The sequence below is a fragment of the Tamandua tetradactyla genome, chromosome 10 (assembly GCF_023851605.1).
Source record: "Tamandua tetradactyla isolate mTamTet1 chromosome 10, mTamTet1.pri, whole genome shotgun sequence".
In the NCBI taxonomy this organism is placed as follows: domain Eukaryota; kingdom Metazoa; phylum Chordata; class Mammalia; order Pilosa; family Myrmecophagidae; genus Tamandua; species Tamandua tetradactyla.
In genome coordinates this window covers 50289758-50361846 of record NC_135336.1, presented here as the reverse complement: position 1 = coordinate 50361846, position 72089 = coordinate 50289758, and the positions used below count along the sequence as shown (strand labels likewise).

Below are 72089 nucleotides of genomic sequence, written 5' to 3'. Positions count from 1 at the left end.
ATGGAGGAGGTCAGGTTTGAGTTCAATGATGAGTAGAATTGAATGGAAAGAGAGGGAGAAAGAAGTCTTTTATGTAAGGGAATGAGTATGAGATATTTTCTTGAAATAAAACTTCAAGAATTGCTTAGAAGAATGGTGAAATTAGCACACAGTCAAGTGCTGTCAGCCCTCAGGTGAGAAAATGAAAGATAGGTGTGAGGTAACAAACAGGCAGACTGTGAATAATATGGAGCAGCAGAAAGAAAGAAAAAAAAAAAAGAGGAAGAAATTGATTTGTTCAAAAAGTAAAGAGGAGCTTAAGATTCTTGAGAAGAATTCATCATTTTTCTTCAATCAGACAACAAATATTTATTGAAAACTGTGCTACTCAAGTTGTAAAAAATGCATAAACAAACAAAACATATAAAGGGCAATTTCCCTTAATCATCTATGTTAATGGTGGTGGTTGGAATGGAGGTGATAGATTATGGATGGAAGTGCCAAAAAGCAACTATATAGTATATTGAGTGATTAGTAATATGAAGAAAAAACAGCAGAGGAAACTGAAAGAACAGCAGGAGTGAACATACAGAACAATCTCTGTAATTCATATATGAGTTCAATCAATAATTGATTTAATCCCAAGAAGGATTTATAGGATATAGGACAAATTCACTCTCAGGGTGGAGTAGTCTATGACCATGGATGAACTTACCACACCTTTTAGTCTCGACTACATCAAATCCTAATGATCCTCATGAACCATATTAATGAAATGATTCATTCATTTTAGGCTAGTTAAACCAGACTAAAATAATTTTCTGCACATTTTAGATATTATAAAGAGAACAGTAAAAAGTAATAACGATATCAGTTACAACAGGATCATCAATACCATCAACAGATGTTAGTGAGTATATTTCCATTAACTTCAATGCCTCATAGAATGTCTTTAATCAATACAGCATGCTTTATATGTCACAGGGAGCAACTCTCCATGCAGAGTGCATGGCTGGCTCAGTGGTAGAATGATTTCCTGTCATGCTGGAGACCTGGGTTTAAATCCCTGCCCATGTACCCACCGAAAAAAAAAGTCTCCACGCGGAAATAAAATGATGATGATAGAGGTAAACCCCATTAGAATTTGATGGAATGCATACTTTGCACAGTAACAAATGGAATTATTAATACTGACCTATTAGTAATCTCACAGATACTCATTCTTTAATCCCTAATGTTTTAGAGAACAAGGTTTACATTTTTTAATTATATATGTCATAATACAATAAGGCAAGTAATTAGCTGTAACAAATTCCTTATCTGTGAAATACAGGTAAAAGAAACATACTTTTTATTTTGGCTTTTCCTAGTAATATCCAAGAATATTAATTTCTCTCAACTTTTTAGCATTTTTATTCTTCTTAGATTAAACTCAATTTAGGGACTTCTGGGAAGATGGCCGAATAAAGTAGCTCGAGATCAGCCCTGCATCACGGAAAAGTTAGAGAAGGGACAGGAGGGCCACTGAGACCATATTCAAGAATGCAACTGACCTGGGAGAGCCTTTTGCACCACATAAGGTAGCCCTTGTTGCAGAAGCCAAGGAACTGAGAAACTGAAAGCTGGAGACTGGTGTGGTGGCAGGGAGCCTGGGGGAGTGCATATATGGGAGCCGGGGAGTAGAAAGTAAGCCTGGACATGTTCCTTGGTTGCAATACCCTCACCAGTGCAGCCCTGTGACCAGTGATTCACCCCCCACCCCATGCACCTGAACCATGGCACCCACTCTCATTCCCTGTGCTTCAGGCACCCCCACTGCACCAGCACACAATGCACATACCTGCCCCACACCCCGCACCCAAGTTCAGCCCAACCCACCACCTACACCATTCCTGAGCATCACCTCATGCTCCCTGTTCCATACAGGTTGTTGCCAGCACATAAAGGCTACAGGCACTAACCTCCATACGCAGGCTACCCTCACCTCCTGTCCAAAGTGTTGCACAGCATCATACCGCCCTACCTGATCTCTGCAATCATTTTACGGCACTCCTAGTCCCATGAATGCGCATGGGTCCCCAATAACATCATTCATCTCTGGGAACTTCAGTTTATGGCAGTCCAGGAACTGCACACGTGCACAGCCATCAGTCACCCTTCCCAGCTTTGAGAAAGTGCTAACCTGCCCTGCTGGATCACATCTGCCCCCAACCCATGAACGTATAACACCAATCTGCTGCCACAGCTCTACACATGCACACAAAAGGCTCTGCACCCTAGACCAGCATATACTAAGGTTACATCCCTCACCAGTGCACCTGCACAGCTACATCCTCCCTGGCCACTATGCACCCATGTTCACTAGCATCAGTGTAATATCCCCAACCTGTGCCTATACCTGCCCTGAAACAAATCGCTGCACCGAGTGCTCCATCCCACACCCTGCTCTCTGATGCAATTCCATCATGCAAACACAAGGCCTTAGACTGAAAGAAATCAATTCCCAAAATAAATCAATCAAGATATTGACATGTGGTGAAAACAACAGATTACTAAGCATGTCACAATGCAGATAGATACGGCCCTGCCTAATGACCAAATTGAAACACCAGAAGAGATGCAAACGTTGGAACAACTAACCCAAGATGTTCATACAAGTATACTTAATAAAATAAGTGGTATGGCAAATGATATAAAGCATATCAAGATGACAGTAGAAGAGCATAAAGACAATTGGAAAGAATACACAGAAAAATAGTGGATATCATTGAGATTAAACACTTTGCTGACCAAATGAAAAACATACTAGAGGCACACAACACCAGATTTGAAGAGACAGAAGAAAGAATAAGTGATTTAGAGGACAGGATAACTGATTTTGAAAACTCAAAACAGCAAATGGCAAAAAAGATGGAAAAATTTGAATTGGCTTGCAGCAAAATGATACACAAAATAGTGCACAAATATAAGAATCATTGACGTCTCAGAAGAAGAGGGGAGTAAAGGGCTAGGAAGAGTAGTTGAGGATATAATGGGGGAAAGCTTCCCAACCCTCACAATGGACATAAATATACAAGTTGAAGAACCCCAACAAACTCCAGACAGAATAAATACAAATAGGCCTTCCTCAAGACACATACTAATCAGTCTGTCAAATGTTGAAGAGAAGCAGAAAATTATGAAAGCAGCAAGAGTAAAAGAATCTATTACAACCAAAGGAAATCAAATAAGACTGAGTTCAGATTAAAAAACTAGCACCATGGAGGTGAGAAGGCAGTGGTATGATATATTTAATATGCTGAAAGAGAAAGACTTCCAGCCAAGATTTCTGTACCCAGTCAAATTGTCCTTCAAAACTGAGGGAGAGATTAAAGTTTTCACAGACAAACAAGACCTGAGAGAATTTGACAACAAGAGACTGGCCCTACAAGAAATATAAAAGGAGTTCTGCAGATTGAGAAAAAAAAGACAGGAGAAGGAGTTCTGGAGGAAGGCACAGAATTGAAGAGTACCAGTAAGAGTAATTGAAAGGATAAAAAGAGAAAGAGGGAGAAGAATACATAGATCTGAAAATAAAATAAGAAAGATAAGTTGGTGGATTCAAAAAATGCCCTTTCAGTAATAACTTTGAATGTTAATGTACTAAACTTACCAGTTAAAAGATACAGATTGGCAGAATGGGTTAAGAAACATAATCCAGCTATATGCTGCTTACAAGAGACTCATCTTTGGCACAAGGATGCAAATAGATTGAAAGTGAAAGGATGGGAAAAGATTTTCCATGCAAGCTGTAAGCAAAAGAAAGCAGGAGTAGTTATACTAACATCAGACAAAATAGATTTAAATGTAAAAACATCAAAAGAGAAAAATAAAGACACTATATACTAATTAAATGGTCAATTTGCCAAGAAGATATAACAATCATAAATGTTTATGCTCTCAATAAGGAGTTTCAAAGCACATGAGACAGACATTGGCAAAACTGAAGGAAGTGATTGATGTTTCAACAATACTAGGAGGAGACGTCAAGACACCATAGGAGACTTCAACACACCACTGTCCTCTATAGATAGAACAACCAGACAGAAGATCACAAGGAAATAGGGAAGTTAAATAACTTGATGGATGAATTAGACCTAACAGACCTATATAGGTCGTTGTACCCCAAAACACAAGGATATACATGCTTCTTTAGTGCTCATGGAACATTCTCCAGGATAAATCATATGATGGAGCACAAAACAGGTGTTTATAAATTTAAAAACATTGAAATTATTCAAAGCACTTTCTTTGATCACAATGGGATGAAGTTGGATCTCAACAAGCACCAAAGAGCAAGAACATTCACAAATATATGGAGATTAAATAACAAACTCTTAAACAACCAGTGAGTCAAAGAAGAAATTTCTAAAGAAATCAGTAGCCATCTTGAGATGAATGAAAATGAGAATACAACTTTTCAGAATTTATTGAATGTGTCAAAGGCTGTGCTGAGAAAGAAATTTATTGCCCTAAATGACTATATTAAAAAATAAGAAAGAGGGTGGACCATGGTGGCTCACTAGGCAGAATTCTCATCTGGCTTTCATGAGACCTGGGTTTGATTTCCGGTGCCTACCCATGCAAAAAAATAAAAATAAAAAAAATAAAAGAGAGAGAAAATAGGAAAGAGCAAAAATCGAGGCCTTAATAGCGCAACTGGAGGAACTTGAGAACGAACAGCAAACCAACTCCAAAGCAAATAGAAGAGAAAATAACAAACATTAAAACAGAGATAAATGAATGAGAGAACAAAAGAACAATAGAAAGAATCAATAAAACCCAAAGTTGGTTTTTTGAGAAAATCAATAAAATTGATGGGCCATAGCAAGACTGACAAAGAAAAAAAGAGAGAGGATGCAAGTAAACAAAATCAGAAATGAGAAAAGTTGTGCAACCAGAGACTGTGGAGAAATTAAAAAAAAAATCATTAGAGGATACTATGAACAACTATATGCCAATAAACTAGACAACTTATATGAAATGGAAAATTCCTAGAAACACACAGACAAGCTACACTGACTCAGGAAGAAATAGAAGATCTCAACAAACCAATCACAAGTAAAGAGATTCAATCAGTCTTCAAAAATCTTCCTACAAAAAGAAGCCCAAGGCCAGATGGCTTCACAGGTGGATTTTATCAAACATCCCAAAATGAACTAACACCAATCCTGCTCAAACTTTTGCAAAAAAAATGAAGAAAAAGGAACTCTGCCTAACTCAATTTATGAAGCTAATATCATTTTAATACCAAAACCAGGTAAAGTTGCTATAAGAAAGGAAAACTACAGGCCAGTCTCCCTAATGAACATAGATGCAAAAATTCTCATCAAAATATTAGCAAATGAAATCCAACAACACGTTAAAAGAAATATTTATCACGACCAAGTGGGGTTTATACCAGGAGTGCAAGGATGGTTCAACGCAAGAAAATCAACCAACATTATGCAACACATTAACAAATCAAAAGGGAAAAATCACATGCTGATCTCGATTGATGCTGAAAAAGCATTCAACAAAATTTAACATCCTTTTCTGGTGAAGACACCCCAAAATACAGGAATCAAAGGTAACTACTTCAATATGATAAAAGGAATATATGTAAAACTGATAACCAGCATCGTACTCAAAGAGAGAGACTGAAAGCTTTCCCCCTAAGATCAGGAAGGATAGAAGAATGCCCACTGTTACCATTATTATTCAACACCATGCTAGAAGTTCTAGCTAAAGTAATCAGGCAGGGCAAAGAAATAAAATGTATCCAAATTGTAAAGGAAGAAGTAAAACTCTTGTTATTTGTAAATGATATGGTACTATACTTGGAAGATCCTGAAAAATCTACAGCAAAGTTATTGGAGCTAATAAACAAATTCAGCAAGGTGGTGGGATATAAAATTAATGTGCAAAAATCAGTAATGTTTCTAAATATAAGCATTGACCTATCCAAGGAGACAGTTAAGGAAATAATTCCGTTCAAAATAGCAACTAAAAGAATCAAATACTTAGGAATGAAGTTAATGAGGGACATACAGAATTTGTACATAGAAAACTACATAAGATTGTTAAAAGAAATCAAAGGAGATCTAAATAAGCGGAAAGACATCCCCTGCTCATGGATAGAAACGTTAAATATGGTTAGGATGTCAATTATTCCCCAATTGATCTACAGATTCAACAAAATATCAATAAAAATTCCAATAACCTACTCTGAAGGCTTGGAAAAGCTAATTATCAAATTCATCTGGAAGGGAAAGAGAGCTCGAATAGCTGAAATCATTGTAAAACAGGAGAATGAAGTGGGAGGATTAATACTCCCTGACTTTAAACCCTATTGTAAAGCCACAGTGGTCAAATCAAAGCACAGTACAGGCACAAAGATGGAAGCATTGACCAATGAAATTGAATCGACTATGCAGAAATTGACTATCAAATCTATGGTCAACTGGTTCTTGACAAGGCCCCTAAATCCTCTGAATTGGGACCAAATAGTCTTTTCAATAATTGGTCATGAAAGAACTGGATATCAATAGACAAAAGAATGAAAGAGGACCCCTATCTTACACTCTACATAAAAATTAACTCAAAGTGGATCAAACATCTAAATATAAGAACTAGCATCATAAAACTTCTAGAAGAAAATGTAGGGAAACATCTTCAAGACCTTGTAATAGGAGGCAGCTTCCTAAACTTCTCATCCAAAGCACAAGCAATGAAAGAAAAAAATAGATAAATGGGAACTCCTCAAAATCAAATGATTCTGTACTTCAAAAGACTTTGTCAAAAAAGTGAAGAGGTAGCCAACCCAATGAGAGAAAACATTTGGAAATCACAAACTGGACAAAGGTTTGATTTCCTGTATATAAAAAGAAATCATACAACTCAACAACAAAAGAACAAACAACCAAATTATAAAATGGACTAAAGATATGAATAGACATTTTTTGGAAGTGCAATTACAGATGGCTCAAAAGCACATGAAGGAATGTTCATTTCTATTGGTTAAAAAGAAATTCAGATCAAGACTACAATGAGATACCACCTCACATATAAAAATGGCTGCTGTTAAACAAAAAGGAAACTATAAATGTTGGAGAGGATGTGTAGAAACTGGGACACTTATGCACTGCTGGTGGGAAAGTATAATGGTGCAGCAACTATGGAAGACTGTTTGGCAGTTCCTTAGGAAACTAAATATCAAGTTACCCTATGACCCAGCAATAGCACTACTTGGTATAGGCCCAGAAAAATGGAAAGCAATGACACAAATAGACGCTTGCACACCAATGTTCATAGCAACATTATTCACAATCATCAAAAGATAGAAACAAACCAAATGCCCATCAACAGACAAGTGGATTAACAAAATGCAGTATATATATATATATATATATATATATATATATATATATATATACAATGGAATATTGAGCAGCAGCAGGATGAAATGACATCCTGAAGCACATGACAAGATGGATAAGCCTTGAGGACATAATGCTGAGTGAAACTATCCAGACACAAAAGGATGGACACTGTATGATTCCACTTTTATTACCAGCATAAGGGTATAATCAGGGAATTATAATACAGAATATAGGGGATTTAGAGATACATAGAAGTTATAGATGGGTGAACAGTTAGCTAATGAGGTTGAACTACAATGTAAGGGAATAGATGGGAGTGAAGGTGGTTTCTCTAGTGGGTCTATAAGTAATATTAACTTATTGAAGATGAACAAGATTGAAAGGGGTTGTATAGACCTACATGTCCCCATGATTAACGCTAGGAATATGAAATAGTTCTTGCAAGAATTACTTCAAAAATATGACTCATGTACAAAGAATGCATAAGTCCAGAGTACAGGGGGAAAACTGCTATTGCATGCCATCGGCTATGTTCAAAAGGAAAACATCAGCACTATCATAGCAACAGCAGAGGTAAATAATGGGGGAAGGGGCAAGAGTTTAGAGGAGGTTTGTATTTCTTATTTGGCAATGGTGTGTTCATTGATTTTCTAATTAAATTATCTAAAGTTGAGAATGTTGATGGACTGTGGATTTGGGGCACTATACATGATACCAGATGAATGCAGGTTGCTGAAGGATATACTGACTGAGAAGTAGTTTGGTGAATAATGGTATATATTCATGAATAAAGGTTGTGCCAGTACAAAAAGGATCAAAGTCTTAAGGCATGCAATGATGCAAACGAACATGTGGGACATTTGGTGATGCAAAATAAGCCAGAGCCAAAGCAACAATGGTATGGTCACTTTTAGAAAATGCTTATGAAATAACAGGGGCCTAGATTGTAAGCTTTTAGAGCAGACACATTAAGTCCGGAGTGCTGATTATTATTTCTGGATTTCAAGAGGATGTTTTATATATATATATATATATATATATATATATATATATATATATATATATATATATATATATATACGCATGCACACACACACACACACACACACACGCATATATATATAACCTGTTATTTAGAGATAAGAATGAAGCTGATCAGGTTGGGGTTAAAATAATTCAGAACATAGGGGTAAGGGAGACAATGTCTATATTTTAGGACCACACATACTCTTTGAGACCAAAGGAAGAAAAGTTTATTTGGTCTGGAATTGAAATTTTCTGTAACACATAATCTAATTCAACCTATCTGTATAGCTCATTTGAACAAATGAAACACAGGGAGACCAGAATAAGAAAGAGATCCTTTAATCTCATATAGAGTATTGTAATGCCTGGATACATTCTGGAGTACATTCAGCAGATAATCAAAAAGTGTTGGCAAAGTCCCTTGAGGGATGGGAGAAAGAATAGGGGACTATTAAACTAAGGGAATCCCCTGGTACCGTGTCAAACTTTAGGGACACCCAAATCAAAGGCCATGGCCTTGAAACTGAGGCTAATTCTTGTGAAGCTTATGTAGTTAGTGGAGAAGCTTAGACTACCTATAGGCATGCCTAAGAGTTACTTCTGGAGGACTTCTTTTGTTGCTCAGATGTTGCCTCACTCTCTCTAAGCCCAACTCTGCAAGTGAAAGCATTTCCCTCACCCTTACATGGAACATGATATCCAGGCATTAAAGTCACCCTGGCAATGTGGAAGATGACTCCCAGGGATGAGTCCAGCCCTGGAACTATGGGATCAACAATTCCATCTTGACCAAAAGGGGGAAAAGAAGTACCAGTGGCAGAAAGAGTTCAAAAAAGAGTCGAGAGGCTACTCTGGAAGTTGCTCTTAAGGAATCTTCAGTTAGACCTTGCTGCCTATCATAACCTGTCAAACCCCAGCCAGGACCATTCCAGCCAGTCCTAAAGGGTACATAGGGCAATATATAACACTCCACAAGGGTTCCATGCACTGGAGTAACTTTCCAGAAACCTACATCCTTCAGATGGGTCCCTGGTCCAGAAAAGTTCTGAAACCTGAAAGGGGCAGCCTCTCTAAAACATCAGATAGTTTCATCTTTCTACCCATATTAGTGACAGACCCTTCCAATATGAAAAATTTAGAATCACCATAGCCCAAACACCCCTAAAGAGAGGGATGGAAAAATCAAAGGTGATAGTGGAGTTATACAGTAAAGATAGGATTTAACAAATGAATATGAATGCTGAATCATTGCATTGACATCTCTTTTAGTCTCCAGTATCTTAGAGCAGCTAGAAGTAAAAACCTAAAATTGTGGAATTGTAACCTATGTCAATTTCTGAAGTACATTTTACAACTAATTGTGGTACTGTGCTTTGAAATTCATTGCTTTTTTGTATATATGCTACTTTTGACACAAAAAAAGAAGGGAAACACGTTGTTTGGGATAATAAAAAAGTATTTATGCCCTCTAGCCTCCTGGAGCAGCTAGAATGAAAAATCTGAGAGGATTGTATGATAGCCCATGACAAACTCTGGGATCTGTCCTGTAACTGCTTGTTGAAGAGTACTTTGAAAACTATTATATATTTTTTTCTTTGTATATATGTTATACTATGCAGTGAAAAAGTTTCAAAAAAACTCAACTTATTATCTTTCTAGATTTCTCTAAACAGAAGAATGTGAATATTAGAATTAGAGATGATACTGCAAAGACTTTTTCTTGGTTACAGGGTAAAAATTCCAAAAATGGAGTAACTTCATAAAAGAATTCTTGTGCATTGAAAGTTGTTTCCCATGTGCGTTGAAAGTTATTTCCCATTTAACTAAATGACTAAAGGTTTTATATTTAATGTTTCCAATTAGACAATTAAGAAAAGTTCAGCCTCAACATTTATATTAATATTCACTAGGAATAATTTTCTTTTTTTTTTACATGGGCAGGCTCCGAGAATCAAACCTGGGTTCAAGAATTCTGTTGCTGAACCACTGTGGCCCTGCCTGAAAATTATCCAGTTTTGGCTATAAAATTTACATGATTCACATCTACATAGAATACTTCTGAACACATCCTTAATAATCAGCAAAGATAGCCTTATAAAGCAAAACAAAGTTTGCTCTGAAAAATCCTAGTAAGATTTAAAGAATTGTCTTTTTTAATGAATGAAAACTAAGAATAAAAGCTAGCTTACATTTATGAATTATAAACTATTGAGATATACTTTGGAAAACCATATAATCAAAGAAGCAGAAAAGTAGTAGTAAGAGTGAGTCAATTCAGATAAAGGAAGACAAAGATATTTTTAAATCTGATGTGTTTTGAATAATTTATTTTGTAGACTCTTCTTCAAAGTTAAAACATCAATTTTTGGCTAAGAGAGTTACTTACGATCACTGGAAGAATAATGAATACATGTTCCCTTGTCACATGTGATCAGAGTTCAGATAGGATTTGGATCATTCTGCCTTTTCTTAGCATTTTATGTCTTTTCAAACCTGTATGTCACCATTAATTTCAATGCTGCACTCAAATAAGGTAATTGTGCATGAATGTATATAGAACAGCAATGCAAATTACCCTAGATTGCTTCGTGTATATGGAGCATGCTTGATGATTTAGAAAATGGAGATTAGTGTGGTCTGGAGGATTTATTTAAATTTTATAAGTGGCATTAAATGGAAACTATGCTTAAATAATGGATGGGGCTAATTTTGATATTTGTACAAGAACAGCAGAAATGAAAGCATGTGCAGAATCAGTGTATTTGGAAATGAATGTGGTGTTCAGGATGGATGTAGGATTTAATGAGCAATGTGTGGGCAGAGTTACAAAGATGGAAGAACTGTTGTTGAATGTAAAAAATGAAGATGTAGGTGGATAAAGTGAGAGAGAACCCTAAATGCCAACCTAAGGAATTTGAATTGATATCAGAGAGATAAATAAGACTTAAAGATTTAAGTTTTTTCTAGAAGCATGCTGTTGCATCTTTCAATATCAGTAAATTATGGCCTCTGAATCCCAATAAATAAAAATTGGCCTGAAAATGATCAAGAGAGGATGGGCTTAAATGAATAAGCAAATAGTAGTGAACTTTTATGTGATAAGCTAAAAATTATAAGGAGATTCTTTATGAACCAAGTTGAACAGTGTTTCGCTTTAATAAAACCTCCAGAATGCAGTATACTAGAAATAAACTGACTGTTATAAATGAGATGTATTAAATTACAAGTTTGGTTCTAAGGCCCTTAGATGTTCAAACTAAGGCACCAACAAGAGGAAACCTCAGAGGGAAGGTAGCCAGCATTCTGAACACCTCTGTAAACTGCGAAGTGACATGGCTGGTATCTGCTTGTCCTTCCCCCAGCCCCTTATTTTCAGTTTCTGATTCAGCGACTTTCTCTAAGGATATGTGGGTCCTTTCTTAGCTTCTCTAGGGCAAACTCTGGATTCATCTCTTAGCTTGGCATCTCCAAATGTCTGTGCCTTGGTTTTATCTCTCTGCTCTCTGTTGGCTCTCCAGGCAATCTTAAGGAATCCAGAAAACTAATTAAATCCCATTTGAATTGGATGGTGTCACATCTCCATTTATCAAAAGGTCCCACCCATCACTGGGTGCCATCTCCATGGAAAAACCTAATGAAAAGGTGCCACCCAAACAATAGATTGGCCACCACAGGATTAGGATTAAAAACAAAGCTTTTCTGGGTTACATAGCAGTTTCAAACCAACACAAAGCACACGATGGGTATTTTTAATCTCATAATTTGGTCACTAGTATGAGTGTTGGTAACAGACCTAATAATAATAGAAATCAAGAAGACCATTAATGCAAAAATGGGTATATTCAACAAATTTAAAAAAAAGAGGTATACTCAGAAAATGAAAAAAAAATGATAGTGTATATACAAATTGCCTCAGAGAATTTTCTCTGCAGTTTCATGAATAGATTCCACAATGGTTGATTTTCAAACAATGGCTACAGTGGCCTTTGACCAGTATGTGGCATATGCTCACTGGCATACCATACCAAGATGTCTAAGAAATTCTAAGCTCAGATGACCACACAGTCCTTCCTATATGGTAGAAACTTGCACAGCATGATTCATATCAGTTTTCTATTCAGGTTAAGTTTCTGTGGATCTCATTAAATCATCACATTTTTTGAGGTAGTTTTCAATTAAGCAGACTTTTTGCATTTACTCTTATATCAATGAAATGATGCCACCTATCTTGGTAAGGTCAGTTCAAACCATTACTAATATCTTAATATCTTATCTTTACATCCCACTTATTATCTTCAAAGTAAAATTCAAAAAAGAGAGGGGAAAGTCTTACTAGCATGTGCTTCCCACTTTCTCTCTGTCTCAATATACTATGGTTCTCTTCATTTCAGGTATGTTCAACAAAGTTCAGTTAAAGAAGATAAGTATGTACCTGTTGCTGTTTGCATGCTCCAAAAATTCCTTTATAAATCCTTTGATTATGGTTTAAAATTTAGTAAGTAAAAAATTATTTTAAAAGAATTATGAAAACAAATTCTCATAACTTTATGTAACAAAATCAGCCCATGCAGCAACTATTTTAAGAATGGTATCAGCATTTTTCAATCAGGACATATTGAGAAAATGTAAATGGCCACTTTGTATGTACATATAAAAAGTCAGTAATGTATGATGATGTATAAGTTAAATAATGTATAAATTGATATATGCTCAGACAGGAAGGCTTCTTCTGAGTTATATTTCAAAATCTAAAATGAGAGACTATAAACCATGAGTGAAAGATTACTCTTAGGTACACAAGTTTTAACAAAGCATAAATAGTTTCAATGCTCAACAAATTAAGTAAATCCTAAGAAGAGGAAACAATATATGAACTTAATATTGTTGGGAAATACTGGAAACCATAGCTTAGAAACTCATACACATACCGAACTTTCAAATATTAACCCCTTCATAAGCAACACCATCCATTTTGTTTTATTCTAGTGATTGTGTTTGAATGTTAATTCATGCAGAATTTAAATTCTCAAATTGATGAAAATTTCATCTCTTATTTTAGAGATTTATCTCTTCAAACAGCTGAAGTGGAGTATTTTTAGAAAAAGAATGTGTCACTATTATTAAAACTGATGTGACAAATTGAAACCCCTATGGATTTAAATGTTTTCAAGAACTTGATTAGATTTCCATGATACATGATCGTGCAATTGCTGAATATATCAGTTAAATTGATGATTGTTTCCCTATGTCAGTTACTTTTCTCATTATTATGAATGCTGCTAACTTACACTGTTTCCAACATAGATTATTGTTATAAGCTTATCATTAGCAGAAAAAGAAAGATGTTGTGCCAGCATATGAAGAAAAAATATTTTTGATAATTTAAAAATGCAAAATGAAAAAAGTAACTTACAGAGAACCTACTATCTGCTAGATCTAGTATAAACTAGAATGTTCATGTATATTATGTACCCATGAGGTAGGCATTATTCATGTTTTTCCAGGATAAAACTTACACTGTGAAATATTTAATATATCACCCAGTTTCACTAGGTCACCCTCAAATAGGGTGTGAATTTGGATGAATACTGCCTTTTGCTCCTAGCATTTAACAACTGCATTCACAGCAGCTTACACTGCAATTAATCTCAAAAATTTTAAAGCATAATAAGAATATTGAATAAATATGATAATGGAAAGCAATGCAGATAACACATAAGCAACATTAGATTTTGTTGGTATATATAACATAGTTCAGACAATGGAGAACAATAGTTTGGGGAATTTAATTTAAGTAGCATTAGAATTGATATGACTCAAAGTGTAAAATAGTTTTAATGTTTGGGGGAAAAACAGGAGAAATAACATAAGCAGAGTGAATATGTATGGAAATGTGCTTGGCCCTAGGATTGGGGAATGAAAGAAGAAAGCAATGGTCAAGCAGTGTTAGAAAGCTGGCAGAGCTCTTGCTGAGAGCTGATGGTGAATGTGGGGGAAAAATAATGGAAGTAGATCAGGTTGCTGAGAACCTTATGCTACCCTCGGTATCTCAATTTATCTTAGAAGCATTAAAGATTTACATCTTCTTAGTAGCAGAATAATATGATTGCATTTTCAGAGATCTGATCTCGGTTTTGATTGCACAGAAAAAGACTAAGACAAATGTACTCACCATGATAATTTACATAGTAGATAAAGAAAGCTGAAACTGTCAGAGACTCAGTGAAAGGAGGAGGGGGTGCATAGGTACAAGCAAATTTTAAAGTAGAACAAATAGTGAATTGTAACTTTTGGTTAATAAAATGTAGGCCTATTTTGTTCTTTTGTGTATTGATAATGTTATATTTGATATTGAATTGCCAGTATTTAATAAGCCTGACACACTTGGACATTTATTAATTTCCTGAGCATACAATGTATAATTAAGTTTCAGTCTCTCACCATAAAGTGCAGTGTTAGCTATGGGTTCTTCCTATGTGCCCTTTGTCATGTTAAGGAAGGTTCCTTCAGTTCCTAGAGTTCTAACTATTTTTATCAAGAATGGTGCTTCCCCCAGAGAACCTCTTTTGCTGCTCAGATGATGCCTCTCTTGAAGCCTACCCAGCAATAAACACACTGTCCTCCCCGCTATGTGGATTATGACCCCTAGCCTCATAACATCACTAGCAATGGGAGACATGACTCCCAGGGATTAGCCTGGACCTGTCATCAAGGATTGAGAAAGCCATCTTGACAAAAAAGGGGAAGAGAAATGAAACAATGTTTTAGTGGCTGAGAGATTTCAAATAAAGCTAAGAGGCCTTCTGGTTGTTATTCTTATGCATGATATAGACATCCCTTTTTAGTTTTTAGTGGTTTAGATAGCTAGAAATAAATACCTGAAACTGTTGAACTCTATTCCAATAGCCTTGATTCATGAAGACAATTTTATAACCATACTGTTTTAGCATTGTGACTGATGGAGAAGCCATAAAATATTCCTAACATGGCTGACGTGGCTGATGCAAGGCAGCACAAAATGGCCTAGCCCACAACCAGCTTTCATCCCGAAACTGGCAATGGTTTGTGCTAAAAGCACTAACCTTAAATCTACCCTCTGCCCTAGCAACAACGGTGACCAATCCCAGAAATCTTCCCTCCACCCTAGCAACAACAGTGACCAATCCCAGCCCGACACATGTCCCTGCATGCTCCCAGCCTATATAAGCCTGTGCACTTCCTCAATAAAGCAGACACGTTCCACTCACCCCTGAGGGTTGTCTCCTGAGTCATGTGCTGTGTGCTTTGTGTTTGTGTGACTGACTCAGTATGGCTGCTTACCCCCAGTCATCAGCTAACCAGCCATCAGCTACCCAACAATTGGCACCCAGTGTGGGGCCCTTCGGTGGTTCTCCGTGATAGCCGCCTCCTTCGGTGGTTCTCAGTGACAGCCACCCTCTTCTCGGTAAGTGGCCCCTCCGGCAGTTTCTCTGTGCATACCCCCCCTCTAAATTCTCCCTATCATGGGCAACACTCCCTCCTCTGATTTTGCACCTCAGGCTCGAGCCATCCACACCTTATTGGCCGCGAGGTAGGTCAAAATCCCTGAGAAAACCTTACATGAGTACTGGGAAGTCCTTACGCGATTCAAGCCCTGGCTCGAAACTGCCTCAGTATGAGACCCGAATACTTGGTCCAAACTCCTTTGGCATGTTTGTGCCACTGAGGAATATGAAGGAAAAACCTTTCCTTTGGGCCTTACTTCCACCCTCCTCGCGATACATGCATGCCTCATGGGAGCCCCTTCTGAAGCACTTTCGCTTTCGCCTGCCACACTGGCTTCATCCTCTCCACTCCCCACCACTGTGCCTGATCCTCTGCCTGCTTCTGAACCCAAGCCTCCCCTTTCCGAGCCCAAGCATTCCCCACCTCCATACAAACCGTTCCCCACCTCCATACAAACTGTTCTCCTCCTCCACGGTAAGCTTTGCTATATCCTTCCTTATCCTCACCCCTTGCAGCCACCGCCACCATGGCTGCCCCTCCCCCCACTTCTCCTAAGCCCTCTAGGCCACTGAAACCTGCTCCCTCTCCTTCGATCTCACTTCCCCCTCCTTCCGCCCCTCCCCCCTACCTCCACTTCCCCCTACTAACACTCCATAGCCCGATGCCGCCTCTGTCAACAACCCCTGCCCCCTTCCCCCTTCTCCTCTCCACACCCCTGAACCGATCAGCCCTGCCCCACAGCCTCCTGGCTCTGCCTCCACCCCCTCCACTCCTGTTGCACTCCCTCCTCCTTCCCTTCCCTTGCCACCAGCAGCCTGCTCCCCCTCCCTGTTTCCACCCATGCTTCAGATTCCTGCGGCCCCTCCCCCTTCCCACTGTGCAGGCTCTTCACTCCCCTACCCCTCAGCAGCAGCGCCGCACCCTCATCTGTTTCCCCTTAATCTTCATCCCACGTCTTCCCTTCCTTTCTCCTGGTACCCGTATGATCACAAGAACATCTCTAACCTTCACAAAGCTGTCCAGGAGGATGGCCTCCATAGCCCTTATGCTCAAATGTTTCTTGAAAATCTCTCCTGTGAATACAACTGCCCGGTAGACTGGAAAAACATTGCTCGTGCTATTCTCAAGCCAGGAGACTTTGTTACCTGGAACACATTGTATAATGATGAAGCCGATCGAACTGGTGTCCGTAATCTCACCAATGGTAACACCGAAGTTTCTCCTGATGCCCTTAAGGGCATGGGACAGTGGTCTCTTCCTTTGGTGCAGTCATCCTGCCCCCCTCTCCTCTTTGAGCAGGTCCATAATATTGCTAAGTCTGCCTTCCAGAGGCTCAACGCACAGGGTAAACCTATTCCATTAACTGGACTCTTACAAGGTCCAGATGAACCCTTTTCCACCTTTTTCAGCCATGTTAAAGATGCTGTACATCATAAGGTGTCAGCGAGTCCCACCATTGATGCCCTTCTCAAGGAACTCCTTTGGGAAGGGGCGAATGCTCCCTGCCGACAAGCTATCACCCCCATTCACAATCAAGAGCCGGACAGTTGGGTCCTGGCCTGTAGAGATATCTCCTCCTCCTCCCCCTCAGCGATTGCTGCTGCCTCCGCCTCCGCTGCTGTGGCCGCTGCCTGAGACAGCACCTCCATTCTTGCCGCCACCCTTGTAGAACACCTTAATTCCCCCAAAGGGTCTAGAACCTGTTATCAATGCCACCAACCTGGCCACTATGCTCGCAATTGTACCATTGGTGCTTCCTCTCCAACTCCTCCTACAAATCCCTCTGGTCCCGCCACCCCGCACTCTGTGTGTCCCCGATGTAAACATGGATTCCATTGGAAAAAGGACTGCAGGGCTATCTCTGATGTTCAAGGTCGCCTCTTGCCACCTTTAAATTAATCTTGGGGTGCCTATCAGCCCCGCCCCCAAGAGAGGAGCACTCCCCCACAGTTCTCTGGGCTATTCCCATCAGGTAAAGCAAAGCCTTTCTGACACTGATGGTTCAGAGCAAGGCCATTACTGGTCAACCGGACACAGGGGCCAATGCTTCCATCCTTTGGCCCCAAGATCTCGACCCCTTATGGAAACTTAAGTCAGGACCCTAGTGCAGGGGGTTGGAGGCCTCAAACCTGCCCAACAGCTTGCGAGCCCCCTAACCTAGGTGGACCTCAATGGGACCACAGGCACGTTTTGCCCGCTGGTTCTTCCCAGTCTAACTTACCCACTCTGGGGCCGGGATATCCTCCCAAAGCTAAACACTGTTCTTACATCCCACCCTGCGGTCCACCCCCAAGCATAGAGGCTGCTGCTCGTCTGCCCCAATTTTTGGTCACCAAGCCAGCGCCCATCAAGTTACAGTGGTTAACAACTGCCCCTATTTGGATGGAGCAGTGGCCACTGCCTCAAGGAAAACTTTCTGGCCTACACTCCCTTGTCCAGGAACAGTTTTCCCTTGGACACATTGAGCCTTCCATCAGTCCTCACAATTTGCCTGTCTTTGTAATCAAAAAGAAAACTGGCAAATGGCGTTTCATTCATGATCTCTGTAATATGAATGCCCAGATGGAAAAAATCGGATCCCCCAGCTGGGACTCCCCCATCCTTCAGCCATTACATATGGCTACCATATTGTTGCCATTGACATCAAAGACTGTTTTTTTTCTATTCCTCTCCATGAAGAGAACCACCCTTATTTCGCTTTTTCAGTCCCTACAATTAACAATGCCACTCCTCATCAGAAGTTCCAATGGAAGGTCCTTCCTCAGGGAATGAAAAACAGCCCAGCAATGTGTCAGATTTATGTCTTGGTTGCTTCTAGCCCACTTCTGTCATACTGTCAGGAAGTGCATTAAATGGATGATATCTTTTTGGCCCACCCAGACCAGAGTCATTTATTGGACTGTCTTACAGCTTTATTCAATAATTTTAAACAGCTACAGCTTGCCGTTGCACCTGACAAATTTCAACATTGCCCCCCCCTTTACATTCCTGGGCTGCACCATCACTGATGAGATCACACCCACCTCCCCTAGGCTGGACCTCCAAGACCGATGTACCCTTAATGAGCTCCAACGTGTCTGTGGGGACATTAATTGGCTGGACCCCCACCTAAATATCACTACTCATAAACTTAAGCCCCTGTTTGAACTTCTAGAGGGGGATTCCAACCCCTCCAGCTACCACACTCTTAGTGACCCCACACGAATGTGCATATCATTTGTAAATGACAAAATCAAGGCCATGAGCCTTGCCCAATTTCAACCAGAGCACCCTCTCTTGGCCCTAGTTATAAATACCCCAGGGACACCTACAGGCCTCCTTTACCAAGATGGGCTGCTTTTCTGGGTGCATTTGGCACTCACTTCTCTGGGAAAGATCACTCCTTACCAGGACGCAGTCTGTATTCTTAGGGGAAAACTTCGGACCATAGCTGTCCACATGTTCGGCTTAGAGACCAATACATTAGTTCTCCCCTTTACTATGGAAAAAAATTAATCACTTTTGCCAATCTGACCTCAACATGCAAATTCTCCTTGCCAGCTACACTGGGAAAATAGACAATCACCTGCCCAAACATGAACTCATCACATCCAATGACCCTTCTTCCCTTTATCCTCAGCTCACATGCATTTCCCACCTCCAAGCCCATCCCCAATGCCCCCCTTGTTTTTACAGATGCAAACAAGACTCACAGCTCTATTGTTTTTAAGCAAGCTGGTACTCCAAATACTGTTGAGGTACAACCACACTGCAGCTCAGTACAGCAGGGGAAAGAAGAAAAACCTCTTCTTGGTTTTTCTTCACCACCAAATCTCCTCATTAAACATCTTCACAGACAGTGCATATGAAGCCCAAACTGTCAGGGCACTGCCACATGCAGTTCTTAAAAACAAGATGTCTCCAAGACGACATGCTTATTGCCACAAGAGACCTCCTGGAAAACTGTGCATTTCCCTGGTTCATCCAGCACATTCGGTCACATGCTGAACTCCCTGGACTCCTCGCTGAGGGTAATGCTGCTGTGGACTCTGTGTTCACGGTCCATGTCTTGAGCTCTGACATTGACCAGGCCCGTGTACTCCATGCTAAATTTCACATGTCAGCACAATCCCTTTAACAACTTTTCCCCTCACTTTCTGTGCAACACTGCAAACACCTCACATGTACTTGTGCTCAGTGTGGACTCCTTCTTCCAATAGGCCCGCTACAACCACAGGGAGTAAATCCATGTGGCCTACGACCTAATGCCATCTGGCAAATGGACATTACACACTTCCCCAGCTTTGGTAGGTTCAAGTATCTTCATGTCATTGTGGACGCATACTCCAAATTTGTCCATGCGTCCACCCTCTCTGGAGAAAAGGCAAAACATGTCATCTCCACCTGCCTCCAAGCATTCAATACTGTGGGGGTACCATGGGCTATAAAAACAGACAATGGGCCTTGTTACTCCTCAAAGGCTTTCCAGCAGTTTTGTACTGATTGGCACATAACTCACAAAACTGGCCTTCCTTACAACCCCCAGGGACAAGCCATAGTTGAGCGCACACATCATACACTTAAACAGCAAATAAAACCTGAAGGAGCAATTCCCAGCTGGGTGTCCCCAAGATTGTCTCAACAAGGCCCTCATCACCTTAAACTTTCTGACCTTTGATGCTCACCGGTGCTCACCCACGATAAAGCACTGGGCCAGCCTTTGGGAGGCGCCTACACCCATCCCTCTAGTTATGTGGAGGGACCCACTCACAAATGCGTGGAAGGGTCCACACCACTCTTAACCCAAGGGTGAGGTTTTGCTTGTGTCTTTCCAGAAAATGCAGACCAGCCCCTTTGGATCCCCAGTCAGCTGATCAAGCCTGCCATGTTTGATGGACAATCTCCCTCAAACCCTGCATCAACATGAACCACAAGTATCTTTTTCACCCTTCTCACCATTCTCTCTCCTCTCGTTCTTGCTTCTGCTTCTCCCAGATGCCTCCCTCCAATATACATCCTTCTCTTCCAACCCCCACCAGCCTTGGAAATGGACCTTAGCACGATGGGAAGATTCCAAAATCTTTCAGACCCAGGTTACAGCAGGCCACCCCTCCTTCATTGTTTATGCCTGTGATCTAGTTCTGCTTCCAGAGGGCACACCATGCCTTAACAAAGCCCAATACTACATGTGCCCATACCCAAACCCCAGAAAACGATATTGCAATGTTCCCAACCAATACTACTGCATATATTGGGGATGTGAAACACTAGCCACTACTTGGAAACCTCCCTCCACTGATCGTTACCAACTCTAACATGGGCCCCTTTTGGATGCAAACCCCGTGACCACTCCATCAAACATATATATGATAAATCAAACTGCGAAAAACTGAACCTTACCATACAGCTCCCTATTGACCCCTCTTGGCTGATTGGCAGAACATGGGGCTTCAGATATTATTTGGATGGGGTCAACCCAGGGGGTCTTATCATAATAAAAAAGGAAGCAATTCAGCAGATATCTGCCATTGGGCCCAACAGAGTACTCATACCTCCGCTTCAGGCTGTTCCTTCTCCCAATCCCACTCCCATCTCAACACTATCGCCCTTAAACAAAACAAGCTCTTCCTCTGCACCCTCCTCCCTCTATCCCACTCTGGCCAATGCTCCAAGCAGCCTTCCTTTCATTGAACTCCTCCTTTCCTAACCTTACTCGCAGTTGTTGGCTGTGTGTCACCGCCCAGCCCCCTTATTATGATGCCATAGCTATTAATGCCTCATTTACTACTTCCAATGAGGACAGTCCCTCCCAATGTCCTTGGACTAACAAAAAAATCAGTCTCACCATGCAATCCATTCTTCACTCTGGGCATTGCATTGGCAACATCTCTGCCTCCTAAATATGGTCTGTGCTCAATCATCTTCTCCGTCGCACGGTAAATACTATATTCCCCCGGTAGGGGCAAAATGTGCTCTTCCACAGGGCTTACCCCTTGTACAGCAAAAAAGGCCCTCACCGAGATGTGAGAAATGTGTGTCTTAGTAACTGTGTTGCCCCATGTCCTCTTCCATAAAGAAGAGGACCTTTATCAATACTGGGATGCACGGCTTCCAGCCATGCTCAGAGAAAAAAGAGAACTTGTCACAGCCGTTACTCTTGTCTCTCATTTTGGTGTGGCTGGCCTAGGCCTTGTTTCTCACCCTCCAACAACAAGGCCTCTCCAGCTTAAGAGCTGTGGTAGATGAAGACCTAACCTGCATTGAAAGCTCCATCACCCACCTCAAAAAATCCCTTATGTCCCTATCAGAAGTCGTTCTCCAAAACAGGAGATGTTTTGACCTGCTTTTCCTCAACCAAGGAGGGCTCTATGCCACCTTAGGTGAGGAATGCTATTTTTACGCTGATCTTTCAGGTGTAATTAAGAAGTCCATGACCAAACTCAGGGAAGGACTTGTGATCCACAAGTGTGAGCGGGACGCCCAAGAGGCCTGGTACCAACAGTTATTCTATAAATCCCCATGGCTAACCATCCTAATCTCTTCTATTCTGGGACCCCTTTTCATCATCCTTCTCCAATATCTATAGGCCCATGTGTAATTAAGCACCTCCTAGTTTTCGTTAAAGCATGAGTTAATGCTCTCCACCTTATGGTGCTTATGCAGCAATATCAACCTATTCCTTTCTGTAGCTCTATGTACGATGATGCTGTAACCAAAGTATGACAAACCCCCTAGCTTAAAGGCTTTTTACCTCAATTCCCTCTAAATTATTTGTTTGAGATTCCTTACAGACGCAGAACCTCGGGAGCAGAAGATTGAAGATTTTTAGCACAGACTGAAACACGCATCACCAAGCACCCTCCAGCCTACCCCCTCCCGCATATACTCCCACCTCATGCCACAAACACTACCGTTGTCTGGGCTTTGGCTTTGTCATAAAGTTGCATCCTCTGCATATCCACAGTCTCCATACTAGCCAGCCTAAGCTGCACATCTCAGTCCTCCTGTGTGATGATCAGCAGGCAGCCAATGATGGGGAAGACCTCCTGGGGAGGCAACCTAAGACAAGTGCTGCTGCCCCTCACTTCCAGTGGCTTAGCTGGTAGCCAAAGATGGGTAAGACCTCTGGAGGAGGCAACCTAAGACAGGCACAGCTACCCAGAAAGCTAAAAAACAAAAAAAGAAGGAATTGATGGAGAAGCCATAAAATATTGCTAACATGGCTGCCGTGGCTGATGCAAGGCAACACAAATTGGCCTAGCCTGTGACCTGCTTTCATCCTGGAACTGGTGGTGGTTCACACCAAAAGCGCTAACCTTAAATCTGCCCTCCGCCCTAGCAACAACGGTGACCAATCCCAGAAATCTGCCCTCCACCCTAGCAACAATGGTGACCAATCCCAGCGCAACATGTGTCCCTGCATGCTCCCAGCCTATATAAGCCTGTGCACTTCCTCAATAAAGCGGACGCCATCCACTCATCCCTGAGGGTTGTCTCCTGAGTCTTGTGCTGTGTGTCTGTGTGACTGACTCAGTATGGACACTTACCCCCAGCCATCAGCTACCCCCAGCCATCAGCTACCCAACAGTGACCATGTGATTATGAAAACCTTGTGGCTGATACTCACTTTATTGTGTGTATGCACAAGTAAAAACATAAAGATAAACATAAATACATAAAAGGAGATTCAGGGGCATGGAATGCTTTGAATATTCACTTTGATTTTTTATTTTTATTTTTATTCTTATTTGTATTTTTCAGAGTAATGAAATGTTCAAAAACTGATTGTGGTGATGAATGCACAACTATACAATGATACTGTGAAACACTGATTGCACACTTTGGATGATTATTTGATATATGAATATATCTCAATAAAATTGCATAAAAAGAGAATGGTGCTGGGGCAGGCCATGGTGGTTCATCAGGCAGAGTTCTCACCTGCTGTGCTAGAGACCTAGGTCTGATTCTCAATGCCTGCGAGTGCAAAAAGAGAAAAAAAGAGAATGGTGCTGGATTTTGTCAAATGCCCTTTCTGTATCAACTGAAATGATGATGAGCTATGCACTTTTTGTCCTTTATTGTGTTAATGTACTTTATTAAATTAATTTATATTCTTATGCTGAATGAGCCTTGAATAACAAGGTTAAGTCCCTCTTGATCATGGTGTGTAACTCTTAATGTGCTGTGGGATTTTGTTTCTTAGTACTTTATTAGGATATTTGCATCTATATTAATGTAGATATTATTATCTATATTATAATGGCCTGTAGTTTTCTTTCCTTGTGATATACTCTCCTGGCTTTGGTATGAGAGTGATGCTGGCCTCAGAATGAATAAGGGATTAGTCCCTTCTTCTCAATGTTTTGGAACAGTTTGGGGAGAATTGGAATTCTTGGTATGTTTTTAGAACTGCTCTGTGAAGTCATGTGATTCTGGGTCTTTGTTTTGGTTGGGAAGTTTTTGACTATTGATTTATTCTCTTTATGAGTAATTGCTTTGATGAGGGCTTCTATTTGTTCTTGAGTGAATGTAGATAGTTGGTATGTTTCCAAAAATTTACCCACTTCATCTAGGCAATTAATTTATTGGCATACAGTTGTTCCTAGTATCCTGTTATAATCCTTCTCATTTCACTGTAGTCAGTAGTAATGTCCTCCTTTCTCAATGCTGATTTTCATTATTTGTATCCTCTCTTTTTTCTTTCAAACTAGCTAAATTTTTGTCAACTTTACTGATACTTTCAAAAAAACAACCATGGTTTTCTTTATTCTCTTTATTTTTTATTTTTGTTTTCTATTTCATTTATCTCCACTATAATCTTTGCTATTTCCTTCCTTCATGTCATTTTGTGCTTAGTTTACTCTTCCTTTTCTGTTCCTTCAAGATTTGAGGTTAGAACTCAAGATTTTCTTTTTAAATGTAAGCATTAGAGTTATAAATTTGCACCTGAGGCCTGCCTTTGCCACATCCCATAAATTTGGGTATGTTGTATTTTCATGTTCATTAGCCCCAAGATATTTAATTTTTCTTGTGATTTTCTCTTTAGTCCATTGGCTGTTTAACAATATGTTGTTTAATTTCTACATTGCCCTCTATTATTAGTTTATAGGTTCATTCCATTGTGACAGCAGAAGATTCATTGCATAATTCCAATATTTAAAATTTATTTAGACTAGTTTTGTGAAGAAACAAGGAAAATGATCCATGTGCATTCAAGGAGAATGTGTATTCCATTTTGTTGGGTGAAGTGTTCTATACATTTCTGTTAGTTCTAGTTGGTTTAGAGTATCATTCAGGTCTTGTACTTCCTAACGGATTTTCTGACTAGATATTCTACCCATATTAATACACCATCATAGCGATGTATTAAAATAGTCTCCTATTATTGATGTAGAACCATCAATTTCTCACTTTAAATCTGTCAATATTTACTTCATATTTTGGGAGGCTCTGCTGTTAGATGAATATATTTTCATAAGTTTTATAACTTCTTATTGAATTGTGACCTTTATCAGTACACAGTGACTGTCTTTACCCCTCTTTACTGACTTTTATTTTAAATCTATTATGTATCATATTAGTATAGCTACCCCAAGCATCTTTTAGTTACTGACTGCATGGAATATTTTTTCAATCCTTTCACCGTCAACCTACTTGTATGTTTAAATTGAAGATGAGTTCCTATAAGACAGCTAATAGTTGGGTTAGTTATATTTATCCATTATGCCAATCTCTGCATTTTGACTGGAAAGTTTAATCCATTTACATTTTTTATTAATTAACGGAAAAAAAGAAATTAACCCAACATTTAGAAATCATACCATTCTACATATGCAATCAGTAATTCTTAACATCATCACATAGATGCATGATCATCATTTCTTAGTACATTTGCATTGGTTTAGAAGAACTAGCAACACAACAGAAAAAGATATAGAATGTTAATATAGAGAAAAAAATAAAAGTAATAATAATAGTAAAAAAACAAGTAAACAAACAAACAACAACAAAAAACCTATAGCTCAGATGCAGGTTCATTCAGTGTTTCAACATGATTACTTTACAATTAGGTATTATTGTGCTGTCCATTTTTGAGTTTTTGTATCTAGTCCTGTTGCACAGCCTGTATCCCATCAGCTCCAATTACCCATTATCTTACCCTGTTTCTAACTCCTGCTGAACTCTGTTACCAATGACATATTCCAAGTTTATTCTCAAATGTCCATTCACATCAGTGGGACCATACAGTATTTGTCCTTTAGTTTTTCGCTGGACTCACTCAGCATAATGTTCTCTAGGTCCATCCATGTTATTACATGTTTCATAAGTTTATCTTGTCTTAAAGCTGCATAATATTCCATCATATGTATATACCACAGTTTGTTTAGTCCCTCATCTGTTGATGGACATTTTGGCTGTTTCCATCTCTTTGCAATTGTAAATAACCCTGCTATAAACATTGGTGTACAAATGTCCGTTTTTGTCTTTGCCCTTAAGTCCTTTGAGTAGATACCCAGCAATGGTATTGCTGGGTTGTATGGCAATTCTATATACAGCTTTTTGAGGAACTGCCAAACTGCCTTCCACAGTGGTTGCACTATTTGACATTCCCACCAACAGTGGATAAGTGTGCCTCTTTCTCCGTATCCTCTCCAGCACTTGTCATTTTCTGTTTTGTTGATAATGACCATTCTGGTGGGTGTGAGATGATATCTCCTTGTGGTTTTGATTTGCATTTCTCTAATGGCCAGGGACATTGAGCATCTCTTCATGTGCCTTTTGACCATTTGTATTTCCTCTTCTGATAGGTGTCTGTTCAAGTATTTTTCCCATTTTGTAATTGGGTTGGTTGCCTTTTTGTTCTTGTTGAGTTGAACAATCTCTTTATAAATTCTGGATATTAGACCTTATTCTGATATGTCATTTCCAAATATTGTTTCCCATTGTGTAGGCTGTCTTTCTACTTTCTTGATGAAGTTCTTTGATGCACAAAACTGTTTAATTTTGAGGAGTTCCTATTTATTTATTTCCTTCTTCAATGCTCTTGCTTTAGGTTTAAGGTCCATAAAAATGCCTCCAATTGTAAGTTTCATAAGATAACTCCCTACATTTTTCTCTAACTGTTTTATGGTCTTAGACCTAATGTTCAGATCTTTGATCCATTTTGAGTTAACTTTTGTATAGGGTGTGAGATATGGGTCTTCTTTCATTCTTTTGCATATGGATATCCAGTTCTCTAGGAACCATTTATTGAAGAGACTGTTCTGACCCAGGTGAGTTGGCTTGACTGCCTTATCAAAGATCAAATGTTCATAGATGAGAGGTTCTATATCTGAGCACTTCATTCGATTCCTTTGGTATATATATATATCTTTATGCCAATACCATGCTGTTTTGACCACTGTGGCTTCATAATATGCCTTAAAGTCAGGCAGCGCGAGACCTCCAGCTTCGATTTTTTCCCTCAAGATGTTTTTAGCAATTTGGGGCACCCTGCCCTTCCAGATAAATTGGCTTATTGGTTTTTCTAGTTCTGAAAAATAAGTTGTTGGGATTTTGATTGGTATTGCATTGAATCTGTAAATCAATTTAGGTAGGATTGACCTCTTAACTATATTTAGTCTTCCAGTCCATGAACATGGTATGCCCTTCCATCTATTTAGGTCTTCTGTGATTTCTTTTAGCAGTTTTTTGTAGTTTTCTTTATATAGATTTTTTGTCTCTTTAGATAATTTATTCCTAGGTATTTTATTCTTTTAGTTGCAATTGTAAATGGGATTCATTTCTTGATTTCCCCTTCCACTTGTTCATTGCTAGTGTATAGAAATGCTACAGATTTTTGAATGTTGATCTTGTAACCTGCTACTTTGCTGTACTCATTTATTAGCTCTAGTGGTTTTGTTGTGGATTTTTCCGGGTTTTCGACGTATAGTATCATATCGTCTGCAAACAGTGATAGTTTTACTTCTTCCTTTCCAATTTTGATGCCTTGTATTTCTTTTTCTTGTCTAATTGCTCTGGCTAGAACCTCCAACACAATGTTGAATAATAGTGGTGATAGTGGACATCCTTGTCTTGTTCCTGATCTTAGGGGGAAAGTTTTCAATTTTTCCCCATTGAGGATGATATTAGCTGTGTGTTTTTCATATATTCCCTCTATCATTTTAAGGATGTTCCCTTGTATTCCTATCTTTTGAAGTGCTTTCAACAGGAAAGGATGTTGAATCTTGTCAAATGCCTTCTCTGCATCAATTGAGATGATCATGTGATTTTTCTGCTTTGATTTGTTGATATGGTGTATTACATTAATTGATTTTCTTATGTTGAACCATCCTTGCATACCTGAGATGAATCCTACTTGGTCATGATGGATAATTCTTTTAATGTGTTGTTGGATACGATTTGCTAGAATTTTATTGAGGATTTTTGCATCTATATTCATTAGAGAGATTGGTCTGTAGTTTTCTTTTTTTGTGATATCTTTGCCTGGTTTTGGTATGAGGGTGATGTTGGCTTCATAGAATGAATTAGGTAGCTTTCCCTCCACTTCGATTTTTTTGAAGAGTTTGAGGAGACTTGGTACTAATTCTTTCTGGAATGTTTGATAGAATTCACATGTGAAGCCGTCTGATCCTGAACTTTTCTTGTTAGGAAGCTTTTGAATGACTAATTCAGTTTCTTTACTTGTGATTAGTTTGTTGAGGTTGGTACTAATTCTTTCTGGAATGTTTGATAGAATTCACATGTGAAGCCGTCTGATCCTGAACTTTTCTTTTTAGGAAGCTTTTGAATGACTAATTCAGTTTCTTTACTTGTGATTAGTTTGTTGAGGTCATCTATTTCTTCTTGAGTCAAAGTTGGTTGTTCATGTCTTTCCAGGAACCCGTCCATTTCATCTAAATTGTTGTATTTATTAGTGTAAAGTTGTTCATAGTATCCTGTTATTACCTCCTTTATTTCTGTGAGGTCAGTGGTTATGTCTCCTCTTCCATTTCTGATCTTATTTATTTGCATCCTCTCCATTCTTCTTTTTGTCAATTTTGCTAAGCACCCATCAATCTTATTGATTTTCTCATAGAACCAACTTCTGGTCTTATTGATTTTCTCTATTGTTTTCATGTTTTCAATTTCATTTATTTCTGCTCTAATCTTTGTTATTTCTTTCCTTTTGCTTGCTTTGGGATTCGTTTCCTGTTCTTTCTCCAGTTCTTCCAAGTGGACAGTTAATTCCTGCATTTTTGCCTTTTCTTCTTTTCTGATATAGGCATTTAGGGCAATAAATTTCCCTCTTAGCACTGCCTTTGCTGCATCCCTTAGGTTTTGATAGGTTGTATTTTCATTTTCATTCACCTCGAGGTATTTACTAATTTCTGTTGCAATTTATTCCATGACCCAGTCGTTGTTTAAAAGTGTGTTGTTCAGCCTCCATGTATTTGTGAATTTTCTGGCACTCCACCTATTATTGATTTCCAACTTCATTCCTTTATGATCCGAGAAAGTGTTGTGTATGATTTCAATCTTTTTAAATTTGTTAAGACTTGCTTTGTGACCCAACATATGGTCTATCTTTGAGAATGATCCATGAGCACTTGAGAAAAAGTTGTATCCTGCTGTTGTGGGATTTAATGCCCTATAAATGTCTGTTAAGTCTAGCTCATTTATAGTAATATTCATATTCTCTATTTCTTTATTGATCCTCTGTCTAGATGTTCTGTCCATTGATGAGAGTGGTGAATTGAAGTCTCCAACTATTATGGTATATGAGTCTATTTCCCTTTTCAGTGTTTGCAGTGTATTCCTCACATATTTTGGGGCATTCTGGTTCGGTGTGTAAATATTTATGATTGTTATGTCTTCTTGTTTAATTGTTCCTTTTATTAGTAGATAGTGTCCTTCTTTGTCTCTTTTAACTGTTTTACATTTAAAGTCTAATTTGATGGATATTAGCATAGCCACTCCTGCTCTTTTCTGGTTGTTATTTGCATAAAATATCTTTTCCCAACCTTTCACTTTCAACCTATGTTTATCTTTGGGTCTAAGATGTGTTTCCTGTAGACAGCATATGGAAGGATCCTGTTTTTTAATCCATTCTGCCAGTCTATGTCTTTTGATTGGCGAATTCAGTCCATTAACATTTAGTGTTATTACTGTTTGGATAATATTTTCCTCTAATATTTTGCCTTTTGTATTATATATATCATGTCTGACTTTCCTTCTTTCTACACTCTTCTCCATACCTCTCCCTTCTGTCTTTTCTTATCTGACTCTAGTGCTCCCTTTAGTATTTCTTGCAGAGCTGGTCTCTTGGTCACAAATTCTCTCAGTGACTTTTTGTCTGAGAATGTTCTAATTTCTCCCTCATATTTGAAGGATAATTTTGCTGGATGTAGGAGTCTTGGTTGGTAGTTTTTCTCTTTTAGTAATTTAAATATATCATCCCACTGTCTTCTAGCTTCCATGGTTTCTGTTGAGAAATCTACACATAGTCTTATTGGGTTTCCCTTGTATGTGATGGATTGTTTTTCTCTTGCTGCTTTCAAGATCCTCTCTTTCTTTTTGACCTCTGACATTCTAACTAGTAAGTGTCTTGGAGAATGCCTATTTGGGTCTAATCTCTTTGCGGTGCGCTGCACTTCTTGGATCTGTAATTTTAGGTTTTTCATAAGAGTTGGAAAATTTTCAGTGATAATTTCTTCCATTAGTTTTTCTCCTCATTTTCCCTTCTCTTCTCCTTCTGGGACACCCACAACATGCATGTTTTTGCAGTTCATATTGTTCTTGAGTTCCCTGATACACTGTTCAAATTTTTCCATTCTTTTCCGGATATTTGTTTGTTTTTGGAATTCAGATGTTCCATCCTCCAAATCACTAATTCTATCTTCTGTCTCTTTAAATCTATCATTGTAGGTATCCATTGTTTTTTCCATCTTTTCTACTTTATCCTTCACTTCCATAAGTTCTGTGATTTTTTTTCAGTTTTTCTATTTCTTCTTTTTGTTCAGCCCATGTCTTCTTCATGTCCTCCCTCAATTTATCAATTTTGTTTTTGAAGAGGTTTTCCATTTTTGTTCGTATATTCAGCATTAGTTGTCTCAGCTCCTGTATCTCATTTGAACTATTGGTTTGTTCCTTTGACTGGGCCATATTTTCAATTTTGTGAGCATGATCCGTTATCTTCTGCTGGCGTCAGGACATTTAGTCAGATTTCCCTGGGTGTTGGACCCAACTGGTTGAAAGATTTTTCTGTGAAATCTTTGGGTTCTGTTTTTCTTATCCTGCCCAGTAGGTGGCGCTTGTGGCACACGTTTGTCTGTAGCTCCCACCAGTAAAAGGTGCTGCGGATCCTTTAACTTTGGAAAACTCTCGCCGTGGGGCAGGTTCGCCAGCCAAAGTGGCTTGGAAGAGGGCCAGCCGGCCCAGGGGTCCGAATGCGGGGAGGGTCGCCAGCCGCTGCAGCCCATGAGAGAGCCCATCCGAATTTCCTAGTCAGCCCGGGTCACCAAGCATGGTGGGAGGGTGCCAGCCACCATGGCTTGGGAAAGTGCACTGTTCCCAGCCGGACCAGGGAGTCACGTGTTTGGAAGGGACTCCCCCGGTCACCGTTCTCCATGGCCTGGGAATTTCTGTTCCAATTCTCTCAGTTGGTCCAGGAGGCTGTGCGTGGTGGGGGTGCCAGCCGCCGCAACTTGAGTGGACTGCCTGTCCAATTGTGCCACCTGGCCCAGGAAGGAGGAAGGGAGGGATTCTGGCCACTTGCCGCCCCGCCCATGGAACCCCACACCCTCGGCGATCTCACCAAAGTGGGTTCTCTCAGCCAGTCAGCCGTTCCCGGATGGAGTACGCTGTCTTTTTGATCTCTGTCATCCGTTTACATTTTAATTGACTACTTGATCAGGCAAGAATTTCTTCTGTTCATTTTGTTACTTAGCTTTTGTAGGTCATACGTATTTTCTCCCTCAATTCTTCGATTAATGCCTACTTTTGTTTTTACTTGATTTTTTGTGTGTCATACCATTTTAAATGACTTCCCTTTCCTATCTGTGCTTATTTTTTATTTATTTTCTTGTGGCCACCTTAAGTATATAACAATCATATATTGTTTGCTATCGTCTTAAGTTAAATAGTATACATATACTTCTCTGATACTCTTCTTTTTGAACATGTCACCATTTACATTTTTGCAAATTTTGTGTAAAATAAATACATAGATTTGTCATTACTTTTTATGAATTTGTATTTTTAATATGCCAGGTATAGAAAATGGAATCACAGACCAAACAGTACACTACAATACACTGGTATTTAAAATTACTTGAAATGGTGAACTTTATCACAAATCTGTATTTTTTCACATCTCTTTGAATGACTATCTATTGTGGTTTCAGTCCTTTGCTTTCAGTCTGAAGAATCTCCTCTAGAATTACTTGTAGGGTATGTCTATTGGTGATGAACTCCCTCAGTTTTGTTTATATAGGAATGCCATAATCTCTCTCTCATTTTTGAAAGTCTTACTGAATATAAAGTTATTGGTTGGCAAATATAATATTCATTGTTGGAAAATATAAAATTCTTAGTTGACAATTATTTTCTTTCAGTACTTTAAGTATTTAAACCCATTGCTTTCTTGCCTCCATGGTTTCTGATGAGAAATTGGCACTTATTCTAATTGGGATGCCCTTTTACCTTACATGTTGCTTCTTTCTTACAGCTTTCAGAATACTCTCCTTATTCTTTCTATTCAATAGTGTGATTAATATATGACGGGGTATATTTTTCTTCATGTTTATCCTGTTTCGTGTTATTTGGAATTTTGGTGTGTGTACATTATGTGCTTTACTAAGTTTGGGAAGTTTTGTCAATACCTCTTTGAACATTGTCTTGGGTTTTTGCTTGTTAGTTGATTTGGAATTTCTCTGTTTACAGGAGTTCTGTTGTCTCCTGTATCCCTGGAGACAGACTTTCCTTTCCTAGGTATTTGAGGCCAGCCTGCTTTGTCCCAGACTGTCTGCCTATAGTTTTTTTTTTTTTTACTCCTTTCATTGTCTTATGCTTCTGTTACCTGTAAAGCAAATTCTGGGAGGAGAGTAACCCTGCCAAGGACTTTCCCAAGTAGACTTTCCAAGCAGGACCAGGGGCCTACAAAGAGGATGTATATCAACTTCAAAGTGCCATCAGGAGAGATAAGGAAGCATGCCAAATGCTTCTGCCATGGCTTCCCAAAGCTGAGCTTTCTTGGTCTGCCCAGGAAATGTAGCCCTCCAGCTAAATGTAACCCATTGCCCTGAGGAGGCAAAACTTGTTTAATTTTCCTCCACCACAGCTTTTGGCCATGGTAGGTTGAAACAATGGCCACCCTCAGAATGTGGTCCCCAACAATCTGAATTCACCAATTAGAGTTTGTTATCAGTGATCAGCTGTGCCTACCTCTGGTCATGGGGAAGATGACTTTTATGTTGCTTTATGTCAGCAGTAAGCTAGCCTGGATCTGGAACTTCAGCTCATGCCATGAGAGTTGGGTATGGGTGCAAATATCCATTTCACAAAGAGAGCAATCTACTGTCCTGTACAGGAATTTTACATCCTCTTCTTCTTTTCTTCCCTGGATGCTATCTATTGTTCTTCTGGTCTCTGGGTTTCAAAATAGTTCTTTCATTCAATTCTTGCCTATTTAGTGGTTTTTTTGGTCAAGGGAATGAGGCCTGTATCTCCCAAAACTCCCCTCTTTCCATAATCCCCCTTACTTGTTTTTTAAGTTGGTTTTACATGCATAAATGTCCCTCTGCAAACTGCTTTTAATGCATTACATAAATATTGCAATATTGTGTTTGCATTTTCATTCATATTAAAGAATACCCTGATTTCTCTTGCGCTTCTTTTCTGGAGTCAGTGTTTCTTTAAGATTTCGTTGTTAATTTATCCACATTTGTGAATATTGCAATTTTTCTTCCTTTATTGATTTCTAGGTACATTCCAGGGTGGCAGGGAAAGATGCTTTGTAAGATTCACTTAATTTAAATGTAGTGTGATTTGTTTTGCAACCTAACATAGTACATCCTGGAGAATAATCCATGTGCACTTAAGAAAAAGCATACATTCTTTTGATGGTAGAGAGTCTGCAGATGATGTTATGTCTCTTTAATTTGTAATATTTTCAAGTCTTCTGTTTCTTGTTGATTTTCTGTTTAGATGTGTTTATCAATTAATAAAATTGATGAACTGAAATCTCCAACTATTTCTGTAGGAAAATTATGAGTTTAAAATTATCTCCTTTCAATTTTGTCAATGTTTGCTTCATATATTCATAAACTCTGCTATTCAATACACAATTGTTTGTAATTGTTATATATTTGTGAGGTATTAACTAATTTATTAATATATAACATCTATTACTGTTTATTTTAACAGCTTTTGACAATACAAACCTTTTTACTTAATCTATGGTGGTAGGTATAAAGGGATTCTTGCTGTGTTTTCTGGAAAACCCATCATCCCCTGAATACCAGGGCTTTTAGAATCCTATAGCTCAGAGATGAGGAGAGAAAGTGCAAATTTCCCCCCAGAAGTGATTGGTGTGTGTATTCAATGAACTGTGCAATGTTCATTGATTTTTGGAATACTTAGCACCATAGTGGACAAAGCCCCTTAATGTGGGGCAGCCAATCCCAAAAGCAAGACAATTGTATCTTCTAAAAGTTATTCCATTTTTTAAGCCATAATATAGTATTTGGATGATGTGAAATATGACAGTTGAAGTGAGTAAGTTATTGTCGATGCTACCTGTCCTTTGTTGTAAAGTAGGTTTCTTGGTCCAAGGCAATATTTTGTGCACTCTGTCAGGCTCAGATAATAGTACTCCTTGAAGCATGGCCAATAAGAATGATAACCCATACCTAGATTATGCACTAAATCCCAATTATCTTTCATGATCCATATTATTCCCACTTCCTAAGGTAAGTGATTAAAGCATCCAGAGACAATTTTCTGCCCATTTTAGATTTTTTGAATAGGATGGTGTACAAGATTATAATAATGAGATCAGTTGCAGAAGCAGCAGCAGTATTATCATCAAGCAGAATTTAGTGAGGGTCATTTCCATTAAACTCAGTGTCTCACAGAATGGCTTTAATTAATGCCCTATGGTTTATATGTTATAAGGACCAATCTCCCCCCACATAAAATGATGACAATGGAAGTAAACCCCTTTAGGATTTGATGGAAAACATATTTTGCACTGTAGGGAATATAATTATTAACACTGACCTTTTAGTCATCTCATAAATGTCCATTATTTAAGCCCTAATGTTTTAGAGAACAAGGTTTATATTTTGAAATTCTATCAGCCCTAATACCACGAGGCAAGTGATAAAATTGTCACACAGCCCTTGTCTGTGAAATATAGATAAGTGAAATATTCTCTTTATTTTGGCTTTTCATTATAATATTTATGTCTATTAATATTTCAAAAGTTTTTATTGTTCTTAGATTTCAACTTTTGCTAATCTTTCTTGTTATTCTCTAAATTGTAAGCTTCGCAGATTAAGACTAGACACAATACTACAATGAGTTTTCCTACTACAAAGTAGAATTTCAAAAATTACAGTAATTCAGTCAAGTAATATATGCATAGGCATTGAAATCCAATTTTAATTTATCTGGATGACTAAATGCTTTATATTTAATGTTTTAAAATAAATACTAAATAAAATTTCAGTTGCAGCATTTACATTGATGTTGTCATTATGGAAATTCACCAGTTTTGACAATAGAAATTGCACGATTCCCATCTTCAGAAAATATCTCCTAATGCAACACTTAACAATCAACTTGAAAGATAACCTTAAAAGGAAATTTGGTCTTAAAACTCCTAGTAAGATTTAAGAGTTTTGTTTGTTGTTATTATTGTAAAAATTTTAATAACGGCAAGCATACTTTCTATATTAATTAATAAACTACAGTGATATACTTCAAAGACACTTATAAATATCCAAAGAAGCAGAAAAAACTAGGAATTAGTCATTTATGATAAATAAAAGATAACTACATTTTTGAAATGATGTGTTTTGAATAGCTCCCTTTCTTGACTTTTCTTCAGAATTAAAATCTCCATTTATACACTTCTATCTTTTGAAGGAAGCTGAATACAAATTCACTTTTCACTGTTGTTAAGAGTGGGGCTAGGATTTGAACCATTCTGCCTTTTCTTTAACATTTTTTTTCTAATTTTTTTTCCTTAGTGTTCTATGTCTTTAAAGCAGTATGCCACCATTAATCCCCATGCTGCAATGAAATAAAGAAATTATTCATGAATGTATAAAGGAAAGCAATGTAGAATATCATAGTTTCATTTGTGTATATAGAACATGTATGATGGTTTAAAAAACTGGAGCTCAGTGTGGTCTGAAATATTTAATTGTATCAAGTAGCATTATATGAAAACTGTGCCGTAAATAATGGATGAAAATAACTTTGATATTTGGATAAGAACAAGCGAATAATAGCATGAGCACAATCACTGTTTGCAGAACTGAACATGATACTTGGGATGGAGGTAAAAGAGCAAGGGTGAAAAATTAGTTAAAGCTGGAAAAGCTGCTATTCCATGTGAGAAATGAAGATACAGGTAGGTAAAGTTAAAGAGAAAATCTAGTGCCACACTAAGGAATTATAATTAATCTTAGAGGTGCCAAGTGAAAATGCTTGTGGAAGAAGACTGTTGCATCTTCCAATTCAGGAAATGATGGCCTCTGAATGTCAATAAAGATGTATAGAACTGAAAATGGTAAAGGCAAAGCAAGTTTAAATGAATAATCCAATAATAAGGCATAAGCCAAACATGGAATAAGCTAAAAATCTTATGAGGAATTTCTATGGAACAAATTGGAAGAAGTCTCTAAGGTACAAATTTAAAGTACAATGGGTATTTTTAAATCACATAAATTGTTCACTATCATGTTATGGTCACAAACCTGAGTATATTAGGATACCATGAAGACCCTTAAAGCAAGAAAAGTGCATATTCAGAAACTGCAGAAAAGAATATATTATAAACAAATAGTCTCAGAGAATTTGCTCTGCAGTCATGAATAGGTTCCACAATGGGTTGATATAAATATGAAGCTAATATATACAAGTTACTTAGTAAATAAAATGTGGAGAGTTAATTGATGAGCTTTCCAGGAGGCTTCATTAAAAATGTACTGCCCCCTATTTCATTCTTTATGATCTTTATACAATTTCTAAGATTATGTGGTGGTTTGGAGCTATGCATCCCAGAAAAACATTTTGAACTTAATACATTCTTGAGCCAATTCAGTTAAGGAGCGGTTCAACATGATCAGGATGCCTTAATCTATTGCTAAAGTACTTTTTAAGCAGAATGAAACTCAGACAGATGGAGAGCCACAGAGGAAGAAGTCAGAAGTTGAATATGAATGCAGTAACAAAAGAGAATTAAGAAACCAATAGAAGTGACAACGTGTATTAGCATGTGACAGAGTAGTCAAGACCAAAGATCACCAACAGCCAGCCCCAGAATACAAGTCTTCACGAAGAAAGCACTGGCTTGATAATGCCCTGACTTGGAGTCCTTCTAGCCTTAAATTCCTGTTCTTTAAGCCATTACGTTCCAGTTCTTTAAGCTGATCCATTGCTTGGTATGTGCTTGAGAAACCTAGTAAACTAGAACAAATTTTGGCACTAGTAGACAGGGGTGCTCCTATTGCAAATACCAAAGATGTGTATCTGGCTTTAGACTTAAGTAATAGGCAGAAAGTGGAAAAATTGTGAGGTGCTTTATAGAAAAAGCCTAGATTGCTTTGAAGAGACTGATGTAGAAATATGGATGCATATTTTTAAAAGGTAGTTATGTTTTAAACCCTTTTATTTATAGCCTAAGAAATAAAGAAGTTACAATTGCTGTGAAAAGAATTATGATATGTAAACCCTGTAACATTCTGAAACAAATGTAAGCTCTTCTAGCAGACTGCTTTTATTTGATATAAACTTTCGTCAAAGTCTACAGACACAGAGAAAATATAAAATGGTCATTTTAAATGTAAAATATTAAATCTGTAAACTATTTTGTTGTGTAAATTAAGTAATATATAACTGGACACCTATGTCCAAATAGAAGGATTTCTACTTAGATATATTTCAAAATATAATCTGCATCCATATGTCAAAAGTAAATGATGCAGTTGGGATCAGTTGTGTCCTTGCCCTCACCGGGTTGGGACATCCTGCAGCTGCTGGCACTTTTGGCTCTCCCGGCCTCGCTGTGCTGCCAGCAGGATGGCCCATAAGCACATCTTTTACATGGACAAGTACTTTGACAAGCATTATGAATACCGGCATGTCATGTTACCCAGAGGACTTTCCAAGCAAGCACCCAAAACTCATCTAATATCTGAAGAAAAGTGGAGGAGACTTGGTGTCCAGCAGAGTCTTGGCCGGATTCATTACCTGATTCATGAGTCAGAACCACATATTCTTCTCTTCAGACCACCTCTTCCAAAAGCCAACAAAAATGATGCATATCCGGGAGTCGTTAATTAAATCTTTTTCAAATTTAATGTATGTGTGTATATATGGTAGTATTCAGTGAATACTCGAAAAATGCACAGATCATTCATCCATATCTGTGCATGAGCTGTATTCTTCACATGACAGAGCTCGGTTAAATGCAACTGCAAGTAGGTTATTGTAAGGTATTAAAATACAATTTCTTCTAGTAGGTTTTTCCTCTTTAATATTAAAAGTGCCTGTTTGACTTTACTTCTTATTTTTGTTTAATAACGTTTTTATGTTGCATTTTAAAAAAAGTAAATGATGCTTCTGTATTTAAAAATTGTGTCATATATATATATTGTTTTTTATATATTTTTTGTATTTTTTATTTTTTTCTCTATATTATCATTTTATTTCTTTGTTGTCTTGCTATTTCTTTTTCTAAATCGATGAAAATGTACTAAGAAATGAAGATCATACATCTATGTGATGATATTAAGAATCACTGATTGCATATGTAGAATGGAATGATTTCTAAATGTGTTAATTTTTTTAATTAAAAAAATTCTGTCAGAAAGTAATTATTTTCAATATTCAACAAATTCAAGAAATCTTAAGAGAAGACCAAAAGCAAACTCAATATAGTTGGAAAATATATGGAATCCCTACTCTTACAAATCCAGGTATGCTCCATGTTTTAAATTATTAATCCCTTCAAAAACAGCACCTCCATCAGAGGTAAACTATGCTTTTTAATTTGATTCTCAACTTTGTTTTGTTTTAGAGATTATGCTTCAATGTGAATTCAGGCAGAATATGTATTCTCAGTTAAGAAAATTTTCTACTCTCATCTGAGTTATTAATACTTTCAAGCTGTCTGAAATACCCTGTCTTTATAATTAGGTCGTGTCATTCAGTTTATTAAAAATAATGCAATGTATATTAAAATTCCTATGGATTTGAACGTTTTCATGTTATTGGCTAGTTATCATGAAGCCTGACATTGTAATTTTTTTAATATATCAATTAAATCAGGTTTGTTCCCCTGATGTCATTACTTGTCATTTTTCTGGTTATCTGGAATATAATTAAATTGCACTGCTTCAATTATACATTATTGTTATAAGCATACAAATAGCTGAAAGAAGGAGATGGTATACAAGCATCCAGACAAAAAGAAGCTTTTTGATTAGTTAATGTAAAATGAAAGGAGTAACTTACTTAGAGTCTACTATTAGGCAACAAAGTAGAACATTTCATATATTACATATCAGTGAGTTAGGCATTTTTTCATGTGTTTCCATTATAAAAACTCATATTATGAAATATTTTGTAAGTCCATCTAGGTTCCCCAGGAAAATGGATGGAATTTGGATAAATATTTCCTATTCTGCCTAGCATTTTACAATTCCATTTACCATACCATAATTTGCAGTTAATTCAAAATGTTTAAAACACAATAAGCCCATTAAACAAGCATATATGACTAGAAAGCAATGCAGATTATACACAAGAAACAGTAAATTATTTGGGGTGTATATAACATGCTTGGGTGTTCCAACAACAGGAATCAGTAGTTTGGGGTCTTTAGTTAAAGTAGCATTAGAAGTAAATACAACTTAAAGAATGAAAATATATTGATATTTGGTGGAAAACAGGAATAATAACATAAGGAGAGTCGATGTTTATGAAAATAAATTTGGCCAGGAGGTAGGGAAGAAGGGATGTGAACAATTCTTGGTGAGAGGAGAAAGCTGGAACAGCTGTTGGTTAGGACCTTCAGAGAATGTGGGAAATATGGATGGAAATGTTATCAGGTTCTGAGAGTCTTCATGTAACCTAGGATTCTGAATTTATCTTAGAAGCATCAAACATTGACGTCTTCTTGGGAGCACAGTATTAGCATATTTTCAGAGCTCTGATCTGGCTTTTGATTGGCAAGAATAAAATAAATGAGACCAACCATAATATTTCACTTACTAGGTGAGAAAAGCTGAAATTGGGGGAGACGCTATGAAAGGAGAGAAGTACATATGTATTAGCATATTTTAAATAAAGAATAAGTAGTAAATTGTAACTTTGGGGATGAAAGCTTATTCCACTCTTTTTCATATCAATGATGTTATATTTGATATATATTAGAAATATTTAATTGAGTTCCTGATATATATGGGCATTCACTAAGAAATTCCTGAATACATGATGTATAAATTAACGTTTATTAAATCTCTGATTGCTAGTGAATTTAAACATTTTTTTCATACAATTATTGACCATTTTTATTTTTGCTGCATATCGTCGCTCATACCCCCTTTCAAGTTTTCCTTTGAGGCTTATTATTTTCTTGATATTTATACATTATACATCAAAACCTTATTGAGGGGTGGGGCCAAGATGGTGGCTTAGTAAGGTACGTGCATCTTAGTTCCTCCTCCAGAGCAACTACTAGGTGAACAGAAACAGTGCAGAACAGCTCCCTGGGCCACGGCAGGGAATGGACACACAGCGTACCCCAGTCTGGACTGGCTAGTCTGACTGCGAGACTCGGCTGGGGTGAGATCCCCGAGTGGTGCGTGATTTCCCGAGCAGCGGCAGCTGTGGCGGCTGGAGCTCCTTGCTCCCTCCTTCCTGGGCCAGCTGAGAGTCTCGGAGAAGCAAGTTTCCCAAGTCGCGGTGGCCGGCACCCCTCTTTTGCGGGCGGCTTCCTGGACCGGCTACGAGTCTCGGATCAGAGGGTTACCCAAGCCACAGTGGCCCTCCCCCACGGGCGGCTTCCTGGTCTGGTGAGGAATTCCCCAGGCAGCGGCAGCCGGTGACCGACGCCCCTCCCCCACGGGCGACTTTCTGGTCTGGTGGCGAATTCCCCGGGCCCGCTGCGGCTGGCGACTGACACCCCTCCAGGGAGAAGAGGGAATTTCCGACAGTGGCAGGAACTGGGTCCAACCAAACACCAATAGGGGAATTAATAAAGGAGCCACAGGGTCCCCTCAAGTCGCGGCGGCTGACACCCCCACCATGCACGGCCCCCCGAACCAACTGAGAGAATTGGATCGGAAATCCCCAGGCCGCGGAGATCAGTGACCGGGGGGATCCCTTCCAAACACGTGAGACAAACGTGTGCCACGAGCGCCAACTACTGGGAAGAATAAGAAAAACAGAACCCAGAGATTTCACAGAAAAATCTTACACCTTGTTGGGTCCGACATCCAGGGAAATCAGACTAAATGCCCAGACACCAGCAGCAGAAGATAACGGTCCATGCTCAGAAGATTGAGAATATGGTCCAGTCAAAAGAACAAACCAATAGTTCAAATGAGATACAAGAACTGAGACAACTAATGCTGAATATATGAAGAGAAATGGAAAACCTCTTCAAAAATGAAATTGATAAATTGAGGGAGGACATGAAGAAGACATGGGCTGAACAAAAAGAAGAAATAGAAAAACTGAAAAAACAAATCACAGAACTTATGGAAGTGAAGGATAAAGTAGAAAAGATGGAAAAAACAATGGATACCTACAATGATAGATTTCAAGACACAGAAGATAGAATTAGTGATTTGGAGGATGGAACATCTGAATTTCAAAAAGAAACAGAAACTATCGGAAAAGAATGGAAAAATTTGAACAGGATATCAGGGAACTCAAGGACAATATGAACTGCACCAATATACGTGTTGTGGGTCTCCCAGAAGGAGAAGAGAAGGGAAAATGAGGAGAAAAACTAATGGAAGAAATTATCACTGAAAATTTCCCAACGCTTATGAAAGACTTAAAATTACAGATCCAAGAAGTGCAGTACACCCCCAAAGAGATTAGACCCCAATAGGCGTTCCCCAAGACACTTACTAGTTAGAATGGCAGAGGTCAAAGAGAAAGAGAGGATCTTGAAAGCAGCAAGAGATAAACAATCCATCACATACAAGGGAAACCGAATAAGACTATGTGAAGATTTCTCAGCAGAAACCATGGAAGCTAGAAGACAGCGGGATGATATATTTAAATTACTAAAAGAGAAAAACTGCAAATCAAGACTCCTATATCCAGCAAAATTATCCTTCAAAAATGAGGGAGAAATTAAAATATTCTCAGACAAAAAGTCACTGAGAGAAATTGTGACCAAGAGACCACCTCTGCAAGAAATACTAAAGGGAGCACTAGAGTCAGATACAAAAAGACAGAAGAGAGAGGTATGGAGAAGAGTGTAGAAAGAAGGAAAATCAGATATGATATATATAATACAGAAGGTAAAATGATAGAGGAAAGTATTATCCAAACAGTAATAACACTAAATGTTAATGGACTGAATTCCCCAATCAAAAGACATAGATTGGCACAATGGATTAAAAAACAGAATCCTTCTATATGCTGTCTACAGGAAACATATCTTAGACCCAAAGATAAACATAGGTTGAAAGTGAAAGGTTGGCAAAAGATATTTCATGCAAATAACAACCAGAAAAGAGCAGGAGTGGCTATACTAATATCCATCAAATTAGACTTCAAATGTAAAACAGTTAAAAGAGACAAAGAAGGACACTATCTACTAATAAAAGGAACAATTAAACAAGAAGACATAACAATCATAAATATTTATGCACCGGACCAGAATGCCCCAAAATACGTGAGGAATACACTGCAAACACTGAAAAGGGAAATAGACTCATATACCATAATAGTTGGAGACTTCAATTCACCACTCTCATCAATGGACAGAACATCTAGACAGAGGATCAATAAAGAAATAGAGAATCTGAATATTACTATAAATGAGCTAGACTTAACAGACATTTATAGGACATTACATCCCACAACAGCAGGATACACCTTTTTCTCAAGTGCTCATGGACCATTCTCAAAGATAGACCATATGCTGGGTCACAAAGCAAGTCTTAACATATTTAAAAAGATTGAAATCATACTCAACACTTTCTCGAATCATAAAGGAATGAAGTTGGAAATCAATAATAGGCGGAGTGCCAGAAAATTCACAAATACGTGGAGGCTCAACAACACACTCTTAAACAATGACTGGGTCAAGGAATAAATTGCAACAGAAATTAGTAAATATCTCGAGGCGAATGAAAATGAAAACACAGCATATCAAAACGTAAGGGACGCAGCAAAGGCAGTGCTGAGGGAAATTTATTGCCCTAAATGCCTATATCAGAAAAGAAGAAAAGGCAAATGCAGGAATTAACTGCCCACTTGGAAGAACTGGAGAAAGAACAGCAAACTAACCCCAAAGCAAGCAAGAGGAAAGAAATAACAAAGATTAGAGCCGAAATAAATGAAATTGAAAACATGAAAATAGTAGAGAAAATCAATAAGACAAGAAGTTGGTTCTATGAGAAAATCAATAAGATTGATGGGCCCTTAGCAAGATTGACAAAAAGAAGAAGAGAGAGGACACAAATAAATAAGATCAGAAATGGAAGAGGAGATATAACCACTGACCTCACAGAAATAAAGGAGGTAATAACAAGATACTATGAACAACTTTACACTAATAAATACAATAATTTAGATGAAATGGACGGGTTCCTGGAAAGGCATGAACAGCCAACTTTGACTCAAGAAGAAATAGATGACCTCAACAAACCATTCACAAGTAAAGAAATTGAATCAGTCATTCAAAAGCTTCCCAAAATGAAAAGTCCAGGATCAGATGGATTCACATGTGAATTCTACCAAACATTCAAGAAAGAATTAGTACCAAGTCTCCTCAAACTCTTCAAAAAAATTGAAGTGGAGGGAAAACTACCTAATTCATTCTATGAAGCCAACATCACCCTCATACCAAAACCAGGCAAAGATATTACAAAAAAAGAAAACTACAGACCAATCTCTCTAATGAATATAGATGCAAAAATCCTCAATAAAATTCTAGCAAATCGTATCCAACAACACATTAAAAGAATTATCCATCATGACCAAGTAGGATTCATCTCAGGTATGTAAGGATGTTTCAACATAAGAAAATCAATTAATGTAATACACCATATCAACAAATCAAAGCAGAAAAATCACATGATCATCTCAATTGATGCAGAGAAGGCATTTGACAAGATTCAACATCCTTTCCTGTTGAAAGCACTTCAAAAGATAGGAATACAAGGGAACTTCCTTAAAATGATAGAGGGAATATATGAAAAACCCACAGCTAATATCATTCTCAATGGGGAAAAATTGAAAACTTTCCCCCTAAGATCAGGAACAAGACAAGGATGTCCATTATCACCACTATTATTCAACATCGTGTTGGAGGTTCTAGCCAGAGCAATTAGACAAGAAAAAGAAATACAAGGCATCAAAATTGGAAAGGAAGAAGTAAAACTATCACTGTTTGCAGACGATATGATACTATATGTCGAAAACCCGGAAAAATCCACAACAAAACTACTAGAGCTAATAAATGAATACAGCAAAGTAGCAGGTTACAAGATCAACATTCAAAAATCTGTTCAATTTCTATACACTAGCAATAAACAAGTGGAAGGGGAAATCAAGAAATGAATCCCATTTACAATTGCAACTAAAAGAATAAAATACCTAGGAATAAATTTAACTAAAGAGACAAAAAATCTATATAAATAAAACTACAAGAAACTGCTAAAAGAAATCACAGAAGACCTAAATAGATGGAAGGGCATACCGTGTTCATGGACTGGAAGACTAAATATAGTTAAGAGGTCAATCCTACCTAAACTGATTTACAGATTCAGTGCAATACCAATCAAAATCCCAACAACTTATTTTTCAGAAATAGAAAAACAAATAAGCAAATTTATCTGGAAGGGCAGGGTGCCCCGAATTGCTAAAAACATCTTGAGGAAAAAAAACGAAGCTGGAGGTCTTGCACTGCCTGACTTTAAGGCATATTATGAAGCCACAGTGGTCAAAACAGCATGGTATTGGCATAAAGATAGATATATCGACCAATGGAATCAAATAGAGTGCTCAGATATAGCCTCTCTCATCTATGGACATTTGATCTTTGATAAGGCAGTCAAGCCAACTCACCTGGGACAGAACAGTCTCTTCAATAAATGGTTCCTAGAGAACTGGATATCCATATGCAAAAAAGTGAAAGAAGACCCATATCTCACAACCTACCCAAAAGTTAACTCAAAATGGATCAAAGATCTAAACATTAGGTCTAAGACCATAAAACAGTTAGAGGAAAATGTAGGGAGATATCTTATGAATCTTACAATTGGAGTCAGATTTATGGACGTTAAACCTAAAGAAAGAGCACTGAAGAAGGAAATAAATGAATGGGAATTCCTCAAAATTAAACACTTTTTGCATCAAAGAACTTCATCAAGAAAGTAGAAAGACAGCCTACACAATGGGAAACAACATTTGGAAATGACATATCAGATAAAGGTCTAGTATCCAGAGTATATAAAGAGATTGTTCAACTCAACAACAAAAAGACAGCAAACCCAATTACAAAATGGGAAAAAGACTTGAATAGACACCTCTCAAGGAGGAAATACAAATGGCCAAAAGGCACATGAAGAGATGCTCAATGTCCCTGGCCATTAGAGAAATGCAAATCAAAACCACAAGGAGGTATCATCTCACACCCACCAGAATGGCCATTATCAACAAAACAGGAAATGACAAGTACTGGAGAGGATGCGGTGAAAGATGCACACTTATCCACTGTTGGTGGGAATGTCAAATGGTGCAACCACTGTGGAAGGCAGTTTGGCGGTTCCTCAAAAAGCTGAATATAGAATTGCCATACGACCCAGCAATATCATTGCTGGGAATCTACTCAAAGGAATTAAGGGCAAAAACTCAAACGGACATTTGCACACCAATGTTTATAGCAGCGTTATTTACAATTGCAAAGAGATGGAAACAGCCAAAATGTCCATCAACAGACGAGTGGCTAAACAACCTGTGGTATATACATACGATGGAATATTATGCAGCTTTAAGACAGGATAAACTTATGAAGCATGTAATAGCATGGATGGACCTAGAGAACATTATGCTGAGTGAGTCTAGCCAAAAACTAAAAGACAAATACTGTATGGTCCCAATGATGTGAATCGACATTTGAGAATAAACTTGGAATATGTCATTGGTAACAGAGTTCAGCAGGAGTTAGAAACAGGGTAAGATAATGGGTAATTGGAGCTGATGGGATACAGACTGTGCAACAGGACTAGATACAAAAACTCAAAAATGGACAGCACAATAATACCTAATTGTAAAGTAATCATGTTAAAACACTGAATGAAACTGCATCCGAGCTATAGGTTTTTGTTTTGTTTTGTTTTTACTATTATTACTTTTATTTTTTTCTCTATATTAACATTCTATATCTTTTTCATTTGTGTTGCTAGTTCTTCTAAACCGATGCAAATGTACTACGAAACGATGATCATGCATCTATGTGATGATGTTAAGAATTACTGATTGCATATGTAGAATGGTATGATTTCTAAATGTTGGGTTAATTTCTTTTTTTCCGTTAATTAATAAAAAAAAAAAAACCTGAAAGATTTAACAAAGGAAAAAAAAAACCTTATTGAACTTGTATATGTAGTTGTGGATCATTTTATTCTTAATAATTTGTTTCCTTTTTAATTTTGCTTATGATCTTGTGTGGAAATCAGACGTTTTCCTTTCAGGTAGTCATATCAACTGATCATTAGCTTTGTCATTTCTTTGATTCTCCTGCTGCTTAGAAACTTCTTATTATGACATCTCATATTAATTTATATATTCTGATAATTCAACTTTTCACCATTAATTATTGAATCATTCTGGGAAATATTTTGTTTAATGATCTAGAGTTACACTTTAATGCTAGTTAGGTGATTTTTTTATAAATTGAGTTTGATGTAATTACAGTCAAAATATCAGAGGTGGATTATCAGAGGTAAACAGATTATAAACACTGTTAGGTAGATAACCAAGAAAATATTGAAAGAAACTGATATCAGATATCAGATAGTAAAATGTGTGATAAAAGTCGATAGTTTTAACAACTTCATATTAGTTCAAGAATTAACATACATATGACACAAACAAAATATTGTCTTGACAAACCCAAGGATAACATAAGACTACCCTCACATCAATCTAGAGAGAAATGGTTCCTTTTATCTTGGCCTAGGACTGTTGTCTAATTTGGATCATCTTTTCTATGTCTTGTTTTTTATTGTTCACTTAAAGTTTTATATTGGGAAACAAAAATATAAACAAATTGCTTGCCCAGGCTCCGAGCAATTAACTTCATTAAAGTTATAATAGCTATTTAAGTTTGCATAATAGGTTTATTTTTATTGTTGGGATATGAATGCAAGTTCATTTGTCACATGTAATCAGAGTGGAGATTTTAATTAAATTATTCTGCATTTTTGTAGCATTTTAAGCTGTCTACAAAGAATTATTGTCACCATTTATCTCAAATGCTGCAGTCAAATCTAATTTTCTCAAATTTATGCATGAATGTGTTAAAGAGGCAGTGTAGATGATCCTAGATTGTTTTAGATATATAAAACATGCTTGAAAGTTTAGAATATGGAGATCACTGTGGTCTGAAGATTTAGTTAACATTTTAGTAGGTAGCATGATATATAAACTACTCCTCTAATAATAGATGGAAATAATTTTGATATTTTAACAGGAATAAATGGACTAAAGCAGGGACATATTGTTTGTTGAAATGAGTGTGATATTCGGGGTGAAGGAAGGTGTAGGTGAGCAATGGTTGGACAGAATAATAAAGCTGGAAGAGCAGTTGATAAGTGCAGGAAATGAAGATTAAAATGGATAAGGTTGGAGAGAAGTTTAAATGACACCCAAATAATTTGAATCTATTTTAGACATAAAAAAGTATAATGCATTTCTGGAAGTAGGCTGTTGCTTCTGTCAATAACAAGAAACTAGATCCACTGTTTTCCAATAAGGGTTAAATAGATCTGAAAATGATCAAGAGAGGGGAGCATAAATGAGTAATCAAATATTAGGGAGCTCTTATGTGATAAGCTAAAAATGTTAGGAAGAATCTCTATGGACAAGTTGGATAGGATAAATGATGGGTATTTTTGAACCTCTTAATTTGTTCACCATTATGAGGGTATTCTCAGAACTCTAAGAATATCCTAACATCAAGGAGAGCTTGAAAGCAAGGAATGAATGTATTCAGGTAAATGTAGAAAATGATAATTTTATTTCTATGTAGTCTTATAGAAATTGCTCTGTACAGGCAGGTATGGGTTCCACATTGTGTTGATATGAATATTAAGGTGAAATACACAAATTAATTATAAAACATGCGAATATTTACTTCCTGATTTTCTAGTTATGTTTCATGAAAGGTGAAAAAAATCTCCCCTTTCATATTTAGCCATCTATATACACCTCCTAAAAGTATAAATTGACTTATGTACTGTGTGCCATTTTAAACATAATTCCAAATGAATAATATAAAAAATACTTATTTGGTGGAAAAAGTATATGTACAAATTAGTTAATTTTAAGGACACTATGAGGATAGGACTGTAAATTCTAACTCCAAATCCCCTAACACTCCAGAAGGCAGGGGGAGGGGGTGGGGACTCAAGTCCTACCTGCTGACAGTTTTAGTGAAAACTAGCAAGACAAATATACTTCTAGGTCTTCTCTGGAAACTTTACCCCTTGGTTCAGTTCTACTAAAGTATCCAAAGTGTATGGAAGAAAATCATTCAATATCTCACAAAAAAGTCCAAAAGGAAAGCTAAAAAACACAAGGAAAGGAACTAAATTAAAAAACATGGTATTGAGACTATTCAGGGAAAAGATGGAGGTCCTTAAAAAAGAAGAGGAAATTGCCAAGCTAAATAACTCCAGTCCAAATTCCAGTGAAGGAGTTAAAGAGAATTGTACTGCCTCTACAAGGCCTTCCCCAACAGCTGAACTCCTAGATCATTTGACAAAATATATTGCTATTGTCTCCTATGAACAATGCCAGAATTACAAGGATGACTTCAATGCTGAGTATGATGAGTCTAGAGCCCTGCATGCCAGGATGGAGACTGTAGCTAGAAAATTTATCAAATTGGATGCACAATGAAAGCGCCTTTCTCCTGGCTCAAAAGAGTATCAGAATGTTCATGAAGAAGTTTTACAAGAATATCAGAAGAACAAGCAGTCTAGTCCCAATTACCATGAAGAAAAGTACAGAGGCAAGTATCTTTGTAACAAGCTGGTGCACATCAAAAGACTAATAGGTGAGTTTGACCAACAACATGCAGAGTCATGGCACTAGAACTCTGCTGGGACCAGAAGATATGAATAAACCTAAGTTTACTTATTTAAAATTCCAAATGACTTGCTCTAAGATTTTAAAAAGATATAGCTTTGCCTGTTGAATGTTTCAGCATTAGTAAATGAGTCCTTTTTTTTTTTCACTTTACTTTGCTTCCTTGCATCTTTGAAGCTGATTTTTCTGGTCTTTTTTCCCCTTAGACTTGTGTTTGTCAATGAGAACTACTTTTTTTGGAATGATATTGGAAATCCAGTATCTATACTTAAAACATTTCTTTTCTTTAAAAACTTGTATTGTCATTAGAAATTATTTTCTTAAATATTGGGGACACAGTTTCCACACTTCAAAGTTGTGTGCATTAAAAAATACATACACAAACAGCAGTAATGTGCAAAGTGAAATGCTTTTGAATAAACATAAGCCTATTTTTTGCCTTTCTTAATGTGAATTCTTTACCTTAAATGGTATAATATTTAGAAATTTGCACAAAGTACAGAAAAATTTAAAACATTGTTTTGGAGGGTTAATAGAAAACCATATGTGTGCATCTATAGATATACATACACATAGGTATATGCAGACTGACTTGATCAAGAACAGTGAATCTGCCCTGCAAGTTAACCCCCCATTGCAATGGTTGCCTTAAACTGTTTGCTGGTTGTGGACGTAGTGTGGTTGATCATTAGCTACACTGCTTCCCACTTGATTAGAGCAATTGGAAGCACACTGCGGCCTACCAGCGTCAAAAGTGTGTGCTCGAACTGTGTGTATGTGTGCAGAGGTTGTGTGGATGTGAGCATGCATGAAGGGAAAAAGAGCTGCTACTCTCAGTAGGCCAAATGCTTAGATAAACAACTGATGAGTGTTACTGTAGGTTGTTTTTTGTTTTCTGTCAAATTGCTACTTCTATTGTGGAAGACAAAAGCATTTCCAATTTCAACAGTTTGTCAGTTTTATTAATGTTGGGCAAAATCAAAATGTTATGAAAATGAAACAGCTTTATAGTTTTGGGGCAAAATTATAAGATCAAAAACGTAGTTAACCTATTTATAACTATATTTATATACTTACTGCTATAAAGTATTTTTTAAGAGAGATATGCAAAAAAGCTATAACGTACGTGAAATGCATATTTAAAGATTTTTTTTTCATTCTTGTGTGCCAGGAATGTAAGAAAAGCAGATATATTTATCCATACTATACTGTGATTCATCAAACAGCACAAACTTTCATATCATGGAGTTTATCTGTTGACTTTGATTTCAACTGTCACCTGTTTTATCATGTGGGAACACAAGTTATGTGGTAAAAAAATGTAAGGATTTTGAACTAATGTTAATTCAAGTTGTGTTGTCTTATCGCATTGTCTTTTTAAAGTGCTGCCAGTTGAAAAGGGAAGCATTATGTTTACAAATCTGTTTTGAGATGTTTGCCAAATATTTGGTAGTATCTTAAATAAATATGTTTTTCACCAGGAAAAAAAAAATTATATATAAAGAGAAGTACTTATTGTATGCCATTTTCAAACATAATTCCAGCAAGATAATTTATGAAAATTTTATCAGCCCCCAAAAAATACATGTACAAGAAAATTACTTTTAAGAAAACTAGAAAGATATTCAATACAAAATTTGCATCAATATTATTTAGAAATACTGAAGCAAAAATGGGTAACAGATTTGTAGACAACTTTTGCATAAATTCATACAGAAAAATTTTACTGCTAAAAGTCTGTAAATATTCCTATGAACTCTGATATCTAGTTTGAGATCATAGAACTCAAAATTAGGGGAAATAATACCCACTAAAAGATTGTGTACCAGTATTTAAAAGACAAGGGAGAATGATTAAAGAAGCTCCTCTGCCTGTTCTACAAAAGAAAATTTGGAGGGAAAATTACATACATTCTATATTAGAATCTATTTTTCCATTATTCCTTTCTCAATAATGTGAAGTTGACCAGACTTGGCCACTCCACTCAGTGACAAATGAATTTATCCTCATAGGTTTTAAGGATTGGCCAGAGATAAAGCCACTTCTGTTTGTGGTTTCTTTGCCATCTATCTGATCACCATGGTGGCAATCTTCATTTGGTAGTGCTGATCTATATGGATTGTCATCTTCAACAACAATGTACATCTTTTTGGGCAACCTGGCTCTAATATATTCTTGCTGCTTCTATGCTATTGCCCTCAAGCTGTTAGATAAATCTTTTCAGAAGATAGAATGATTTTCCTATATGAATTCATGGCACTATTCTATTTTTTCTGCATTGATGAAACTGTGGACTGCTTTCTTCTGGCAACAATGGCCAATGAGAGGTATATGGCTATCTTCGTTTGCAAGCTGCTGGAATGCAATAATACCAGAAGTAGCAAAAAAGGGGAATTTAATAAGGTTCAAGTTTACAACTCTAAGGAAGTTTACATGTCCAAATTAAGGCGCCAACAGAAAGGTTACCTTCACTCGAGAAAGGCCTGTGGGTCAGGACATCTCGATCAGCTGGGTGGTCACGTGCCTGGCATCTGCTGGTACCTTGCTCCAGGCACTGTTGCTTTCAGCCTCTGTTCCTGTGGAGTTTCCTCATTTCACTTCTCCAGGGCTGACTTTCATCTGTTGGCTTCCCTTGGTTCTCTCCATGTTCTGCTTGCTTAACATCTTATGGCAACATCTGCTGGGTTTCAAGCGTCTCCAAACATCTGTGTCTCTGTTCTCCATGTGTCCTCATCTGTGTCAGCTCTGCTGTGATGATTCTATGAGCTCTGAAGCGTCTGTCATTTCTCTAGGCTTGGCATTACTGCAGTTTCCTAAAAAAATTTTTTCCTCTTTTAAAGGATTCCACTCAACTAATCAATACCTACCCAAAGTGGGTGTTGTCACATCTCCATCTAATCAAAAGTTAATATGCACAACTGGGTATGTCATATATCCTGGGGATAATTTCATAAAAAGACTCCAACCTACATTATTGAATCAGGATTAAAATAAATGGCTGTATCCACAAAATTGAATCAAGATTAAAACATGGCTTTTCTGGGGTACATAATATTTCAAACTGGTGCAGTGGCAATATGCAGCCACTGTAGTACCACATCAGGGTGTTGAATATGCTCTGATTCCAGATGATCCCAGGGGCCTACATATCTGGAAACCTTCATATTGTGGTTCATGTGGGGTTACTGTTCAGGTTGACTTTCTGTGAATTTAATCATATCACCACTTTTTTTGTCATGTGTTTTCACTGTACTGACTTTCTTGTGTTGACCACTATAAAGTGAACCAATTATGGCAGGTTCATTTCAGATCTTTACTGATATCACAGTTCTTATCTCTTATCTCTACATATTTTCAGTATCTTCAAATTGATATCCATGAAGGAAGAGGCAAAGCCTCATCTACTTGTGCTTCCCACTTTCTCTCTGTTTCAATATTCTATAGTTCTCTTCTTTTTGGTTATGTTCAACTGAATTCAGTGAAAGAAGACAAAGAGACACCAGCTGCTGTTTTTTACACTCAAATATTCTTTCATTAAAGCACTTTATTTATAGTTTAAAAAATAAGGAAGTAATATATGCTGTGAAAAGAATTATGATGTATAAATCTCATAACATTCTGAAACAAATATAATCTCTCCTAGCAAATTGTTTTTATATGATATCAGCTTTTTTAAAGTCTAAAGATAAAGAGAAAGTATAAAATATCCATTTTAAATGTAAAATATCCCATCTGTAACTATCATGATGTGTAAATTAAGTAACATATAAATGGATACTTATGTTCATAAGAGGGTTTCCACTGAAAAGTATTTCAAAATATAAACTGAGTCCATAAGACAAAAGTAAACAATTACTCCAGCATTTACAATTTGTGTCAGAGTATAATTGGTTGCAATTTTCAACAAATTCAAGAAATCCTCAGAAAAGAAGTCCACAAATAAAATAAATATGTTTGGAAAATATATGGAATCCCTAATGAGCAGCTGTACTCCAAATTTCCATATATTAATCCCTTCACAAGAAACAGCATCCATCAGATGTAAACTGTGCTTTAGAATTTGATTCTCAACTTCACTTTTTTTTTAGATATCATATTGCAATGTGGTTTCATGTAGAATATGTATTCTCAAGTTAAAAAATTGTCATCTCTCATCTGAGCTATTTATTCTTTCGAACTGTCTGAAATGCACTATCTCTAAAATTATATTTTGTCATGCTGTGTTGTTAAAAATGATGCAATTTATTTAGAAATCCCTATGAATTTGAAAGTTTTCATATATATGACTAGCTATCCATGAGGCATGACATTGCAGTTCTTCAATGTATCAATTAAATCAATGCTTTGTTCCCCAATGTCATTATCTGTCTTATTTTTATTAGGAATATGATTAACCTGCACTCTTTCCAATAGACATTATTGTTATAAGCATATCAATATGCTTATACTGAGGGAGATGGTGTGCAAGCATCTGAACAAAAAAATATTTTAGATTAGTTAGTGTAAAATAACCAAAAAATAACTTACTCTGAGCTTACTATCTATCAGACACCAAACTAGAACTTGAGCGTAAATTATATACCAATGAATTAGACATTATTTTTCATGCTTTTCCAGAATAAAAATTCACACTATGAAACATTTTGTAGCTAATCCAAGTTCATTTATGTCCCCCAGGAAGATGGTTGAGATTTGGATAAATACATCCATTTCCACCTGGCATTTTACAACTCCTCTGACAGTACTATATTATGTAGCTAATTCAAAATTTTACAAAACAATAAGCATATTGAACAAACATATATGAATAGTAAGCAATGCAGATTATACACAAGCAACTGTAGATTGTTTGTGGCGTACGTAACATGCTTGGGATTTCCAACAATAGGGAACATTAGTCTGGGGTATTTAGTTAGAGTAGCATTAGAAGTAAATGCAACTTAATGAATGAAAATATACTGATAGTTGGTGGAAAACAGGAATAATAACAACGCTTAGACAAAGTGAGAAAGCTGGAGTAGCTACTGGTTAGGGCTTTTGGAGAATGTGGAAAATATGGGTGGAAATGTATCAGGTTCGAAGAATCTGAATTTATCTTAGATGCATCAAACATTGACGTCTTCTTGGGAACACAGTAATATCATTATAGTTTCAGAGATCTGATCTGGCTTTTGATTTGAGAGACTAAAATAAATGAGACTAACAATAAATTTCACATAATAGGTGAGGAAAACTGAAATTGGGGGAGACTTTGTGAAAGAAGAAAGGTGCATAGGTATAAGCACATTTTAAAGAAAGAACAAATAGCAAATTGTAACTTTTGGATAATAAAATAAAGGCTTATTCTGCTATTTTGCATATTATTAATGATATATTTGATATTAGATTACCAATATTTAATACTAGTGCCCAACACATAGGACTTTTGAAAGCATTTCCTGTGTACATGATGTATAAATTATGTTGTTAAATCTTTGATTGCTAGTGAATTTAAACATTTTTTCATATATTATTGACCATTTATATTTTTCCTTCAAATCATTCTCATGTCCCTAGTCCAGTTTTTCACTGAGGCTTACACTTTTCTTGATATTTATGTATACATTATACTTCACAAGGGTATTGAACTTATGTATGGTGGTGGATCATTTTATTTTCAATATTTTTGCCTTCCAATTTTACTTATGATGTTTTGTGATGTACAGATATTTTCCTTTTAGGTATTCATATCTATAGATCATCCCCTCTCTAATTTCTTTGATTTTTTGTTGCTTAGAAACTTCCTATTATGAAATCTCATATTCATTTATATTTTCTCATACTTCCATTTTTCACCTTTAACTATTGAATCGTTCTGTAATATATTTCATTTCATTATCTAGAATAACATTCTAATGCTAGTTAGATGATTCTTTAAATAAATTGAGAGTTTGATGGCATTGCACTCAAAATACCAGAGGTTGGTTATGAAGAAATGTGTAGACAGATTCTAAAATCTGTGCATAGATAAGTCAGGAAAATATCAAAAGAGACTGATATCAGATACTAAAATATGTGATAAATCTACAATAATTTTAACAACTTCATATTAGTTCAAGAATCAATACGCAGATGTTGCAAAACAAAATGCTGTCCTGAAGCAAACCCAAGGATATGGCAAGAATAACAACACAAATCAAAAAGAGAGAAATGACTTTTTATATCCTGTCCTAGGACTCTGTCCTGTTTGGATACTCTTTCCCTGTGTTTTATTTTATATTGTCCACTTAAAGTTTTGTACTTGGAAATAGAAATATAGATAAATTTGAACTACAGGCTCCTATCAAGTAACTTTAACAAAGTTTTAATAGTTATGTAAGTTTGCACATAATAGGTTTAATTTTTCAGATAATTAATTAATAAACATTTTCATTAGTCCATTTTAATTTGTTATATAAGAAATACAGACAGATAAAATCCCCATAAACTAATATTTTTCGAGTCTTAAATAATTTTAAGAGCATAACGGAGTCCAGAGCTCAAAATATTTGAGATTCTCTGAATGGAATGGGATATTGTACCTCTGTTTATTTGGTGGATATTGATCCCCATTCCTTTTTGTAAGGCATCATGATATCTTTTGCATGTTTCTGATATATTGGTTACATCAGGATCAGCACTATCAAGCAGATTTCAGTAAAGGTCAGTTTATTAACTTCAGTCTCTCACAAAACTTCTTTAATTATTACCCCATGGTTTAAATGTTTTAGGGAACAAATATTCCCATAGAAATAAAATGATGGCAATGCATGTAAACCCCTTTAGGATTTAATGGAAAACATATCTTGAACTGTAAAGAATATAATGATGACACTGACCTATTAGCCATATTCTACAGGATCGTCCTTTAATTCCAAATGTTTTGAAGACCGAGATACTTATTTGGAAGTTCTATAAGTACAATACTAATACCTTAAAGCAAGTGGTGAACTATGACAAAAACTTTCCCTGTGAAATCTTGGTAAGAGAAATATTCTCTTTACTTTTTCTTTTTATAATACCATCCATGAATACTTTCTTCTCTAAATTTATTCAGCAATTTTTCATTGTTCTTAGATTTCAACTCCTTAGTATTTTTCAAGCTTTGCTTTAAGTTGAAGACTGTGAAGACTAAGATGAGATATAATACTGCAACTTTTTCAGACTATAAAGTAGAAATTCAAAGCATACAATAAGATCACATAGTAATTATTTTAAATAATAAGGACTGTTCAGTGAAAGTTATTTTTAATTTATATGAATCATGAAATTGTTAACATTGAATGATTTAAAAATACCAAATAAAATTGCATCAAATCCTTTATATTGAATTTGACATTGTATACAAGTAACCAGTTTTTACTAAAGAACTTACAGGAGTTACATCTTCAGATAACTTCTAGTGCATCACTTAAAAATGAGAGAAGATAGGCCTGAAAAGCAAAACACAATTTGTTCTCTAAAATACTAGTTGGTGTTTAAGCAATTATGTTTTTCTAAGAATTGGGAAGTTAAACCATGCTTAATTTTTTATATAAATTTATAGGTATGGTATATACTTTCAAAAATTGTATAAATATACAAGGAAGCAGGGAAAAAGTAGTAATAAATCAAATCAAATAAAAGAAAAACACATTTTATGAAATGAATTTTTTGAATAATTTGTTTTTTATTGTTTCCTTCCAAGTTAAAAATTTAAATATTCAGACATCAAGAAGGTAAGTTACTATCTTTGGTAGAATACCGAAATCAAGTTCATTTGTCACAGGTGATCAGAATGGAGATGGTATTTGAATCATTCTGCACTTTTTGTAATATTTTGAAAGTATTTACAAAGAATTATGTGGCAATTTTTCTCAAATGCTGCAATCCTATAAGGAAATAGGGCATAAATATATAAAAAAGCAATAAAATTATCCTAGATTGTTTTGGGTATATAAAACATGCCTGAATGTTTGGAATATGGATATCACTGTTTGGTCTGGATTACTTAGTTAAAATTTTAGTAAGTGGCATTATATATAAACTGTTCCTTTATAATGGATGGAAGCAATTTTGATATTTTAACGAGAATAAAAGACTAAAAGCAGGGACAGGGTGTTTGCGGATATGAGTAGTATTCAGGGTGGGGAGTAGATGTGGATGAGAAATGGTTGGACAGAGTAATAAAGCTGGAAGGGCAGGTATTAAATGTGGGAAAAGAGGAATGAAGAGGATAAGGTTGGAGAGAACGTTGAATGATATTTAAGGATTTCGAATCTTCTTAGAGATACTAAAGTATAATGCTTTTCTCGGAAGCAGACTGTTACTTCTGCCAATATCAGGAAATTAAGCCCACTGTTTTTCGATAAAAATAAAGAGATCTTAAAATGATCAGGGAATTGGGTACTTAAATGAGTTATCAAATAATAGGGAGCTTTATGTGAAAAGCTAAAAATGTCAGGATGACACTTTATGGAGCAAGTTGGATAGGGTAAATGATGGGTATTTTTAAATCCTCATAATTTGTTCATGTTATGAGAGTATGCTCAGAAGCCTAATAATATATTAACATGAAGGAAAGCCTTACAGCAAGGAATGAATATATTCAGATAAATGGAGAAAAAAATGTTGCTTTATTTATAAATAATCTTAGAGAATTTGCTCTCCAGGGGCAGGCATAGGTTCCATATTCTGTTGATCTAAATATGAAAGTGAAATATACAAATTAATTATTAAGTAAATATGTGGATATTTATTTCCCAATTTTCCAGGTATGTTTCATGAAAGACCAATGGTTCTCCTTTTCCTAATCTTATATATCTACTTGTTCCATTTTTAAACATAATTCCAATGAAGTAGAATAAAATAAGATTATTCGGTGGAAAAAAAAATACGTGTACCAATCATTGTTTTTAAGGACACCATAATGATCTTCAGTAGTAAAACTGACATTGAGATTATTTGAAAATGCTGTTCCATGTATGGACATCTGAGATTTGTAAACCAACCTTCCACAAATGTGTACAGAAAACTACTACTGTAAGGACTCTCTTTGAAACTGTCAAAATATTCTTCTGAATGCTGTTCAAATAACTTGAAGCCATAGATGTGAACTATAGGGGAAATAATATGTTCTACAATAAGTGTGAATGTATTAGAATGCAAACAGAAGATGATTGAAGAAACTCCTCTGCCTGTTGTATGACGGCAAATATGAACAGAAATTAAGTCATTGTAAATTAGAATCTTATTTCTCCATTATTTCTATCTCAACATAGAAAAGGTGGGAATGACAGAAGATAACCACTCCATAACAACTGAATTTATCCTTAGCGTATTTACTGATGAACCAGAGCTGAAGAACCTTCTCTTTGTGGTGTTTTTTGCCATCTATCTGATCACCATGGTGGGGAATCTTGGTTTGGTGGTTTTGATCTATATTGATCGTCATCTTCACACACCAATGTACATCTTTCTGGGCAACCTGGCTCTGATGGATTCCTTTTGCTCCTGTGCTGTTACACCCAAGATGTTAGAGAACTTCATTTCAAAAGACAGAACGATTTCCCTCTATGAATGCATGGCACAATTTTATTTTTTCTGCTTTGCTGAAACTGTGGACTGCTTTCTTCTGGCAGCAATGGCCTATGACAGGTATGTGGCAATATGCAGCCCACTGCAGTACCACACCAAGATGTCGATGAAACTCTGTGTTCAGATCACTACAGGGACCTACATAGCTGGAAGTATGCATGCCATGATTCATGTGGGGTTACTGTTCAGATTAACTTTCTGTGGCTCTCATGAAATTGGTCACTTTTATTGCGATGTGTTTCCATTGTACAGAATTTCTTGTGTTGACCCCTTTATCAATGAACTGGTGCTACACATCTTGGCAGGTTCAATTCAGATCATCACTAATATCATAGTTCTTATCTCTTATCTTTACATACTTTTCACTATTTTCAAAATGAAATCCAAACAGGGAAGAGGCAAAGCCTTACAAACTTGCGCATCCCACTTTTTCTCAGTCTCAATATTCTATGGTTCTATAATTTTTGTGTATGTTCAACCAAGTTCAGTCAAAGAAGAAGATAAAGATATACCTGTTGCTGTTTTTTATGCTCAAGTAATTCCCTTAATAAATCCTTTTATTTATAGTCTAAGAAATAAGGAAGTAATAAATGCTGTAAAAAGAATTGTGAAGAATAAATCTCAGAATACTGTGAAATAAATATCAGCCCCTGTATCAAACTGGTTTTAATATGGTAACTTTTTCAAAGACAATGGATAGTAAGAAAATGTAAATTGTCTATTTTTGTGTGTAAAATATTGAATAATTAAAATTAGATGATATGAAAGCAAGATAATCTTTAAATAGATATGTACATTCAAAGAAGGGTTTCTACTGTGATGCATTGCAAACTCTAAGCTAATAGAATCCATCAAGTACAAGTAAATGATTACTCTGAATTCACAAATTGTGTCAGACTAATGAATTTCAATGTTCAATAAATTCAACACATACTAAGTAAAGATCACATTATATAAATATAATAATATTGCTAAGTGTATGGAATCCCTAATCATAAAAACTCAATCCAATTTTTGAAATATAAATCCCTTCTTAACAAACAACGTCTATCAGATGAAAACTATCCTTTTGAAACTGATTCTCTTGATTTTGTTCTAGAGATTATGATTGCGTATGGATCCATTCAGAAAATGTATTCTCAAGTAAGAACATTTTCATCTCTTCTCTTAGTTATTTATCTTCTCAAACTGTTTGAAATAGAGCATCTTCCAAAAGGAGATTTGTCACTCTGTGTGTGAAATGATGAGATTTATAATGAAATCCCTATAGATTGAATGTTTTCAGGTAGTTTGATTAGTCGTTCATGATGGATAGCACTGCAACTCCTGAAAAAATCACTGAGGTCCATTATTTGATCCCCAATGTCATTAGTAGTCTTGTTTACTGTTAGTAATATCATAAACCTGCACTGTTTTCAAAGTAAACTGTTATAGTCACATCATTAGCAGAAAGAGGGAGCTGCTGTGAAATCATCTGAACAAAAAATATTTATTGATCACTAAAGAAAAAAGCTTACTCAAACCCTACCATATGCCAAACACTAAACCAGAATATGCACATATATCGCCTGCCCATGATCTGATCATTAATTTTTCATGCTTTTCCAGATTAAAACTCACACTATTAAACATTTAGTAGTTTACCCAACTTCATCTAGTCACCCTTGAATAGAGTTGGGATTTGTTTCAATACTTTGTTTTATCCAAGCGTTTTACTATTTCATTCACAATTAATGTAAATTAGTTATCTCAAAGTATTTGCATTGTAAGAAATATATTGAACACACATATATGAATTAAAACCAATGCAGATCATGTGCAAGTAATCCTCAAATGTGTAGGGTATACATAACATAATTGTGGGTTTAGGTATTGGCGATCAGTCTTGCCCAGGGTATTTAGTTAAAATAACTACAGAAGTAAATATGCTTTAATGAATGCAAACTTTTTTGGTATTTGTGGAAAACAGGAGTAATAGCATGAACAGTCAAAGTTAATGGAAATGTGTTTGGTCCTGGATCAGCGAAGTGAACAACAGGTGGACAGAATGAGAAAGGTGGCAGACCTGTTGCTGAGATCTCTTGGTGGATGTGGGAAGAAAAGATGGAAGTAGATTAGGTTACTCAGACTCTTAATGGTATCCTAAAGAATCTTAATTTGTTTTAACTCATCTAAAAAGCATCAGACATTGAGTTCTTCCTGGCAGCAGAGTTATATAATTTCAGAGCTCTGATCTGGCACTTTATTGTAAAAGAAATTCTATGATCAATGACATTAACCACAAGAATTCTTATAATACATAAAAAAAGGTGAAACTGGAGAATACTCTACAAATGGAGAAGGGTGCATTGATATAAAAATATTTTAAAGAAGGAAAAATTGTAAATTGCAATTTACTTTTTGATAATAAAACGAAGGCTTATTTTGTTCATTTGAGTATTGATGATGTATTTGATATGATGTTAGAAGGATTTAATACAGTGTCTGAAATATTTAGGCATTCAATAAGTATTTCCTAAGTACATCATGTATAAACTAATATGACATTATCTTTGATTAATGAATTTAAAATTTTTTCATACATATATTGACAATTTTAATTTATACTGAAAATCACTCGCTTTTGTCCTTTTGCCACCTTTTTGAATGAGTCTTCTGATTTCTTTGAGGCTGTTGCACTTTTATGTAACTATGTGTCTTTTTTTCTCATTACTTATTTGCCTTCTCAGTTTCCTTATAATGTTTTCTGATGTGCAGAAAATTTCATTTTAATGTATTCATTAATATTGATCACTCCCATTCTAATTCCTGTGTCTCTCTTCCTGAATAGAAACTTCCTATTCAGAAAACTCATATTCATTGATATTTCCAGATCCTTCTATTTCACCTGTTAATTATTGAATCATAATGAGATATACGCTGCTTGCTGTTCTAAAATAAGTCTATGATGCCAATGAAATGTTTTATAATAAATGAAGTATCATAAATGAAGTAAATTGATGTAATTACAATAAAAATATCAGAGATGGCTTATGAGGAACTAGGTAAACTATTCTGAAATGTGTCAGATAGATAAGCCAAGAAAATAGTGAAAGAGCCTGATATCAGATGTTAAAGTGGGTGATAAATCTATGTTAACTTAAACAAATATATTAGTATAAGAATCAATGCTCAGTTTATAGAAAGAAAACATAGTTAGAAGTCAACTGAAAGATATAGTAAGAATAATATAAAAAACAAACCAGTAAAGAGTGAAAACTAAGTTAAAGCATGGGCCATAGTTATTAGTACAATTATAAAACTGTGCTTTCTTCAGTTGTAACAAATGTACCACACCAATAGAATAGTACAAAACTCTGTATTTTATGCATGATAAAAATTTATATTTAAAAAATATGTAAATAAAGTTTTTTTTTTTTATGCCCCAACCTAAGGGTGTTTAACTATTTGGAACTTCTTTTTGTTTTGTTTTACTCTGCTCAGGTAAAGTTTTATTATGGAAAATTACAAATATAAACAAAATGCATCTCTCACCAGCTTCAATAAATTTTTATACAGTTATTTAAATTAGCATGTAATAGGTTTATTTTATTTTTAAAATAATTAATAAACAAAGATTTTTATTACTTAGTTTTAACTCCTTTTATAAGTAATATAATTAGACTAAATACAGTAAACAAACATTTTATTCGGTCCAGAATAATTTTTAAATACATGAAGAAGTCTGAAGACTAAAAAGTTTGAGATTCTCTGAATTGGATGGATGTTGAACCTCTGTTTCCATCCTCTATTTGGTGACATTGTTTTGGTAAGCCTTACATCCACTGATCCCCTTTCCCTTTTCTAAGGCTGCATGATTTTCTTTAGGTACTCATGCAGCCCTGCCCCATTACCTATATTGAAAATCAAAATTTGTAAAATTGTTTGTGGCCAATAAGACAGGAAAGGTGGCTTTCTAGAAGTTTACCAAAATATGTTTTATTTATTTAAAAGATATCTAAAAAAGTGGACTCATTCACTCTGAATGCAATGTGTATGGCTATGAAATCTGACATCATCTTCATCCAATTTACCTTCAAGGGGCAAGCCACTCTGTGCATGAAATAAACATGCAATAGAGGATGTAATTGAGGGAATCAGTGAGAAATAACACCAGAGTAATAGAAATAAAATACCTCTTTTAGTGGAATCCAGTTGATTTTCTTACTGCTTAAACTGTTTGAAGAGATGTTTAATTTACAGCTGAAAGAATATTATCTGATACATTCATGGGTTTTACTTTATGATTTAGCTTTATTTTTTGCGTTCCATATAAGCTAATCCTCAACAATCTATTTTTACAAATAACTCTTCAGTTGTATCCATTTTGACATTATAGCATGTTTGAGTTTGCTAGCTGCTGGAATACAACACACCAGAGATGAACTGGCTTTCAATAAAATGGGATTTATTTAGCTGACATACAGTTCTTTGGAGGAAAGGCAGCTAACTTTCAAGTGAGGTTCTTTCTTATGTGGGAAGGCACAGGATGATCTCTGCTGGGCTTCTCTCCAGGCCTCTGGGTTCGGACAAATTTCCCAGAGTGATTCCTTTCTGCATGACCAGAGGCCGGGCTGAGCTGCAAGTGCTGAGTTGAGGTATGCTGAGCTGCTTGGTTGTCCTACGTTGAGCTCTCTTATTTAAACACCAGCAAATTAAATCAAATGTCATTCATTGCAGCAGGAATGCCTCCTGATTGCAGATGTAATCAGGAACAGCTGAGGTTCACATGTCATTGGCTCATGTCCACAGCAATAGAACTAGGGACCTTCACCTGGCCAAGTTGACACCTGAACCTAACTACCACATAGCATATCTATTGAGTCATTTATTTTTATTAGTATGTATTACTTTCTAAAACCCCATTTAAAAAAATTAAGGGACAAAGTATCATTTTAATTTGTGCACATACATATCAAGGTGTAACTCAGGAATTAACCCAAGAATCAACCACTTGTCTAGAACCCTTGATCTTAACCACTAAGCTTTTCTATGTATAGGGTGAGAAACCAAAAGTAAAATGAAAGGAAAACCTTTCACTAGGCTAAGGTGTGGTGTGTGGAGGAAAGGAGCAGAAATGATATTTTTCCCAAAGTATGGTTTGAAAATTCTTAAAACCTGGAAAGAAAAGTTTAAATAATTATAGAAGCAATACCATGTATATTTTTAACCAAGATGAAACAATGTTAGAAATTGCCTTTTTCTCTCTCCATCTCTGTATATGTATATGTATGTCATATATATATATATGACAGTTACAGATGCTGACCTCATGATATTTGCCCTGGAATACTCTAACATATATCTCAAAAGGACAAAGGCATTTCCTACATGATCATAATAACCAAGAAACTTACCATTAATTCAAAAATATGTATATTTTTTGTTCAAAATTTTTCTGATTTCCAAAAATTGTCCTCAACATGTATTTAATTTCCATCATGGTTTCAGATAAGGTCACTTTTTTTTATGTTAGCATGACTCATTAGACACCTTTAATCTAGAAGTCTCTTGATTTATTTTTCACTTTAATGATACCAAGTTTTTAAACTGTTCAAAATAGCAGATCCTGTATACATATTCCACAATCTGCATTTTTTGATGTTTCCTCACAGTTAGTTACAGTTCAAATTTTTTGGTGTGGTAGCTATGCTATGTTTTCCTTTTTGCATCACAATGAAAGACCGTAACTTCATAACTGGAGATGCAAATTTTAAAACTAGGACTTCAGATGGTAACCAGATCATTCCATGCTAAAGATAACATATTATAATTAAAATGAAATCTGTCTGTTAATACTTGGTAACAATGTGAATTTCCAGATTCCCAATACCTTTCTCAGTGTTTTTAGTATCCATTTACAATCCTCACATGATTCTATTATTATATAGAAGGTGTAAAAATAGTGCCATACCTGATTTCTACCTAAATTCATTTTGACAAAAAATAGCTTTATATCTAGGTCATTAAAATTTTTTTCCAATAAACTTAAAAATTTAAAAACAGTTTTATATTTATAGAAAAAGTATGATGACACTACAGAAAATTCCCATAGGTCACACCATTTATTTGCATTATTAACAGTAATCTTACAGTAATGTGGCATATTTGTTACAATTAATCAGCAGAACAGATTCATTACTATTAATTAAACCCTTGATTTATTCTGATTACCTTAGTTTATTTCCAATGTTTTTGCCCTGTTTCAGGGTCCCATCCAGGCTACCATGTTACATTTAGTCATCATGTCTTTTTAGCCTCCTCTTGATTGAATGTTTGTCAGATTTTCCTTGTTTTTATGAATTTGTCAGATTGAGGAGTATTTGTTGTATGTTTTATTGAATGTCTCCCTGTTGAGCTTTGTCTGATGTTTTTCATGATTAGACTGGATTTATGTGTGTGTATGTGAGAGGTGGAACAAGATCAAAAATGTAAATTGACATTCTAATAACATCTTATCAGTAGTATATACCACATCATAGATTTCAACAGTTGAATATGACATTAATCACTTGCTTGAGGCAATATTTGTCAAGTTTCTCCACTGAAAAGGCACTATTTTCCATTTCCATACTGTTGTTTTTGGAAAATGTGACTCTGTGAAATCCCCATAAGGAGTGGAAGGTTATGTTAGCATCTCCTTCCAGGAATTATATCTACCAGAAATTATTTACAATTCTTCTGCAGGGAATATTTGTCCCTTTTCCCCAATTTATATACATATACAATCATTTATTTACATCAGTATGGATTCATGTATATCTATTTTATACATACATGTATTTATACATATCTCCACCTCGAAAATTATACATTAATGTGCACATTATTCACAAACAACACATTGATTCTATAGTGTACATGGGATGGCAGACGATGAAATGAAAAGGAAGGACAAAGTTGAGGGACTTACACTATCTGATTTCAACATTTATTTTAAAGTTTATAGTAAGCAAGACCACATGGAATTGTGGAAAGTATAGACACATATTTCAAGGAAACAGAATAATCACTGGATGCAATCCTCCCCAAGGGAAGTGTGTGACCTTGGTGAGGAAGATCCCTTTAACCAAGGGATAAATTCAAGAGGCTGACTCAGTTGGTACTGTCAGCAGCCAGTGACCTCACTGCCAAGGAAATCAGGTGGGATCCCATCTGTGAACCACAGATCCACTGAAGTCTACATCTTTCATTGTTCAGACCGCTTGTTTTTATGAATTCAGAGAATAGCCCCTTGAGATTTCTTGTTCTTCTCTTGTCCTGGATAACCTATAAGAGGAAGGTGATCCTTGAGCATCAAAGGCTGCAGACAGTTTTTAACCACACTTGTAATCATCTACTCCATCTTCTGAATACTCCTCATCTTTGGCTATTATGTCTGCCAGCCCAGGTGGCTCACATTGTGGGATGATACCAACATTAGACCCTTGAATCTTCTGAGGCCTATGTCACCATGCAATTTCAGAACAGGTCAGTTTTCCTTATCTATTGAGTGTCAAATTTGAGGAAGTGAAATATAAAGATACCTGTTAATCACATGAATGCCAAATATCATCTTTGCTAATATCATTGTGTGACATCATACTTACTTCTTTCTGGTTATTGAGTCAATAACCCCTTAGAGCCTTTTATTCCCTTATCATGCCTGCTGGCCTTGTGCCACAAACCCAAAATGACCAGATTGCATCTGTTCCTTTAAATACACTGAGATTCTTGATGTCGTACTGGATTGCATTTACATGCCGAGAATCAGAACTTCTAAATACATATATGTTCAGACATGATGGGACAGGCAGTGTAAATTTCTCCAGTGTGTCACTAGGGAATTCCTGTTCCCATGTGTTTATCTATCCTATAGAGGATATGTTTCCATGTAAATGGTGCTCATTCATTTTTGGAATTAAAAAATCCACAGAGGAGGCAGCGCCATCATAACAGTGCATCCACTACAAAATTATGACTCAGTTGTAATTTATAATGGCTAAACAGAAATATTTTAAGCCAGGTGTTTCTAAGAAATGTCAATTATGATGAGGGGAAATGTGCTGGTTTGAAAGGAACTATGTCCCCTAGAAAAGCCATGTTTTAATCAAAATATCATTTTGTAAAGTTAGAATGATCTCTGTTCAATACTGTATGTTTGAATCCTTAATCAGATTATCTCCCTGGATGATGTGATTTAGTCCAGAGTGGTTGTTAAACTGGATTAGGGGATGACATGTCTCCACCCATTTGGGTAGGTCTTGATTGGTTTATTGGAGTCGTATAAAAGAGGAAATATTTTGGAGATTGGATTCAGAGAGAGCAGAATGACATTGCCACGAGAAGCAGAGTCTACCAGCCAGCAACCTTTGGAGCTGAAGAAGGAAAATGCTTCCCGGGGAGTTTCATGAAACCGGAAGTCAGAGAGAAAGCTAGCAGATGATGCCTTGCTCTCCATGTGCCCTTCCAGTCGAGAGAGAAACACTGATTGTGTTCACCATGTGCCTTCTCACTTGAGAGAGAAACCCTGAACTTCATCAACCTTCTTGAACCAAGGTATCTTTCCCTGGATGCCTTAGATTGTGTGGAGGGCCAGGAACAATTAATCAGGCCCAAGCAGGGAGAGTCCCCACACTAGCTGGAATGTCCCCAAGAGTTAAACAATAACCAATGCTAAGAAACTGTGGGAATGGGATAAGTTTTGGCAATGGCTAATGGCATTCTTCTGCTTCTATGAACCGCTTGCTTGCTAGCCACTGCAAAAAAAACCACAGTATGATTTTAGCCTTTATAAGCACACCTTGAAAATCTCTAGGGGCTGCTCTCTGAATCCTCTTTCTTGAAGGTTTCTGAGGCAGTCGCCAGCTGGCTAATTAAGACCCCAAATTGGCTTGCAGTTTTGAATTGTGTGGTCTTGCTTTCGGAGCACCCCACAACAGACTGGACATTTCTATAGACTTGCTTTAATTGGGTCATTTTCTCAGCCTTAGAACTGTAAACTAGCAACTTATTAAATTCCTCCTTTTAAAAGCCATTCTGTTTCTGGTATATTGCATTCTGGCAGCTAGCAAACTAAAACAGGGAGGCTAGTAAATCAGAAATTGTTGAATGTCACACATTTCTTTTGTTCTAAAGTAGATTTCTCGATCCAGTGCAATGCTATACACCATTTTCTAAGCCTTCATATAGTGGTGTCACTTGTCGATTTATAAAGAGGAGAGATAAGCCATACCTGAATTATATGTTAATGAAAATCAGATTATTCATCCATCAGAATTAAAAGGGGTTTATGGCAACCAAGTTGGTAACAAGTACCATTGAACGGTTTGAAATATATTGTCATATTGGAACACTACATTGGTCTCTTTTCCTATAAAATTTGAAACATGGCAGCAACAGCAGCTTAATCAGCATAAAAAGTTGATGTCCATGCCCGGGCACAAGCATGCTGTATTATTCAGTGTTCTTTAGAGAAACAGAACCAACAGAATATATCTGTAAATATGAGATTTATAAAGTTGTCTCACACAACCTTAGGAAAGGAAGTGTCCAAAATCTACAGGGAAGGCTCTGAAGAAGGGTCTGGACAAATTCCACAGGAAAGGCTCACTGACTGAAGAAGCAGTGAAAATGTCTCTCTTCTTCCTTAAAAGTCTTCAACTGTTTGGATTATCTCATTGGTGCGAGTCACGCCTTAGTTGGCCACAGGTGTAATCAGCCACAGGTGCAATCAACTGACGGATGATTTAATACACCAGCTTTCCAATTTATCAATCAGCCATGAAATATCCTTGTAGTAATGGTCAGGCCAGTGGTTGCCTGACAAGAAAACTGGGCATTATCATTTGGCCAAGTTGACACCAGAACATAAACATCACAGAACACTCTTTGTCATATGTTTCATCTAACAATACTCAACTGTCCTGTGTACAACTGGAAACAGGATACATCTCTCCAGAATAGGGTACAAGTGTTTAGGTAGCATTCACTGTTAAATTTAATATAACATGACTTAAATACTATAACATAAGCAATGCAACTTATAAGAGGAAAACAAGATATTTGCTAATATACAAATACAAGCATACTCATAATATAACAGGGAACAAGTATTCATAACATCACAGTCCTTGTTTCTATAACTGGTCACATGTGCTAGTTTGAAAAATACTATGTACACTATAAAAGCCATGTTTTAGTACAGATCTAAACTGTGGGAGCAGCTGTTTCTTTTAATCCTGATTCAATGCTGTAAGCTGGAAACATTTGAGTATATTATCTCCATAGAGATGTGACATGCCCAATAGTGGGTGTTACCATTTGATTAGGATTGACTTCACCCACTTTGTGTGTGTCTTGATTGGTTTACTGGAATCCTTCAAAAGAGGAAACATTTTGGAGGAAGCCAGAAAGATGTATGGAGATGCATGGAACCCAGCAGAAATCGTCATGAGATGTTTAACAAGCCAGAACTTCTAGGGAAGCCAAGGGATGCAAGCCAGGCCTAAATAAGCAAAGTGAGGCATCTCCAAAGAAACAGAGATGAAAGCAATGGAGTCCAGGAGCAAGGGACCAGCAGATGACAGCCACATGACTTCCTAGCAGACAGAGGTGTTTCTGACCCATTGGCCTTTCTTGAGTGAAGTTAACCTCTTGTTGGTGCCTTAATCTGGACACTTTCACTTCCTCAGAGCTGTCAAGTTGTAACTAACTTATAACTTATTAAATCCCCCTTTTGAGGGCAGGGCATGGTGTCTCAGCAAGCGGAGTTCTTGTCTGCCATGCCGGAGACCTGGGTTCGATTCCCAGTGCCTGCCCATGCAAAAGAAGAAAAAGAAAAATCCCCCTTTTGAAAAGCCATTCTAGTCCTGATATACTGCATTTCAGCAGCATTCAAATTGACACAGCACTTAGTCATAGTTCATATTTATCACTACCTTCTTCTGCTACCCATTCAATGTTCCTTTCACCCTCAGCAAACACTTCAGCTGGACTTGGTTCTTTGCCAGGTGGGGTTACCTAAACCTGAACTTTCTGGGTCATTGACAGTCCTGCCTGGATTGGGTTGTTACAGTTTTCCATTGACTTTAATCACAGACTATCGTAGTATTAAGAAATGCCCTAGGGGATCTCCTGTATTCCAGGAAAACTCTTCTTTACCTCCATTGTGAGGTTACTGCACTATTTTCTCTTCATAGTCAGGATCAATCACCCCAGACAGAACAGTAATCCCCTTTAATGCCCATTGATTCAGTGGCATGCCTAGGTGGCAGCCTTAACTTCCAGCTCAATGGAATCATTGTTGTGTCTCCTGGTAGGAGCAATCCTATCTTTGGAACTAAGACCTGTAGACCACCAGAGCTTAAGGTTTCAGGGTCAGGAAGCAAAAATTTTCCTAGTGGATCACTGCGGGTATTAGTAAGTGATGCCACTCCCATTTCTACTCCTTGATTATGGGATCCATGGATACTGGCTATGGGAGAAATAACACCACAGAGTGGATGCTGATTCAAAGCATACACAGCCTCCTGGAAAACATTGCCCCAGCCCTGCAAGGTATTGCCACCTAGTTGGCACCATAATTGGATCTTCAAAAGGCCATTGCACCATTCTATCAACTCAGCTGCCTCTGGATGATGAGTACATGGTAAGACCAGAGAATTCCATGAGCATGTGCCCATTCCTGCACTTCATTTGCTGTGAAGTGGGTTCCTTGATCAGAAGCAGTGCTGTGGAAAAATATAACAGTGGATAACACATTCTGTAAGTCCATGGATGGTATTTTGCTGAACAATTGCATGCAGAGAAGACAAACTCATATTCAGAGTATGTGCCTATTCCAGTTAGAACAAATCACTGCCCATTCCATGGTGGAAATTGTCCAAAGTAATCAACGTGGCACCAGATAGCAAGCTGATCACCTGAGGGAATGTTGCCATATTGGAGACTGTGTGTGTATTGCTGCTGTGAGCATATTGGGCAATCACCAATGGTGTAGCCAACCGGCCATGATGTGTGGAAGTACTGCTGAACCCATCCTGAACCTCCAATCCTACTACCATGACCACTTTGTTCATGAGTCTATTGGGCAATGGCAGAGGTGGCTGAGAAAAGATGACCACTTGTATCCACACGATGGGTTTTCTTATCCACTTGATTATTAAAACCTTCCTCTGTTGAAGTTAACCTCTTGTGAGCATTTACATGGGACACAAATATCTTCATATTCTTTGACAACTCAGAAAGGCCAATCCATATACCTCTTGCCCAGATATCTTTGTCACCAATTTTCCAATCATCCTTCTTCCAAGTCCCTGCCCATCCAGCTAACCCATTAGTGGCAACCCATACATTAATGAGTGAAAGGGATGGGCTTAAATCTTTTAACGAGAAGCTTACGGCACCGACTGACAGATATAGATGTTTCTGTGAGTGCCCTGAAGGTAAATCTTATTTCCTATACCTGTAGACTTGAGATCTCTGAAAATCAGACTCAAAAGCTTATTGTTAGAGTAGTAACTTTACAACATAAACTGAAATCTCAATCTTCCATGGTGTCTGCCATTAAAGTGAGTGCATTGATTGGAAAGGATTGGGTCCCTGGAAAATGGTGTATTACTTAGGATTATCTCGAGAAACAGAATCAAGAGGAAACACTTGCAAATATAAAATTTATAAAAGTGTCTCACGTGTCCGCAAGAACACAGAGTCCAAAATCCACAGGGCAAGCTGTGAAGCTGAGGACTCTGATGGATGTTCTGGATGAACTCCACAGGAGAGGCTCACCAGTCAAGCAGGAATGGGACCTGTCTCCTCTGAGTCCTC

General features: G+C 36.7%; 1 protein-coding gene and 2 pseudogenes across 1 annotated transcript; all 3 read left to right on the top strand.

Annotated features, from left to right (window-relative positions):
- Positions 1-38162: 38162 nt before the first annotated feature.
- LOC143647655 (cyclin-dependent kinases regulatory subunit 2 pseudogene) lies at positions 38163-38426 on the top strand (annotated as a pseudogene).
- A 9643-nt stretch (positions 38427-48069) lies between these two features.
- On the top strand, positions 48070-49655 carry LOC143647654 (RNA polymerase II elongation factor ELL2 pseudogene; annotated as a pseudogene).
- Positions 49656-58938: 9283 nt separating this feature from the next.
- Positions 58939-59883, top strand: LOC143647905 (olfactory receptor 5K1-like). The gene has a single exon (XM_077117588.1). The coding sequence runs from the start codon at positions 58939-58941 to the stop codon at positions 59881-59883; it is 945 nt and encodes a 314-aa protein (XP_076973703.1).
- Positions 59884-72089: the final 12206 nt, after the last annotated feature.

Excerpts from the sequence above, each read along its gene's own strand:
- LOC143647905 (XM_077117588.1), top strand. The coding sequence starts at position 58,939 with ATGACAGAAGATAACCACTCCATAACAACTGAATTTATCCTTAGCGTA.